The sequence below is a fragment of the Cicer arietinum genome, chromosome 6, assembly GCF_000331145.2.
Source record: "Cicer arietinum cultivar CDC Frontier isolate Library 1 chromosome 6, Cicar.CDCFrontier_v2.0, whole genome shotgun sequence".
In the NCBI taxonomy this organism is placed as follows: domain Eukaryota; kingdom Viridiplantae; phylum Streptophyta; class Magnoliopsida; order Fabales; family Fabaceae; genus Cicer; species Cicer arietinum.
This window is the reverse complement of record NC_021165.2, coordinates 50195125-50267213: the sequence shown is the minus strand read 5'-3', so window position 1 is coordinate 50267213 and position 72089 is coordinate 50195125. Positions and strand designations below refer to the sequence as shown.

Here is a 72089-nt window from a genome sequence, read left to right as displayed (position 1 = left end):
AGATCTTCGAAATGACGAATTGTCAGGTAGGGTCTAAGGGAATCACGACGGCATGAAATTTATGAAGTGGTTCCAAGGACATAGATGTTATGATGTTGGTGATAACTCGAAGATGATGAGTATGGATGGATTAATGTTAGACGGATAGGCGATTTCATGTAAGGATCTAAGTGGACAGCTTTTTAAGAAGAGTATCAGATGTCCACCTGGCAGATTTCAGGATAAGACTGGATGAAGTTTGATAATTGTCAAAGAGGTGTGAACACCCTGAAATTATTGAGAAGATAGGGATTCCATTTGGAATAGCATTTGGTGCTTAGGTATCAACGAAAGAGGCTTGTATCGAAGTTAAAGGAGCGCTATTACAGTTCGGTTAAGATAGTCTAAGCCACAATCATGGTTGTTGGCTACATATTGAAAAATTGAGGAATTGGTCATCCTTAATCTCTTGTTGATAGTAAACAAAATCATGTTGAATGGAACGCACGAGTCTTACCGACTATGAAAGCACGTAAGGTTATTAAATATTTATGAAAAGGGATAGACGACATTTTCTTCACGGAAGCATGACGAAGCAAGTTCTATCATGTATGTTGAGTTGAGGGCAAACCTGGTGCGGTTATTACTCTTACTTTATGTTTCGTAGGACTGGCATGGTACAACAAGAGGTTTATTGAAGGTTTTGCTAAGATTGTAGCTCGATTGACACAACTTACTTGAAAGGGTCAACCGTTCGCCTGAACGGAGAAGTGTGAGGAAAATTTTCAGTTACTAAAGAGAAAGTTGACAACCTCACCAGTATTTGGTAGAACCATATGAAGTTTACTGTGAGGCGTCTCACCAAGGTTTGGGATGTGTTCTGATGCAACACAAGAAAGTTGTAGCTTACGCCTCAAGGCAATTGAAGATTCATGAAAGAAATTATCCTACTCATGACTTGGAGCTTGCTGCTGTAGTTTTTGCATTGAAAATCTGGAGACGCTATTTTTTACGGATGCACGTTCACATTGTTCAGTGACCATAAAGGTTTGAAATATTTGTTTGATCAGAAGGAATTGAACATGCGTTAGAGACGATGGATGGAGACTCTCAAGGATTTTGATTTCACACTGCAGTACCACCCTGGGAAGGCCAATGTAGTGGCTGATGCATTGAGTAGAAAAAGTGTGTCAGTATCTTCAACAATGATGGCTAGACAACAAGAGTTGTGGGAAGCATTTAGAGACCTACACTTGAACGTAGAATTTGCACCAGAAATTTTGAAATTCGGAATGATGAAGGTTTCGAGTGGACTACTTAAAGACATTGGGAATTCTCAAGATGATGTCTTAATTCAAGAGAAGAGGAACTTAATAATGCAAGCGAAGACAACTGATTTTAAGATTGGACCTGATAATATTTTGAGATGTAATAGTAGGATTTGTGTACCAGAAATTGCAGATATGAGGAAAATAATTTTAGAAGAGGCTCATAAGAGTAAATTGAGTATTCATCCTAGAGCAACAAAGATGTATCAGGATTTGAGGCAGAATTATTGGTGGTCAGGAATGAAGAGACATGTAGCAGAGTATGTATCAACTTGTTTAACTTGTCAGAAAGCGAAGGTGGAACATCATCGACCTGCTGGAATGTTGCAACCTTTAAATATACCTGAATGGAAGTGAGACAACATTTCCATGGATTTTATAACTAGATTGCCAAAAACAAGGAGAAAGAATGATTTTATTTGGGTGATAGTGGATCGATTAACTAAATCTGCACACTTTTCACCAGTAAACAACATCTATAAAGTAGATAAGCTAACAAAGATCGACATTGTTGAGAAAGTAAGATTACACGGTATACCGTCGAGTATTGTATCAGATCGTGATCCGAAATTCACATCGCATTTTTGGTGACCATTGCATGAAGCGTTGGAAATGAAACTAAGATTCAGTTCAGCTTACCATCCACAAACGGACGGACAAACTGAGAGGACAAATCAGTCATTGGAAGATCTTTTGAGAGCATGTGTATTAGATGATAGAGGAAGTTGGGATGATGTACTTCCGTTGGTAGAGTTTACTTACAACAATAGTTTCGACGCAAGTATTGGAATGGCATCATATGAGGCTTTATACGGGCCAAGTGTCAAATGTCTTTGTGTTGGTATAAGGACGGTGAAAGTATGATTGTAGGATCGGAGATGGTACAACACACTACTAATAAGGTAAAGAAGATAAAAACTTATATTTTTATCTAACAATTATTTTTAACTCCCTAGAGTAGTTGTATAATCTAACAATCGATGTTTACTTATATTTTTTAGAAAATTATTATACATTCATTTGAAATTATTTAATGAAATATCAAATAATTTTAAAAAATTAAGATAGATTAAACTTAAATTTATATAAAATGAGTGTATTATATGTTTTGTAGCATAAAAATGAATTGGATTCAGACCTGTATTAGAGTTCTTTTTTATCTCGAGAAAGATTAAAATAATTTAAATATATGATTCATGTCTGCAATTATGCATTTTTTAGTGTTAGTCTTTGTAAAATTTTTTTATTTCATTTTAATCTTTGCAGAATATTTTTTTTGTTAGTTTTTTTATCTTTGTTCTTTTGTTTTAATCTTTATAAGTTTTTATTAGAATGTGTCCCTACAAAATAAATATATATATATATATATATATATATATGTGTGTGTATATATAATATGTAATTTTAGTCTCTCAGTTATCATCGATATAAGAAATTATAGGGAACAATTTAAATAACAATTACTTTTGAAAATATTAAAACAAAAGATTAACAACTAAAAACAAAACAAAAATATATAAGGATAATAATCAAAAAAAAAAAATTAAAGAGATTAAAATAAAAAATATGTCTATATGCAAAGATCAATCATATATTTAAGTCTAATTTAATACATCATATGTCTCACTTATTTAATTGAAGAGATGTCAAATTACAGGTGCAAGAAGACAACATTTTGGGATACGAGGTAGAGCTATCAAAACAGAATACTCGACGCATAAACGGTCGGTCCAAGATAGGTTGTGAGTTAGTCGGGTAACCCACATATTTTGTATAATATTTTTTTTACTTATTATACTTTTAATTTATTTGCAATTGTTTTAACTTGAAAATTTTCTTCGATGCCCATTTAAAAAAAATTATGGTATACTACTTATGTATTAAGTATTCTTTATACACAAACTCAATTCAAAATTTTCAAAACAACACACAAATTAAAATAAATTCAAATTATCCAAAAGTTAGAGATATTATCTAGCATAACACAATTGAATTTAGATTTGTCTAACATAACCCAAACTCAAACAAAATTTAAATAAAGTGCTAAATAGTTCTAATGTGACTCTAAAATAAGTGTTTTTAGACTCGTTGAGCAATGTTCACATTTTTCAAAGTGTTGGATGATTGTCCTCTTAAGAAAATAAAGAAATTGATTGTTTAAAATATATAACCAAATAAAGAAATTGATTATTTAAAAAAAAAAAAATATATATATATATAAATATATATATATATATATATATATAAAACCAATTTTATAACCAACTAAGTTGGGTGTATATCTTTTAGACTATTTTTTATGTGGGTCAATCTTACTAATTTTTTTTTAAAATTAGTTATACGGATACCAGACTACCCGATATCCATATGAGCTAACTAGAATGGGTAACAAATTTATTTGGACCGGGCTAAAAAGCCCTGGAAAAATTTGGGCTGAAATTATTAGAAACAAGTCATGTGTTTTAGCGGGCTGGCCCATTCAGGCTAATCCTTTTTGACAGTTTTAATAGGAGGCAATAACCAAAGGAGAGACGAGAAAAAGTCAATATCACTTTTTTTTTTGCAAGTATACAGAGTCAAACAAGTAATAAAACAATAAATAAAGATCATTTTCATGATGATTGATTTAATATAATTTTTATAAATAATACATTAAATTAAATTAATTAGCGAATGGAGAAATGGTAACAATGATATTCATGTGACATAGAGAAAAGAAAATTAAAATAAATATAATGTTTGAGGTGTAATTGATGAAAAAAATTGAATTTATATTTCTTTGACTATTTTGTAGTTACTAGTGATGACGCGTGAGGCAGTTGTAACACCTAAGTGCTTTTGATCTAGTTTTATCTTTCAACAACATAATAAACGAGAAAAAAATAATAATATTCCCTTATGTATAAGCTCTCATAATACTAATGTCATAATTAGTTAAAATATGAGTTTCACTTTATGGCGCTAATCCTTATGTCTAAGTGATTAAGTTAGTGAGATATGTCAATTCACTACACTACCATATTATATTTAAGACACCCATTCATTACTTGCTTTCACAAATCAATAAACCTAACTTTGTCAAACCCTAAATTAATATATGACAATAAATCTCATGAACTAAAAGTGCACAAACATTCATAAGCATCTCATTTAAATAGGATCGACAATCAACATGTGTGACACCAAAACATTGACCCAAGGACCCCAATTAGGGAAGACCTCAATTTTTTTTTAATAGTATACCTAATATTTGAAAAATTGCATTGAAATAACTAATTTTATACATTGAACACTCTAAATTTGTATATTTTTATTTTATGTCTAGAATAAATAGTCAGATTTCCACCAATGGAGTATGTGACAGTTGTTGCATTCTACTAGGCGCCACCATCCACTACCAAATGTTCTTGAATATTGATTTTAGAATTTTATGATTTTAGGGGCCAATTCTTAGATTCGAACAAGGTTTCCAAAAACATTAAGACGACCTTGAATTTAAACATAACTAATTCATAATCAAATTAAATTCCACATAAATCAACATAAATGGTTTAGCTCATGGTGAGCAAGACAAGAAACTTAGGTACAAATTCATTATAATGACAGATGAGTATTAAATAGATAGTCTAAGTGAATCTCCAATAGAGCACCAAAGATTTGTCAATTCGCCAGTTGCTCTAGTTAGAGATACATCATCTTGCTCTAATTATGCTATGGAAGAATGAAAATGGAATGGAAGTTGGAGGTAGGTGATGGAGTTGGAACTACAATTAGACCTATAGTAAAGAGATTTTTAATGTCATCTTTATACTCTCTCTCTTTACATAAAGGGTCAACCCTAAAATGGTAATGAAAGATAAAAGACTTAATAAGAAATATTTCTTTTTCTTGAAATTTGCACCTGTCACCCTAACAAGGGACCACTCATTTTGTCATATATGCTTGTACCCTTTCTCCTCATTTCAATTTCAGCTCAGAAGTACAATGGTCTACAATTTTGCTCAAGTTAAACCATCACGCACTAGTACTACAACACCTGAGAGCATTTCAAAACTTAGTCTTGCACACTAGAGCAACACATGAAATTTAACAAAAACAAGCACAAAGTTGTGCTTAACTCAAAATAATTTGCAATCTTACTATTCCTAATTAAAGTAAACAAACTAACATAAATTTTGTTTTTGTTTGTTTGCGGATATATATAAATTGTTTATCGTCGCATGTTGTTGTAATTTGGGAGAATTTTGTTTCCGTTTTCTATAGCATTGCAACTGTATTCTTGTATTATATTCCCCATCATAGTGGCAATTAGTGCTTTTCAAATATAAAAATGATATATTTGAATGATATCAAATATTAATAATCATTTGTGGATGAGCAACAAGATGAAGGGTTCTCCATATAAATATGCAATTGAACTATTGAAAGTAATGAACTCTCCATAATTGTTTTCTCAATTTTTTTTTATATGTTAAGGGCATACTTAAACACTTTTATTGAGAATGATGTGCTTACTAAAAGAATTAATCTTCAACGACATTTTTTTCAAATTATAAAATATTAATATTAATTAATGTATTGTGTTGCATTCATTACCTGATTTTGTTATTTTTTATGACGCAAAACATTATTATTGGTCTTCCCACGCAAAAAAAATAAAATATAGTGAAAAATAGAAGGAATTGAAATGATTCAAATTTTCTGCAAGATGAGAATGAATTCTCACCATTGTTTTACTATGATGTTTTTTTCATATGATTTCAATGATTTTTTTAAGAGTTTCTTCTTCTACTTATAATATTTTTTAGATTGATCAATCTAGAGATGTATTTTATAAAAAAAAATATTCTGAATTGACAAATTCAAAATTGTATTTTAGAGATTTTCGAAATTACAGGAGATAGAAGAAGCTACTTTTATTTATTTATTTATTTTTTATGTCAATGAAGAAAATCTATATGCCAACATGACCAATTCAAAACAATTATATAAGTTCGGTCGAACGAATAATTTGATTTTATTTTTACTAAAGTGATATTCTTTTATTCAAAATGGTGAAAACTACAGTGATTGATAACCATACAATTCAAAATCGTTAAAAACGAAAAAGATGAATTTATGGACCTAACCACAACATCCAACAAATTAATAACATAAAAGGCAAAATGTTTACAAATGTGACAACTGTAACAAAATTGAAGTGTTCGAAATACATGTGTCTCTAAAGTTGTAATGTTGAAGACGGAAAACAATAATGTCATAGTAAAATGCACATAAAAACAAAACTGCATTGAGACAACGAAATTGCAAAAAATAAAAAATTAATATATAAAAAATACTTATTTAAATATTAAAAAAAACATTAAGAGAAGGTGATTACCGACTAAAAATTAATTATAAATTACCTCTCTCTTATCAAAAATATGAAAACTGAATTAGGAAGGATGCCGGGCAGCGGCGGCTGCTAGGTTAATTGCATCAAGATCCCCAATGTGGTAATATTTTTGTTTCCCCAACGAATAATTTGATAAATGTCCATGTATAGTGGCCAATAGGAATGAATATGAGTCCTATAAGTGTAAATATTGAAATAACCTAGAGAGCAAAAACAAAATAACCAAATTAGAGCAAGAAAATTACACTTTATATTCTAGACAAAGATTGTTGCATAGAAATGTATGTTAATTTTTGTTGTAAAACTAAACCATGTTATATTGAAGGCTATACCCATCCATGTGTTATATTTGGTTACCATGTAGGATGTTCTTGTTATGTCAATCTATAATTGGTTTAGTATTGTTTCGTAATTTTGATTTAAAAATTTGATATAGATTTATCATTATGTTCATTTTCATCTTTTTAGGTGGAAGACATGGAATCACAAAAATGAAATACAATATTCTTTCCAAGTCGCTTAGAATTAATCAAACTTTATAATCATGTAAAAAAAATTGAAGTTCGTCAGTAATTAGGGGTTTGTGTTAATAGGTTGGTTGCACAACTTCATCATCGATATTAGAATCGAAACACCCAATGTATAACTTGTGTGTTGCTCGGATTAAGACATCTATATATATAAATGAGAGATCAAACTACAATAATTTAATGTTACACCAATGTTACATCACACAATAATACTTTAACTGATATAAATTTTATAAAATTTTAAATTAAAAATTTATATTATATAAATCATCCATATATAATTTTACATAATGTTTCTTAATTTTCGCAATACTTCACTTTGGGAAGACGGATCCATTTGAGCTTTTGCTATCATGGTCAAAGATTGAATGACCTCTCTTTATGCATCCAACGAAGTTGTCGAGCACATCGTTGCATTGGGAACATGAAGGAACTTATTAATAACATTACTAAGTTCACAACAAGCACCGGTTGTATAGTGGTAGAGTAATATTCTACCATTCTACAAATCCGAGTTCAATTCTAAGAGGTGCAAATATCTTAGCGATGATGATAATATTTGTGATGTCGGTACATGTGCTCAGGCCTTTAACAAAACATGTTTATTCTTTAATTAAAAGCAAATTTCGATAAAAACTTTATTTAAGTTTTTTGATCTATTTACATGTAGTAAGTAATGAAAATGAAAATAATAACGTCAATCTCTCCCATGTTGATTCCACCAAAGTGGAAATCCCAATGAAAAATGATAATTCTTCTTATCCACCTTAAACTCCACACCCTCAAATCCATTAGAATTCATCATATTTATTTCCTTACCTTGTTCTTTTTCCATACACAAATTATCCTCTTGTGCCACCTCCCTCGTAGAAAAATTAATAATACCATTTTTACTACCATCCCAATCCCTCAAACTATAACTCAAATTTTAACACAAGTTTTCGAAGACACATTGCCAACATGAAAATCCGAAAGTGCTACCCTAGCCACTCCAATGGGACGAGTTTCTTTGTATTTCTTGCATTTTATTGCGTGTTAACAATGAAAAGAGGAAGAAGAGAGACAACTACTTTAGGGTTTCATAACATATAATGAACCAAATTTAAGTCAATAGAGTTACAATGAGTATATATACAAAAGAATAGAAATGTCTAAAATACTCTTACTACTAATATATAATAACATTATCTAACATCTCCCCTCAAACTCACGATGCATTAACATGGAGCATCGAGAGTTTGTCAACTAAAAAACGGAAACGTTTAATGGAATGCATCTTTGTGAACAAATCAGCAATCTGTAAACAAGAAGAGATAAATGGTAGAGTAATGGTTTCATGCTGAAGATGATGACGAGTAAGATGACAATCAATCTCAATGTGTTTGGTGTGTTCATGAAAGATCGAGTTGTGAGCAATTTGAATAACACTCTTGTTATCGCAGTGCATCGGAGTTGGCTCAGAAAGAGAGATACCCATATTAGACAAAAGCCAACGCAACCAAATTAGTTCAGCGGTAGTGGATGTCATAGCACGATACTCAGCTTCTGTAGAGGAGTGAGAGACAATGTCTTGTTTCTTACTCTTCCAATAAATAAGAAAGTCTCCAAGAAATATACAAAACCTTGTGGTGGATTTACGATATGTTGTGTCACCAGCCCAATCAGCATTAGAATAAGCTCGTAACCCTAATGAGGATGACGATGGAAAGAGAAGGCTTTGAAATTGAGTTCCTCGAAGATAACGAAGAATCCAAATAACTGCTGCCCAATGTACTGTAGTGGGAGAGACAACAAACTGACTAACAACATGAACAACATAAGCAATTTCAGGTCTGGTAATCGTAAGATACACTAAGCTGTCAACCAAAGTACGATACAAAGTGGAATCCGATAAAGGAACACCATCCGAGGGAGCATATTTCACATTCAACTCAAGAGGAGTATTTGCGGCTTTAGTATCAGAAAGACGAGCCTGGTCAAGAATGTTGGCAATGTACTTGGATTGAGAAAGAAGGTAGCCTGTAGGAGAGTTAGCAACTTCAATCCCCAAGAAATAGCGAGAGTTCCCAAGTTCTTCGTCTCAAACTGTTTGACTAACTGCAATTTGAACTCATTGATTCCACTAACATCATCACCTGTAATAATCATATCATCAACATATAGAGAAAGTATAATGCGACCATAAGTGGTGGACCTTATTTATAAATAATGGAGAATCATGTTCACTAGAGCAGAAACCAAGAGAAGTGATCACATTAGAGAATTTCTCAAACCAAGCTCGAAGAGCATGTTTAAGACCATATAGAGTCTTTTTTAACTTACATACTTCCCCTTGATTATGAGAAACTCCTTGTGGAGGGACCATATAGACTTCTTCATGAAGCTCACAATTTAAAAAAGAATTTTTGACATCCATTTGGCAAATATGCCATTGACGAACAGATGCAACTGCAATAAGAGTACGAATAGTGGTCATCTTGGCTATAGGAGCAAAAGTTTCTTCACAATCCATACCATATTGTTGAGAGAAACCCTTATCAACAAGACGTGCTTTGTAGCGCTCAACCGACCCATCAGACTTAGTTTTGATCTTGTATACCCAACGAGACCTAATATCATGTTTTCTAGGAGGAAGAGGTACTAATTCCCAAGTATTGGTTTTGTGCAATGCAGATAGTTCTTCTACCATAGTCTGCTGCTAAAGAGGATCAAGAACAACCTCTTTATAGGAAGAGGGCTCAGACAAACTATGAATAGAGGTTAAGAAAGAAACAAACGAAGTTGAGTAAGTGGAATAGACAAAATCAGGTAACTGAGTAGACTTACGTTGACGAGAGGGGTAACGAGGAGGATCAACAATCGCAGGAGGTAGTTGGACAGTCGGGGGGATAAGAGGGATGTCATCATGTGGAGTATTAGTATTTGTCCTGCAATTCTCAACATTACAATCACTAGAAGCATAATCATTAGGACCAAACAGGTCAACATGGGTTAGTTCAGAACTCTTAGTAATCTGAGAATCAGAGGAAATAGAGTAAAAAAGGATGTGCTCAAGAAAAACAACATTATGAGATACATAAAGTTTTCTTGCACGAGGATCATAACAAAGATAACCATTTTGACCATCCCCATAACCAAGAAAAAACACATGGTTGAACGAGAAGACAACTTACTGCAATCTACTTGAGGGCGAAGAACAAAACTAGTAGAACCAAAAACTTTCAAAGAATAGTAATCAGGGGTAGAAGCATACAATTTTTCAAAGGGAGACAAACCTGATATGATAGAGGATGGAATTCTATTAATAGCATGAACAACAGTAAGAACTGCTTCTCTCCAAAACTCACTAGGAATTGAAGCGGACAACAAAAGGGAACGAGCAGTCTCTATAATATGACGGTGTTTCCTTTCAGCAACTCCATTTTGTTGAGGAGTATCAGTACAAGATGTTTGGTAGAGGGTGCCATCATAAGCAAGTAATTCAGAAAATTTATTAGAGGTATATTCACCACCTAAATCACAACGAAAGCACTTTATAACAGAATTATGTTGAGTTTTGACCATTGCACGAAATATATGATAAATGTCAAAAAATTCAGACCGATTTATAAGATAAACCCAACAATAACAAGTGTAATCATCAATAAACGAAACATAATATCTAGATTCACCTTTGGTGAGAACCGGTGATGGACCCCAAACATCAGAGTGAACTAAATCAAAGGGCGCATATGAAACGAAAACACTTTTACTAAACAGTAAAGCTGGAAGTTTAGCAAGTTTACAACCACATCAATCTGAGATATCACAGGTTTGTAACTTTCCTAAGGCTCTAGTAGAAGCCAAATATTTTAATCTAGAAGCAGAAACATATCCAAAGCGAGAATGCCATAAATAAAAACTAGAAGATAAGGAATTCAAGCGAAAACTAGATAATAAGTCAGCAGTAGTTGTTGGGGCTGCAGTATTTGGGAATCGCGGGTCATCCAAAACATAAAGTCCCCCCTGTCTATGACTTATCCCAATCAACGTCCTGGAATGTGGATCCTGCACACAACAAGAAGTGGAAGAAAACATAACCGAATAATCGAGATCACATATTTGACTAATAGAAGCAAGACTCAAAGTAAGATTAGGAATATAATAAACATCATAAAGAGATATGTTAGGTGTGGAGACAGAACCAACGCCTGCTAGTGGCATAGGAGTGCCATCAGTAGTTATAACCGACACATACGAGACAAGTTTCACAAACACAAAAGATATCGTATGTCATATGATGAGATGCTCCCAAATCAAGAATCCATATGGAAGGAGATATACCTGACATACCAGAGGAGTTCAAACCTTTAGAAGAGGTGGCATACATGGCATGTGATTGAGTGGCAAGAAGTTTTTGAAGCTGTACTGCAATATCAGATATTTGGGAAGCAGTCTCATATGAGTATACATAACTAGAACTAGAGCCAATGGTAGGAGGAGTAGAAACAACAACATTGGACGATGGCCCCCTAAAATTCTTCTTATGTGCTCTCCCCAATTTTCGAACAATGTGCTTTCCAATATACTTGAAGAGAATCATCCTTAGCACCAACCATAATAAATAATGACAGGAAAATACGACAAACACAATCACTGAGACAAAATAAATTAGGGATAATCTGGTGTTGTGCGAGCATGATTTCTCCCCCTCCAGACGTCGTTTCTCTGATCCGACCGTTAAAGACGAACACTTGAATGTTGCGAACCTGCTGTCCAAAAATCAGTCTGATCCAACAGTTAACGAATGCGCAATCAATGTTTTTGGGTGGTTGTCTTTCCTATCAAAATAATCTCTCTCTTCTTTATAGTAGATCCCAAAATCAACCAAAGCTCTTTGATACCATGTTAACAATAAAAAGAGGAAGAAGAGAGACAACCACTCTAGGGTTTCATAACATAGAATGGATCAAACTTAAGTTAATAGGGTTACAATGAGTATATATACAAAATAATAGAAATATCTAAAATACCCTTACTACTAGTATATAATAACATTATCTAACAATTTTAATCTTCATTATAGAGACCAAATATCTTGTCCCAACATATAAACAAATAAAACTTCTATTTTATCTTATTATAGAAATTGCATACAAGTTGGAAGGACCATTTTTTTTTTTTGTTGACAAATAGAAAGACAATTTTCAATGCTAAAAAATATCACTATAAGAGAATATAACGTATAATATATGGTTTCAAATCAATTGAAGATATCAAATTTTCAAATGAATCTGACAGACATGCCTCCTGGATCCATGTAATCATCGAAAAAAACATATTGCAATTTCCTGGATCCATGATAATTTCACATTCATATTTGTGTGATAAAATCCCCTCTCAATATTTTTGCTTGGTTGAAGTTCCACTAATTTGATAATTAATTTTCATGGTATGAACGACAACTGTACATCACAAGAAACAAAAATTAATTTTGAAGATGTGAACGACAAACAGAAGTTCCAAAGCGAACAAGAAACAAAAAGCAAAATAAAATGAATCAAAGCAAACATCAAAGCAAAAAAAAAAAAAAACACAATAAACAAAACAGAGAAGATGAACCCTAAACCAAACATTGTACAGAGCAACCCACATAACATAGCAGCAAACAAGCAACCGCAAAAATAACAACAAATATGCAAACCTGTAAGTACACGACGTCGACGAACACCGGAGAATAGGAGAAAAATGAGTGGAAAACGACGCAAACTATACTCTTGTTGATGAACGAGAGATTGCATTGACGGTATGTTGATGGAGGGGGGAATGAAGGAGAGATTGCGTTGACGATGATGAAGAACGTGAACGACAGCGCAATGTTGAGATAATTTAGGGATTTAGTGAAAATGTTTGATGGTATGTTGATGATTTACGGATTTAGGATTAGTAAAAAAGCTTGACCTTAATTTTCTTCTTCTGTCCAATTTACATTTTATTTCATTTCTTTTTAATTTTTTTAACTTACTTTTATTTTATATAATAAAAAAATAACATAATGTTTGAATATTAAATATATATATATATATATATATATAATATTAATATATTATTTGGAGGAAATTCTCCTCGCAAAAAATTTCATGAAAGTTAAATTTTTAAATAACATTTTATAGTTGTAGCATTTTATTCAAAACAAGGTAACAATCGAAAAATGTTCTTAGAAATGTCTAAAAAAACAATTATTAAATATTGTCAAAGTTATCATAGACATTTTAAAATTGTGCCCAAAAATATTTTAGAGAACGTTTATATGGTGTTGCAAAAATAATATTGACAACAAACATAAAATGTTGGCTTATCTATTTTTAGGCAACATTTTATACATGTTGCTTAAAAAAAATGTTGCTATAGACCATAAATACTCATAATAGAAAACAGAGGAACATTTAAAAAATAAACAAAGAAAGGAAAACAAAGGCACAAAAATTAAAAAGTTATTAGCATCCTTGATCTTGAAGAGAATGAATAAATGAAAACTACCATCTAATTGCCCCACCATAAATGACGATCCCACCCTTTTATCTTTCAAATTAATTTTTTTTTTAGTAATTTTCTCATTCATAGATTATTTTTATTGTTTCTAAATTAGACTTTTGTTTTAGATAACTACTATTTTGTAAAATTATTTTCAAAATAAATGAAAGTAAAACATATTTCAAACTCATGTGCCAATGGTGTCATTGAATGTCTTCACGGGTCAAATAAAGAATAGTAGTTTTTGAATATTAATGTATAATATATAGTTGATGGTGTGTTGACGGAGGGGGTGAATGAATGAGAGATCGCGGTGACAGTGATGAAGAACATGAACGACAATACAATGTTGAGATGATTTAGAGATTTAGTGAAAATGATTGACGGTATGTTGACGAAGGGGGTGAATAAAGTAGAGGTCGTGTTGAGAGTGTTGAAGAACATGAACAACGACCCAATGTTGGGATGATTTTGGAATTTAGTGAAAATGCTTGACAGTATGTTGATGATTTAGGAATTTAGGATTAGTTAAAAAGCTTGACCTTAATTTTCTTCTTCTATCCACGTTATACTATCTTTTTTTTATATCTTACTTTTATTTTATATAATAAAAAAATAATATAATGTTTGAATATATATATATATATATATATATATATTATTTGGAGGGAATTATTCCTGTAAAAAATTTAATGAATGTTAAATTTTTAAATAATATTTTATAATTGTAGCATTTCATTCAAAACAAGATAACAATCGAAAAATATTCATAAAAATGTTCAAGAGAACAATTATCAAATATTTTCATAGAGTTATCATAAGGACATTTTAAAACTGTGTCCAAAAATATTTTAGAGAAAGTCTATATGGTGTTACAAAAATAATATATACAACATACATAAAATGTTGTCTCAGACATAAAACAATATTATGTTGACAACAATATAGACAACATTTTATACATGTTGATTAAAAAAATGTTGTCGGAGACCATAAATATTGTAGTCAGAGTTTTGTAAGTGTTGAAAAAAAAAATCATAATAGGAAACAGAGGAACATTTTAAAAAATAAAAAAAAAAAAGAAAATAAAGACACAAAAGTTAAAAAGTTATTAGCATCCTTGATCTTGAAGAGAATGAGTAAATGGAAACTACCCTATAGTTGTCCCACCATAAATGACGACCCCACTCCTTTTATCTTTCACATTATTTTTTTATTAATTTTCTCATACATAGATTTTTTTAGTGTTTCTAAATTAAGCTTTTGTTTTAGATAACTACTATTTTGTAAAATTATTCTCAAAATAAATTAAAATAAAACATATTTCAATATCATGTGCCAATGGTGTCATTGAATATCTTCACGGGTCAAAAAAAGAATAGTAGTTTTTAAGCATATTCCATAATCTCTTTTTTGAGCAAGACACAAATTTTAATAGCATCTCTTTTTTTTATTTCAGTAATCTTTGTTTATATATAGTCAGAATAGGTGTTTGCAGAGTTACTAATAATTCTACATGGTAATATCCATACAAATGAAATGAACATAATTAAGAGCACTTCTTTTATACTGATATTTATTTTTTAAATTGTTTTACATAACTTGGTTTGTTCAGGTGTATACAAATTAGCATTCATATTGTAGTTATAACTTCCAAACCATTTAAATATATATGGTTGATCTAGAAAGATGATAGTACCTTATTCTTAGTCATAATTTTGTTTTATACATTCATAAGTAATAATTTGACTTTATAATGTATTAGAATAAAATTCTGAAGACTTTATACAAAATAATATTGATTATTAATTATTTATACACTAATATATATGTATTTTTAATATTTTACAACAATTTTTTATGATTATACATGAGAAACTCAAGTGTATTATATGCACAAGAGTTTTGTAAGTGTTAGAGAAAACAAATACTCATAATAGAAAACCGTGGAACATTTAAAAAGAGTAAAGAAAAGAAACAAAAGGCACGAAAGGTAAAATGTTACTTGCATCTTGATCTTGAAGAAAATGAATCAATGAAAACTACCCTCTAGTTGTCCCACTATAAGTGACGACTCCGTCCCTTTCATCTTTCCCATTAATTTTTTTAGTAACTTTCTCATTTAAAGATTATTTTTATTGTTTCTAAATTAGACTTTTGTTTTAGATAACTATAATTTTGGAAACTTATTTTTAAAATAAATTAAAATAAAACAGTTTTCAAACTCCTATGCCAACGGTGTCATTTAATATTTTCACGGTTCCAAGAAATTATAGTAGTTTTTAAGTATATTTCATACTCTCTTGTTTGAGAACCCAAATTTTAATAGCATCTCTTTTTTCATCTCGGTAATCTTTGTTTTCATTAGGGGTGAGAATAGACCAGGCCAGGCTTTGAAAGGTCTGAGTCTGGCCTACGATTAATTTTTTAGGCCTAAGTCTGGCCTACGACCTATCATAAGCTTTTTTCCTGGTCTGGCTTGCCCTTTTTAAAAGTCTGGCATGGCTTGGAAGCCTATTTAAAAGTTTTATTCATATTAAAACATTTAAATGTTCTACTCATACCATATGCTCTTCACATACCAATATTAATGTACATATCTATATATATTAAACAAAAAATAATTTTTCTAACAAAATAATTTTAAAAAAAATCTGAAACAAACGTCCTTTAAACCCTAAAACATTATTACCTCTCAAATAAATATGGAAGGACTACTAAGTTATTGGCTAATTGAATGGCTACCGAATATGGAACGATTACCAAATATAGAATGACAACCGAATATGGAATGACTACTGAGTGATTGCCGAATTGATAAAATTTAAAATAGGAAATAATATTATTAATATAATAATAAAAAAATAACATTAATAAATAATTATATATATAGGTCGGCCTGTCAGGCCTAATAGACTTTTTTATAAGTATGAGCCTGACCTATTTAAATAAATAGGCTTTAAAAATAGTCTGAGCCTAATCTTTTTATTGAATAGGTCAGGTCAGACCATAAGTAGGACAGGCCATATAGGCCCTTGTAGGACGGCCTAGCCTATTCCTATCGCTAGTTTTCATATAGGTAGTGTAGGTGTTTGCAGAGTTACTAATAATTTTACTACAAATCAAATGAATATAAAAACACTTCTTTTATAGTGATATTTATTTTTAAAATTGTTTGACATATCTTGGTTTGCTCATGTGTATTAAAGTTGGCAATGATATTGTAATTATAACTTCCAAACCATTTAAATATATATGGTTGATTTAGAAAGATGGTAGTACCTTATTTTTAGTCATTATTTTATTTTGTACATTCATAAGAAAGATTTTGACTTTATAATGTATTAGATTGAAATTGTGAAGATTTTATACAAAATAATATATACAAAAGAGTTTTACTAGTGTTGAGAAAGAAAACACTCAAAATAGAAAACAGAGGAACATTTAAAAAAAATAAGAAAAGAAAACAACGGCACAGAAGTTAAAAAGTTTTTAGCATCTTTGATCTTGAAGAGAATGAATAAATGGAAACTACCCTCTAGTTGCCCTACTATAAATGACGATCCCACCCCTTTTATCTTTCATATTATTTTTTTAATATTTTTCTCATTTAGGCTTTTATTTTAGATAACTACTATTTTGAAAAATTATTATTAAAATAAAATATATTTCAAACTGTTGTACCAGCGGTGTCATTGAATGTCTTCACGGGTCCTAGAAAGTATAGTAGTTTTTGAGCAAGACACAAATTTTAATAGCATCTCTTTGTTTTCATATAGGTAATCTACTAAGACAATGCATTTCGGCGTTGTTTTTCTCTCTTTCTAAAAATTCCGCATGAGAATGCATATAAATTCATTCCATTCATCGTATTTGTTTGATGATATTTGAATTTGAAAAAATAATTTTCTTTCATTTATTATTTACTATTAAAAAACTCAAAGTCGTTTTTTATATAATTAATGTTATATCTTATTACTTCTAGTTAAAAATGGAAGAGACTGAGGAAGTAATGCCGCGTGCAAAACAAAAAAGATAAAATTGTTCTTTTTTAATTATATATAGAAACAAAAATATATTTGTCATATATTGATCAAATTCTTAGTTTTCATAGATAATGGGTTTTTTATTTTCCTGAAACAAATGAGTATATATATATATATATATATATAATTATCAAATGCTTTTTATGTATATAATTAATGATGTATATATATGAGTCAACCAAATTTTTTTTTAGAAATCAAACCAACTTAAAGACTAAACAATTTAACATTATTAAGAGATAAAAAGATGATTAATAATTCTTAGCAACAAAAAAAAAATCATTTTCATCCACATAAATAATAATTCTTGTCTTATGCAAAAATGATAGATACTATTATGCAACAAAAGTATAAGATACACATTCTTTTAGGTGTTTAAAAGAAAATTTATTTGTCATTTATTTAATAGTACTTTTCTATGATAAATAAATATAAACCAACATTATTAGTAAACAAGAAAGTGAACCAGCTCATGAATTCATCCAACATGAGCATAGAAAATAATAATAATCACATCAATGACATATAAGTGATTTATACATAAATGAACAATTCTCTAGCATTAATTATTGCATATAGAAAATGAAAAAATCCAAGAAAAAGTATGCATTTAATGATGCTGGTCCCATTTTGTGGTTTTAATTATTATTGATTTTAATCAAAATTATAAAATGATTATTTTGTTTTATTGATCAAAGAGACCGTTCAAAGTGGTAATTTAATAAGAAATTAGGTGATGCATATCAAATTTTGACATAATACCAAGGTTTTATTTAATTTTAGTTCAATTTTGTTATTGATGCAATCCATATCAAAATATGTCCACATTATTCGATGCTTAATTTCAATTTTGTTTAATGCGTAGATGCAAAATATATCAAAATAGATGCAATTTTGTTCAAATAAACAAATTGGAATTTTTGTAACTTCTTAAAATGAAATTTTTCTATGTATAAATGATGTATAGGAAATGTAAAACATCTCTTTTTTGTTTATGCAAAGGTTTGAAATGGTTTTTTTTTTAATTAATTGTTGTTATTAGTCCAAAATAAAATGATCTATTGCTCATGGTTATTTATAATTTTTATTCATATTCATTGTTATTATATAATAATAATAATAATAATAATAATAATAATAATATAACTAGCTAATTTTTATCAATTTTTTGTTTTCTTTTTTATTTGAAACTCATGTTTACCCATGAAATCAAAACAATTTAAAAACTAATTAAGAATTTAATATATATTAGTATATAGTAAAAAAAAAAGTTTGAGAGTTACTCTCACCATAATCTACCCCTTGAATTTCTTAGTCACAAAGGTAATTAAAACCTTTAAAAATATAGTAGTAATTAACGGGTCACTCACTCCTCTTCCTCTATATAAACCCTCACACTTCTTCCATATTATTTGCTATATCACTTTTCTTCTCAATTTTTTTCTTCCTCACACTTCTTCCTATCATATGGTTCCTTGTATTCATAGCAATCAATCTACCACATATACCTTATCAAACCACCAATTCCATCTACACTAAAAACCTTTAATTCACTCCATTTTCCTTTCCTTCCACACATTCCTATTTTCATATACTTGAGCTTGCATTCATACTTGAGTTGAGTAATCTCTTCTATATATTGAAAAATGCATTGGTATATGGAGGCTAACAAAGACATAATCGAGCTAAAAAAAACATATATTTGTAATTCATTGTTAATAAACAAGTGTGCTATATTAATATTTATTAATAATACATATATTTATATTATATTTTAATTGGTTTTTTTAACTAGCCAAAAATAAATATAGTCAAAAAACGTTCTAGTCACAACAAGTGTTTAGAGCAAGAGAAAAAGAAATTTTACAATGTTTCTACTATATGATCAAAACAAAACATAAATACAAACTAAACTACTCAAATAAGAAGTAAAATAATTAACCACAAACGATATCAATGCACTCTAAGGGTTGAGAGTGAAGTAGAGAAGTCGATTTACAAAGAAGGGGGTTTGAATTGTAAATCTCCCTATTTAAAAATTTCATTAAAATACATAAAAATTCAACTAAAGAATGATCTTGGTTAAGAAAACAGAAAACCGAGAACGTTATTGGTTTTTACTAGAAAACGGATAACATTCTTGGTTACCTTAAAATCAAAAATTCAGTTTATACTTTTAACTTAAATGATTAATCAAACTTGATAAATAAGGAGATAAGAGAAAGAATACCACACACGAATGTATCCTAGTTCACCCAACTCGGGCAACGTCACAACTATGAGATTTTCTACTAAGTGTTCAAAACAAAGAACCTTCTTGTTTTACAGCACCTAACTTAGATCAACCTTGATATGTTACAAACTTCAATCCTTTTCACCCAAAAAGAGATTAAATCAGGTCACATATCAACCTTGATAGAATTTCTTACAATATACCCAAATTATACTAAACTCTTATAGTTCGAGTTTTACAATAATAATAAGATTATTTTGGTAGAATCTGAGATGTCTCAACTCCTGTTTGAGATTTGTTTCTTTACAAAGAATTCAGTACAAAAATAACAGAGTAATGAAAAGTGATTAGACTGATTCTTATTTGAGTAATGAGAGACATTCAACTTGAACTTATGCATTATCCCTGAACATTGATCATCCTTTTATAGGCGTTTTAGAGCATTTAATAATGGTCAAAAGAACTGTTGGTAGTGCTCTGTCAATTTGACCAAAAACTAATTTATATGAATAAAAATATTTTAGCCTATGAACACTTTTGAATTCTGTTGAATGGGGTTGAGTTCTTCGATTTTTGCTAAGGTTTCTTTTGAGTTTAATGGTCTTTTGTACTTTAGATATGCTTGTTAATGTCTTTGATTTGATCTGGAGTTTTGATTATGTCAAAATAGCTTGGAGAATGATGATGAACTTCTGCAAAATGTTAATCAAAATTCTAGAGATTGATGATCAATTTGGAGTCCTAGTCTTTGAACTTTCTAGAGATTGATAATCAATCTGGAGGTTCAGTATTGATCATTCTGGATGTCTTCCTAATTAATATGGATGCCTTGTACATTTCAAGATCGTTTATCTTTCTTGACAGTTTAAGCTAGAGAAGGTTCAAATATGTTTGGTCTTGCTATTTCGTGATATTCTCTCTTTGTGATTTGAGTAGTTTATTTGAATCTGATCATCTCAGTTTGTTCCTTGCCAAGTTTTGATGATGTTGATGTAAAATCTAGAGGCTAAAATTTCTTTGAACTAGTGGAGATTGATTGATCATGGGGTTGTGATGATCAGTCTTGGTCCTGGAGAACATTCTCCGTTTTTATAGATTTTGTCCAGAATGTTATGCTTTCTTTTCTTTTCTTTTCAGCCTTTATCTTTTATTGTTGATTTATTTGATTTGCTCGAGTTCTATCTTTGAATTAATCCACTCAAAAACACAAGTTAAATAAACATAATATTTAGAATCATAATTAACATTCTTAATTAATCTTTGTTTATTTTCATCAAAACTTAAATTTGAGAGTTTGCCTTAACAGAGAGCACCACTAGTTATACCCATAACAAAATGCTTTTACTTGCAATTTGATCCACCTCCATGCTAAAAGTTTGGCCTGCTCCATAATAAGATTTGCATTCAAATCATGCAAACGAAAATCGTCTCATTTCTTGATTTCCACATTGCCCACATCACTGCAAACCAATCTAAATTAAAAGACCATCAAATTGGTTAGCGTGGTTGATTGGATCCTTATGGAATACACCAAATAGTCCAAACCAATTCAAAACATCATACCACACGAATCCAAAAAGAGGACACACAAAGAAAAAATGACCGATCGTTTTAACTTCCCCATAACTTGCTACACATTGTTGATCTTCCACATAAGTGATTCCTTGACTGAACAAATTATCCTTTATAGGCAACCTATCTTGAAACAACCTCTACACAAATAATGACCATTTTTCTTAGACAAAATGAAGCCACACTTGGTCTTGAAATAGAAGTGCGTTGACACCAGCGACAAACTCCTTCCGTAATCAATAAAATCCTACACTGCTCCACTAATTTCTCCTCTCACGCAAACAATTGCCTCCGCCATGTCCACCCTTGAATACCCTCCCGTAGCAACATCTCTAACATAACTTCAACATTCTCCTCTTGTGGCAAAGACAAATGAACTACTAAATTTCTCATGCAAGACCCCACCAACCAACTATGGATCCTTCCAAAACTAAGTATTACTACAATTCCCAATAATTTTAAATAGTTTTTTTATCAAACCATTCCTCTTCAATACCAACTATTCCCGCAAAAATATCATTCCACCACACAGACTCCCTCGAATTGCCCCCCTCCCCCCCTAAATTCCCCAACTTCCACTCCATATTTACTGATCAACACCTTAACCCAAAGGCTCTCTGACTATGTTTTTAACCTCCAACGCCATTTACCCAATAGAGCTTTATTAAAACTTTCAAATCTTGGACTTCTAGTTCACCCTTCTCTAAAGGAAAGCACACCTTCTCCAAATTGACCCAATGAACCTTACTCACTTCCTTATTCCTACCCCAAAAAAATGATTTAAAAATATATTCAAGTTGATAAATGATGCCTGAAGGAGCCTTGAAAAAGGAAAGAAAATAAATAGGAGATGTAGATAAGACATCTTTGAGGAGTACTATACGGCTACCCAACGACAAAGTTCTAGAGTTCTACTCAGCCAACCTATTTCATATCTTCTCTATAATAGGTTTCTGAAACACCTTACCAGGGGATTATCACCGATAAGCAACCCCAAATATTTGAATGGGACAATTAACATTAACACCTGCCAACATACTATAAGCATTTATGCCGTAGTTTGAAGCCATGAACTGTTAACATTAACACTTGCCAACATACTTTTATGCAAATTAACCTTCAGGTCAGATTAAAGCTCAAACCACAACAAATTAGTCTTGCTTGCTCTAATATTATCCCAACATTTCTCCCATGATCAGCGTATCATCTACAAATTGTAAAAGAGAGAGACACGAAACTCATTTGATCCCACCTCAAAACCTTTGAATCGATAGGCTTCCACATAAGCCCTAAAAAGAGCATTCAGGCCCTCAACAGCTATTAGAAACTAGAACGGGGATAAGGGGTCACCTTGTCAAAATACCCTCTGCATAGCAAACTCTTCTACAGGGCTCCCATTCACTAGCACAGAAATTAATAGTGAACCAACACATTCCAAAATCCATTTACGCCATTTCTCTAGAAAACCCTTCTTTGCCATCACAAGCTCTAGGTAATCCCACTCAACTGAGTCATATCCCTTCTCGAAGTCCACTTTGAACAAAATTAACTCTTTTTTCTTCTTTTTTTGCCTCATAGACCACTTTATTTGCAATTTAGATCCCGTCCAAAATTTGTCTACCTTTAACAAACGTCGATTGAGATTCGGCTATTACAGAAGCAATCACCTAACTAAGTCTATTCGTCAACACTTTTGACAAAACTCTATACATACATCCCACTAATGAAATGGGTCTAAAATCATTTAAGACTTGCAGATTATATTTTTTGGGAAATAAATCTATAAAGGAGCAACTTGATCCTTTTACCAACCTCTCATTCACATGAAAATCACTTATAAATCTCATAAAGTCACCTTTTATGTTCTCCCAAAACTCTTTCACAGATCCAAAATGTGCCTTATTCGGACCTAGACTTTTGTAGGTGTCACAATCCCACACCCGCATGTTTGAATTCCTCTTCACTAAATCCAACTAATAATGTTTCATTCAGCTTGAATTAGCGAGAGAGAATTAAACTGCAAGTTAACCAAACCCATGTGGATGGATCTGGTTGATTTAAAATGACCTTCAAAATGATTAAACACTGCACTTCTCACTGGCGCCACCCCTTCAACACACACACCCTCAACCTCAATACTGAGAATCGAATTACGACGTCTCCTATTGGATACCGTACCAAAAAAGTTGTGTTTGCATATCTTTCTCTCAACCGTTTCACCCGCGAACATTGCCACTGAATACTACAATTCAACCGAGACCAAGAACAAATATTGGCAGACAATTGCCTACACTCTTCAATCTCCACGTCTGATAGAACACATGATTATGCTTTAATATCTACCTTATTTAACTCCTTTTAGCCACTTTTATCTTGTCAAATAGGTTATTGCAATGTTCCTTATGCCAACTCCTCAAGCGATTTTTGATAGTTTTCAACTTCTGCTTTAGTACAAAGCTCCCCCTACCAAACACTGTATAATTATCCCATACCTCCTTAACAAAATCCTTATAACCATCAAATTCCTCCCAACACTTCAACATACGAAAAGGTCTTGGTCCCTAGTTATCCCAATAATCACACAAGAATAATGGACAATGATCTGTTAAGCCTCTATCCAACACCCACTATGAGCAATTGGGCCATTGGTGATCCCACCTCTTTTTTTAAAAGAAATCGGTCTAATTTGCTCATGACCGACCCATCCAAACGACACCAAATAAAAACTCTATCATTTAAAGGCAAATCAATAAATTCTAATTCCTTAATAAAATTATTAAAGCACAAAATGTCTTCCATTTGGATATATTGACTCCTCCCATTCCTTTCACTTTCCTTCCTAATTGCATTAAAATCTCCACTGTCACACCAAAAATAATCTACATCGCTCTCAACCTTCTCGACTATCATATTCCACATATCTCGCTTCTCAATCTTGTCACAAGGTTACCACATAAATATTTTCTCCAATATCCTTCCACTCCCCCTCCATAATTAATGCATGATTTAATATGGAAGAACTCCACATATCAACCCGCGAGCTATCCCACAAAGTTAGAATACCTCCAGATCTACCTATTGATGGTTTGAACGAAAATTCAAACCCTTTTAATCCCCATAGCTCTTCACACATCGTTTTTTCAACTTCGTTTCTTTAACACACTATATCAGATTTTTTATTTTTTTATTCAATCCTACAATTCTTTTTTCTTAGACACTTTTTCTTTTGCTTATAACTCACACTTGTATTAGCTATCAAAAAAGTGAACCAAAATATGTTGTCCGACAATTGAAATTTTAATTAACTTCTCTTAATTAATATCATTGTATTACCTAGGGTCAATATAACATATAGGGAGACTTGTGATTTCTAATATGAGATATTTTAAATGTTTATAATAGTATTTTAGTAAAATTATTAAGTATTTCATAAAAATAATTTTTAAAAATTTTAGAATCAAAATTAATTTTTTATATTAATATAATCGACTTTGTATAATATTTTTTTTAATAGATAATAAAATTAATTAATTTAAAAATCTTAATATTTTAAATTTTTTTATCAAGTACAAAAAAAATTTGATAGCCTATATATTAGGTAAAATTTAATTTTTTTAAATTTTAATTAAAATAATTGATTTTGATGCTCTTATCCAGCCAGCTCTATATCTATACAAATGAAATGAATATGAGAACACTTCTTTTATAGTGACATTTTTTGTAAAAAAATTATTTGACATATCTTGGTTTGTTCATGTGTATAAAAATTGATATGGATATTGTAATTATAACTTCAAAACCATTTAAATATGTATTGATTGATCTAGAAAGACGACAGTACCTTATTCGTAGTCATAATTTTATTTTGTCCAAGTAAGAATTTCACTTTATGATGTGGTAGATTGAAATTTTGAAGACTTTATACAAAATAAACTTGATTATTAATTATTATACACTACTATATATATTTATAATATTTTATAGCAAGTTTTTAAATATGGACGAGGCAAGATTCAAGTGTAGTGTTTGACAAAAATAACAATCATAACAAAAAACATAGAAATATTTTAAATAAATAAAGAAAAGAAAACAAAGACACAAAAGTTAAAAATTTATTAGATGCTCGATTTTGAAGCGAATGAATAAAAGAAAACTACCTTCTAGTTGCCCAATCATAAATGACGACTTCACCCTTTTTATTTTTTTCATTATTTTTTTTATTAATTTTCTCATTCATATGTTATTTTTATTGTTTCTAAATTAGGCAATTTATTTAAAATAACTACTATTTTGTAAAAGTATTTTTGAAATACATTTTGCAGAGCTAAATTAAAATAAAACACATTTCAAACTCTTGTCTAAGAAAGTATAGTGATTCTTAATTCTAGTTTCTTTCCATAATATCTTGTTTGAGCAAGATCCACATTTTATTAGCATCTTTTTTTTATATAGGTAATCTCTTTTTTCATAAAGATAGAGTAGGTGTTTCTAGAGTATTAATAATTATATATTTTTATTTTGAGAGTTTCTTTAAATAAATAAATACTGATTAATAAGAGAGATTAATTTATTCAATTAAAAATACTATAAAAGAGCATAATTTTTCTCTTTACGTGTCCGTGTCATTTCTAATTCTACTATGACAATGCATTTTGGTCTTCTTTTCTCGCTTTAAAAAATTGATTAGATGTATTTCTAATTCTACTATGACACGTTTGATTTTAGTTAACTACCATAAATATTTGGTCTCTAAATCAGTCTCTACGGCGACTAAATTTTTTCGGTCTCTAATTCGGTTACTATAAGCGAAAATTCTAGCTAGTAGTGGATTTTCTTTCGTTTATTATTTACTATTTAATTTGTAGATTAAAAAAATCAAAGTCATTTTTTTATATAATAAATTTTATACTTTATTACTTCTAATAAAAAAATTGAAGAGATTATACTTTATTAATATAATAAATATTATACTTTATTACTTCTAATAAATATTATACTTGATTACTTCTAATAAAGAGATTGAAGAGGTAATGCCGCGTGCAAAACAAAAAACATAAAATGGTTCTTTTTTAATCTTATGTTATAAAAAAAATGCTATACCTTATGTTTATTTGTGTTTCTCACTATTGGAACTGCAAAATGAAATATATGTTAATGATTTTGGAATACTTTACTATGTTAATTAAAGTGATCAAGTAGAAAATAATTAGTCATATATTAAAAATTTAAAATGACATTTATATTTAAATAATTTTCTTTGACTAAATTGATTCATATTGTGAAACATAAGAAGTATATACATGATTAAGAGCATGTTGGAAATACTTTAATTAGTAGAATGATGAATATTTATTCAATTAATAGTGAACCCCCAACATACTTCTTTCTTCAGTCAATTGTGAGATACAACTGTAAAACTATTCTCGGAGTAGTGAGCTATAGAGAGTTTGTCACTATAATTCATAGTGAACAAACTATAATATCATAACAAGAATATGTGGAAAAAAACTACCACATATAATTAAAAAGTTAAATATTTAATTTAGAATTTTATTGCAGTTATTTTAAAATTTTACTACAAACCAAATAAACGATAAAGTAACATTAACATTTTATTGCGGATTATTCTTGTAGAAAATATCTATATTTAAATTCACAAGAAAAAGGAAACTTTCTGAAATATTTATGTGCAAACTTTGGATCCACTAGAAATGTGTTTTATTGAAGTAAAATCTACAGAAAATTTTTAAAAAAAGTCATACATGCAAAAAATTTCCAAAGCTAAATCTACCTCAAATGACATGTTTTTATAAATGGTCATCGAAATATTCATTGTAAAAATACTATTATATCATAACCATACAAGCTACTGACATACCATGACAATAACCTCCATGGTGATATATATACATGCTAATAATAAAAATATATCACATTTATTAATAAATTTAACAATCATTTTAATGTAAGCATTTGTTAAAATCCTGCAGGATGAGATCCTTCAACACATCACGTTTTGCTAACTCGTCACGGTGCTTTTTTCAACATATTTTTATTTCATATGTTTTCATCGTACTCATAGTGGTTAGCACCGATGGCTAAAAAAGGTGTTTGCATCTCATCGCCTTGTTGAAGTGGATATCACCAAAATTATCCTACATGATTTTCTATTGATGACCGTATCTTGTTGTCTGATATCTAAAAAGGTCTAGCTCGACCAAACATCATTATGTCCAAGGATGGTAGTGGCTAATATAAAACAGTTACAGCCGCTATTAACTCGTATCATGAGAATCATCAAGGAATATATGTTATATATGCTAAAATGTGTGTACCATGAGTACATTACAATCGACTCTAAAAATAATAAAATTTTATTATACGGTGATGGCCCTACAAACACAATTATCCCCAGAAACAAAAACGTTCAGAATGGACTCAAAACACCCAAAACAACCACATTTTGTAAGTTAATCATTAATTCTCACTATTTTATTCATCTATTTTTCTTAAAGTTAATAGAGAATATAAAGTTATGTTGATAATTATGTTAGTCGAGAAGAGGAAGAGAGAAAATATTGTATAGCGATTCTCTTATGTTAATCTAGTATGTTTATTAGATTTTAATTTGTTAGTTTATTACAAATCGTGTACAATAGTTATGTAAATTAAGAAGAGTGCCACAAATATATAAGTTAATAGAGAATTTATTTAAAAATTCCTTGTAAAAATTTAATGCAAAATTTGCGCAATTTTTATTTACGTAGGTCGCCGAAAATTAAATATGATGTGTAATTATCTAATTAATCTTATGTGAATTAATTTTTGGATATTTAAATGTGATTGCAGCCACCTTTGGTAAAGACTTCATTGCCATGACAATTGCATTTGAGAATAAAGTTGGTCCAAAAGCTCAACAACCAGTGGCACTTCTTGTTAAAGGTGATCACTCAATATTCTTCTGATGTCAATTTCTTGGTTATCAAGACATATTATATGCAAACAAGAGTCATCAATTCTACCGTAATTGTGAGATTTATGGAACCATTGATTTTATCTTCGGTCACTCGAGTACAACCTTGATCAAGAACTCTAAGATCTTGGTAAGGAAGCCCATTCAAGGACAACAAAACGTTGTGGTGGCAGATTGCTCATCCCACAAGGACGTGCACGTTGGAATAGTTCTCCAAAACTGCTCCATCATGCTAGACATTGAGCTATATCCTTATTGGTTTACAGTGAAGACTTACTTGGCAAGGCCATGGAAGATTTTTTCAAGGGCGGTCTTCATTAACAATTCTTTTGATGATTTTATTCAATGAGATAGATATATGATATGGAAAATTAATGGAACAAACACTGAAAACATACTTTGCTGAGTTTGGCAAAAATATGTCATTTCCAAAGATGAAGCTATTAGATTCACTGCTAAATCATGGCTTAATGCTAGCACATGGTTGCCTTTCACTGGTGTGCCATACAATATACGATTATAGACTTATGATATTTTCTTTGTTTCATTTCAACTACAATACTTTGTATTTTGATTATAACCATAATTGTTATAAATAATATTGTGCAACAATCAAATCCTTAAGTATCAAAGAAAAAATAATCTACAATTAATATTATTTCTGTATAGACTAGAACTTGAATCCATGCTATACACATAAATTAAGTAGTGAATTAAAACAAAGTAAAGTTACATGTGTTATACATAAGAATACTCCAAAGTTTCTATTAAAAACATTAAACTTTAATATATACTAGATGTGCACCTATATGTGCAAAAAATAAACTGCCATACAAATCTATAAAAATAAATAAATAAATAATGTAGTAATATAAGTTTAAATCCATTCTTTTATATTTAAGAATGATTTCTATTTATGATAGAAATACAATGAGACAAAGTCAATATGTTTGGGGTTACGACAATACTATTCTAGTTCGTTTGTATATTTATATAGCAGGTTAAAAGTTATGTGGGTCTCATGTTAAAAATTGTCTACCTATGAATGAAGTAAATAAATAACTCGCATTACTAAGAATTATGATTAATCGAATAGAACAAAATAGTTCACAGGGTCTTAGGACGTATGAGTTCAACATAATAGAGTTAAAAAGTGTCCTACAAAAATTACTTATAAAATATAAATTCTATGATGGCTCAATGTCTACTGGATATAAAGATATATAATTTAGAGCTTTATTTCATTTTCTCTCTTACTCTTTACATATTCAACTCATCTTCCTTTTGCCTTCCTTAACTATCCATCACACAAAACTCCAAACATTGTCACGCTTTTTGCACTAACCTCAAAATATGGGAAGGTGGCCGAAATAGGCCCCAATGATGCATAATGGGTTGTTAATGTTGAAGAAGAAGATATGAAAAGGGATTGGGTCGGTTGGTAGGACTATGATGAAAGGGATGGAGAAGAATATTTAAAGTTTTCTTATGGTAACTAATGAGTCCAAATTAAAAAAATATTATCAAATATTCGTCATAATTCCAACTAAGCCTTATTTTGACACTTAAGCATGCCATGTCTTCGGTCTTAGAAAGTCAAAATTTATTAAGGATTAAAAGCAAAAAAATGTTAAATGAAAGGAGTATATTAAATAACAATATATTTGTAGGAACTAAAACTAATTTTTTGTTCTCTATCTCACAAGATATGAAACACTATTTATTCAATATTTTATTTTTTGTTTAGAAAAAAAGTACTATTGATCCAATATTTTATTTTTTGTTTGGACAAAATATATAATGTAAGACACATATGAGTCGTGTGTTAAATTTCTATTTTCTTCCTTAAGAAAAGTTTTCTATTTTCTTTATTAATCTTTTTATGTAGCTATACTACTATTTTGTTTCTAATATAATGTGATTTAATTTAACCAAGTGACAGAACTCAACTGATTAATAATAAATCATTCAAGAAATGTCAAGTTTTAATTTTGGTTGGAATAGTTGTTGGCCAAATTTTACGTACCTCCAACTGAACCTTGAATTGGTGATTGTAAAAATTATTTCTAGGTTGAAAGTTGGTTGTGAAAAACCTTTCAAGATTGAAAGGTGACCGTAAAAATCCCTTATGGGTTGAAAGGTGAATAATGTAATTGATCAAGGTTTTATTAAGAGAAAATGTGCAAATGAGAACGTTCTAGTTTTGAAGCACATAGTAAAAGTCTCACGGTTGTGAGGACATGACTAACCTGAGTTGAGTGAATCAGTTTACTTTTGTGCATGAATTTTTTATCTCTTATCTTTAATTATTTGAATGTACATATCACACTTCAGTGTATTGTTTTTATTTACAAGTTTATCTTGAGTTAAGAATGTTATGGTCAACTAAGAGCTTACTAATCAACTTTTGATTACCAAGTTTAATCTTGAGTAAACATCAATTAAAGTACAAGAACTAAATTTTAAAAGGGTCACTGTTCAAACTCTTGTTCTTACGACTACTCATTCCACTTGAAATATCTCTCTAAAAGTGATAAGTTCTGAAGTACCTCTATCAATCACCCAATTATTTCAATAACACTAATATCATTCTCATCAATAACAAGCAAGTCATTAAATGTCACATTAGTATTGTCTTCATCAATATGTTCTTTATTTTTCTTTAACTTTAGTCAGCATTCTCCTTTTTTTAAAGCCAACAATTCCTCTGTATATGACCATTTTTACCAAAACAGTAACTCTTAATAACTTTGTACTTGATTTTAGAATTGCTTATACTTTGGACTCTATTACCTAAATATCAGTTCTTGTTTCTCTCCCTTGATTTAGTAACCAACACTTCTGACTGCGATAGAGAATCTTGAGACTTTCTTATCATCTCTTCATTCAAAATACTATTTTTGACAAGGTCCATTGACAAAATACCATTAGCAGTACAATAAAAAAAATGACATTTTGAAAAAATTTCACGAGTCGAAAAAGGAACATAGAAGCAATAACGCCTAAGTTTCATCATCAAACTTAATATCCATAGCAGAAAGGTGATTCATAATTCCTAGGAAATCATTCAAACGATATCTCGATGAAATCACTTATGGAATGTTCAAGGTTAACAACTTCTTTATCAAGTACATCTTGTTATTTCATGTCTTCACATAAATCTGCTAAAGTTTATCCCACAATGATTAAGCATTTGTATACCAATATTGTGATTCGACCCTTTATCGTCGATCCACTAACAAGTTAATCCACAAACTTGTATTTAATAAAGTCAAATGATCAATAGTCTTATCAATCGACTTTACAGTATTGAACACATGTTAGAGAAAATTCTTCCCATAAAGCAGATCCTTCATCTTACTTTTTCAAATGACACAATTTGAACAACTCAATGTCATCATCATACGAGTTATTTGACTTCCTTAATTTACCACAAATTAATTATAACAAGAGACCAAAAACTCCAATGCTAGTTGTTTGGACTATAATGTCCAACAAAATATTTGGAGTTTGCTAAATTAAATATTTCCTGTGCAAGCTGCATATAGAAAAATTACCAACCAAAAACAATACAAAAAATCATAACAATAAAGGAGTAAAAAGTTATAACTAAAATACCTCAAATTTAATGTAGAAAATCTACCAAAAGCAATGGTAAAAATCATATCGTTCAGACCAAAAAAGTAATTACACTATATAAAGTACTCTCTTCGTTTCATAACAAGTGTCATTTAAGCACATAATAAATTGTCTCTAAATGAATGTCATTCTCAATTTTCAATGCAACTTTATTTTTTTTTCCTATATTACCCTTCAATAATTACTATGTGCATAATTTACAAAATATTATTGTACTTTACATTGATAATAGTGAAAAACTCAACAATAGTTAAAATGGTTAATTTATTACTTAACATTTCTTAATATGTTTGCAAAAATCATCTTAAACGATATTCCTTGTGAAACACATGAATTAGTAATAAGTAAAATAAAAAGTCTTCCTAATAATTGAATTCCATATTGGACAAATTTTTTTTTTCAAATCAATAAATTATTTTGGGATGAAGAAAAATAAAGAATAATTGAAGAAGTGAAGTAAGTGTCTCCAATGTATACGGACCACTTTTTGCTTGGAATGGGTTGCATGATATGTGATATTGGATACGAGGCAATGTTTGAACCTGTAAATGACAACAAAAACAACATATGTCTTTAAGATAAATTTTAGTAGAGTCAGACTAATTGGTTAGAGATATTTGCATTTGTAATTTTTATTATTGTTTTTTAGACAAGATTCAATTTAATTCACCTTTAGACTCAGCCTAATTCACTTGTTATTGTTTGGACTAAAAATTATATGTTATTTTATAAAGACTAAGTTTAATAGGTTGATATTTATAAACTCAAAACACATTTAAACCTTTTAAAAAATAACTAACAAATTTTTATAGTATAGACTCAGCCTAATTGGTTAGAGAAATTTGCATTTGTAATTTTTGTTATTGTTTTTCAGACAAGACTAAATTTAATTCGCCTTTTTTCTTTAAGATTTTTTTTCCGTCAAAGATAATCTAATTTTCATACAAGACTCAGCCTAATTCACTTGTTATTGTTTAGACTATGTATTATATGTATTTTATAGAGACTAAGTTTAATAGGTAGATATTTTACAGGCTCAAAATACATTTAAATCTTTTAAAAAATAACTAACAAATCTTTATTTTATTTTGTTTTCTCTCTTTTTAGAAGTCACATTTATTCATCAAACCAACTTGTTTGTTTTTGGAATCAAATCAACATATAAACTAGAGAACTAAATATAACATTATTTTAAAGGAAGACAAAATTTTAGAGTATGTAGCTCCTGCCACAATATACCCCTTGAATTTCCTAGCTAGCCAAGAAGTATGATAGTAATGACTTACTCACAGTTCCTTATCAAACTACCACTTTGAGCACTCTCTTTGATCAATGAAACCAAGGAATCATTTTAACAAAATGATTAAAACCAACAATCAAAACCATAAAATAGAATCTGCCTCGTTTAATACAAACTATCTCATTGGTTTTGTCAATTTTCTTCTATTGATCGATATGTAAAAGTTATCACATGATGAAGTCAGAAAATTAACATTGTATGTATTAATTTCTACTTCATTTGTACAAAAATCCATAAGATGTTCTTACAAACGGGACAAAAAGTTAAATTCATAAGACTGAAATATTCAATTCAAATTAAAGTAAATGTTCATTGTATGTGAGATATTGGACCTCTTTGCTTAAGATTTTTTTAAAAAATTTATACTATTTTTTTTTTGTTATAACATTTTTTAAAAAGAATTTTTAAAATAAAGCTTCAAATGAAAAATTGGTTTAAATAATTTATCTTAAAATATGGTTTTAATTATTTCATCTTTTTCTACAATCTTTTTTTGGATAATGAAATTTTAAAAAATGATTAAAACGAAAACTATTTTGAGAAGCTCTTCAAAAAAATCAGTTTTGAAAGATATCCTTTTTAAAAAAATATTATTTTTATCATGTTCAAATCTCTATATTTAAGTTATTGAATGACAAAATTACTTTTTTTAATTGATAACAAATGAATCTAAAAAATTTTTATTAATTTTTATAAAAATTATTTCTAAAAATATAAATTCAAAATCACTTTTTTAAAATCTTAAACAAACAGGTCCATTAGTTCAATGATAAAAGTTTGACTTTGTAATCTTAAAGAACATAGTTCAAATCTCACTTGAGATAGTTATAAAATGATAAATTTAGTATATAAAAAGAAATTAATAGAGTAATATGATACGTTAATCGTGTGATAGAAAGAGATAAATAATATATTAAATGCGCATTAAAAAATTGGCTAAATTATATTTGTGGTCCCTTAACTTAATTTCAGTTAACGTTTTAGTCATTTATCTTTTTTTTTTCTCGATTTGATCCTTTATTTTAATTTTAAGTAATAATTTGAAATTTTATGTTTTAAAATGTCAACAATGTCATCCTCTTTTTTACAAAAATTCAAAAATATCGTCAATTTTTTCAAATAAAATCCATAAAATTAATAATCATCTTCAATATAATGCAAATTTCATCAAATTCATAACTCAAATATTCAAATGAACTCATATTTTCTTCCCCAACAACATCAAATATATAATGAAAATATGAGTTTATTTAAAGATTTAAGTTATGAATTTGATTAAATTTGCATTTTATTGAAGATGATATTGAATTTTATGGGTTTTGTTTCAAAATTTTGATCATTTTTTTGAATTTTTGTAAAAAAAAGGACAACATTATTGATATTTCGAAATATAAAATATCAAATTGTCACTTAAAATTAAAATAAAGGACCAACTCGGGAAAAAAAGATAAAGGACTAAAACGTAACTGAAATTAAATTAAGGGACCGCAAATGTAATTTAGCCTAAAAAATTAAAAGTGTCTAAAAAATATAAGAGCTATATACAAAAATTATACTCGTAATAAAATTTATGACTTTAAATTTATCAATATTTGTTGATTTCTTCGTTTAAATAAAACCATACAAAAAATTATACAATATAAAATTCATTAAATATATAACATGAAATAGGTAAATGACGAAATAATTGACTTCAAGTGATTAATGAGTTTTAGTTAAATGCGCCTTATTCAGGAGAACTAAAATATGAATCTTGATTGAAAAAAATTATTAGTTTAATTTTATTTGCCTTAAAACTGAATTTTTAATTACTAGAGTTTATTCTTTTCAAAAATAGAGGGTTAAAAAAATATGAAAAATCTAATAGTCATGTTTTTATTTTCACACAAAAAATTAGGAGGTGTTTACCCAAGTCACATTCATATTCTATATTTTTTTTCCCTCATTTTCTTACTTAATTACATGTCACATGTCTTATTTTGATCTCATTCTTTTTTACTTTTTTTTCTCCTATTTTGAAAGTCCTTGCCATATGCCATGGTTGTAATTAATGCTAGAGAATTTTTCATTGATGCAAAAATCACTTATATGCCATGGTTGTAATTTTTATTATTGTTTATGCTCGTGTCGGATGATTTTACGAGTTGTTCACTTTAGTAATAACGTTGATTTATATTTATTTATCCTAACAAAGAACTATTAAATAAATGACAAATATCTTGTAAAATAAATAAATAAATGATAAATATCTTTATTTTGTCTCTTACACCTAAAATAATGTTTATTTTATACTTTTGTTATCTGATATTAAGAAGTGTTATATGAAATTAAGTTAAGAGACCGCATAAACTATTGTGTCTAAATTATAATTACTCCAATAATACGGTTGATCTAGAAAGATAGTAGTACCTTATTCTTAGTTATAATTTTATTTTGTACATTCATAAGTAAGAATTTTTCTTTATAATGTATTAGATTAAAATTTTGTAGACTTTATAAAAAATAATATTGATTATTAATTATTTATACACTAATTTATATATAACAATAAGCTTTTATGATTATACACGAGAAGAAACCCAAGTGTATTATATGCACAAAAGTTCTGATAGTGTTGAGAAAAAAAATACTCATAATAGAAAACAAATGAACATTTAAAAAAAATAAAGAAAAGACACTACGCGAAAAACGCATTTTACAGCGCTTTTTTTAAGCCATTTACAGCGCTTTTTCAAAAAAAATAAGCGCTGTGGAATCGAGCGCTGTAAATGATACAACAGCGCTTTTAAAAAAGTGCTATAAAACATGTAAATACAATGCGCGCTTGTTATGCACATTTTACAGCGCTTCTTCACAAAAAAGCGCTGTAATATGCACCCCATTATATGAGTTATGGGTCTGCTTTTAGAGCGCTTTTTAACACAAGCGCTGTAAAATGCACACCCATAATTTCATATTATGGTCTGCATTTTACAGCGCTTTCTCAAAAAAGCGCTGTTTTGAATCTTCTTCACTGCGATACATGCGCCTAAATCTTGGTATTATAGGAAAATACCACACGACTTTTGCTGGAGTAGATTCTTTCTTCTTATATCGAGAGACATTGCATTTCGGACACGCCTTAAGTAGTTCATATTCGTTTCGAAATAAAATGCAATCGTTAGGACACGCATGAATCCTTTCGTAACTCATTCCAATAGAACACAAAATCCGTTTAGCCTCGTAGGTTCGACTGGGAAGTTCATTATCATCTGGCAACATATCTTTTATGAGTGTTAATAATTCCGTAAAGCTTTTATCAGACCATCCATTACTCGCTTTTAAGTTGTACAACTTTAATATCGCTGACAGTCTTGTGAATTTAGTACAACCATTATATAATTCTTTCTCTGCATCACTCAACAAACTTTCAAACATTTTAGGACAATCTCGAAGATCTTCTTCAACTGCTTTTGCAATCTCATCAACTCGGTCCGGCTCATATGTATCTGTATCGAAGTCAGTTGAAGCATATGTCGAACTATTCTCAAAATTAATGTTTCCTTTTTTTTTCTCACCATGTCTTATCCAACATGTGTAGCTTTGATCAATTCCATTACATACTAGATGTCCTTCTAATTCATCTTCTCTAACACGTTTTCCAAAACAACATTTTAAACAAGGACAAACTACTCTATTTGGATCTTTTGCATTCTTCACTGCAAACTCAACAAACTCCTTCACTCCAATTTCATACTCTTTTGACAATCGATTGGCTGAAATCCATTTCCTATCCATATTATACCACCTATATAAATGCAGTAACAAAAATAATAAGCTTTCAAAACATATCAACAAGTTTCAAAAAGAAACCAATATCAACTAACAATTTCAAAACAGAACAGATCATGTGGTATGAGTTTTTGACAATTTTTGACAATTTCAAAACATAACAGATCATGTGTAAAAAATACCTTAGACAACGTAGATGGCCGCACAGTACGTAGAGGATATTAGGGTTCCCAACGTATATAATTATTTGAAAGATGTAGAGGATATGAGGGTTTCCAACGTATATAATTATTTGAAAGATGTAGAGGATATGAGGGTTTCCAACGTATATAATTATTTGAAAGATGTAGAGGATATGAGGGTTTCCAACGTATATAATTATTTGAAAGATGTAGAGGATATGAGGGTTTCCAACGTATATAATTATTTGAAAGATGTAGAGGATATGAGGGTTTCCAATGTATATAATTATTTGAAAGATGTATTTTACAGCGCTTGTGAAAAAAGCGCTGTAATAGGTAGTTAAATTCAATGAAAGCGCATGTGTTTTACAGCGCTTGTGAAAAAAGCGCTGTAATAGGTAGTTAAATTCAATGAAAGCGCATGTATTTTACAGCGCTTGTGAAAAAAACGCTGTAATAGGTAGTTAAATTCAATGAAAGCGCATGTATTTTACAGCGCTTGTGAAAAAAGCGTTGTAACTGATACGCGAAAAGCGCTTCCTTTTACAACGCTTTTTTGACAAGCGCTGTAAAGGCCTTATAACGTGATGCGCAAACGTTATATGACCTACTACAGCGCTTGTCATCAAAAGCGCTGTAAAAGGTTCCGTTATTTTTAAAATATAATTACAACAGCGCTTGTGTTTAGCAAGCGCTGTAAAATGGGCGCTGTTAAATGTCATTTTTGGCGTAGTGAGAAAACAAAGGCACAAAAGTTAAAAAGTTATTAGATCCTTGATCTTGAAGAGAATGAATAAATGGAAATTACTCTCTAGTTGTCCCACCATTTTTATTTTTCTCATTATTTTTTTAATAATTTTCTCATTCATAGATTATTTTTATTTTTTCTAAATTAGACTTTTGTTTTAGATAACTACTATTTTATAAAATTATTTTTAAAATACATTTTGCAAACCAAATTAAAATAAAACACATTTCAAACTCATATCTAAGAAAATATAGTGATTCTTAATTCGAGTTTCTTCTATAATATCTTGTTTGAGCAAGATCCACATTTTAATAGCATCTCTCTTTTTTTTTTTTTATATAGGTAATCTCTTTTTTCATAAAGGTAGAGTAAGTGTTTGTAGAATACTTATAATTTTTATTTTTTTTATTTTAAGAGTTTCTTTAAATAAATAAATATTGGCTAATAAGGGAGATTAAGTTATTCAATTAAAAACACTATAAAAGAGCATAATTTATTTATTTATCTGTCAGTGTCATTTCTAATTCTACTATGACAATCATTTTGGTCTTTTTTTTTCTCTCTCTCTCAAAAATTTATTTGATGTATTTGAATTTAAAAATGTGATTATCTTTCATTTATTATTTACTATTTAATTTTTAGACAAAAAAAAAATCAAAATCGTTTTTTATATAATAAATTTATTACTTCTGGTAAACTAAATCTAAATCTAAGAGATTGAAGAGGTAATGCCGTGTGCAAAACAAAAAAAATATAAAATCGTTCTTTTTTAACCTTATGTTATAAAAAATGCTATACCTTATGTTTATTTGTGTTTCTCACTATTGGAACTGCAAAATGAAATATATCTTAATGATTTTGGAATGTTTTACTATGTTAATTAAAGTGATCAATTAGAAAAATAATTAGTCATATATTGAAAATTTAAAATGATATTTATATTTAAATAATGTGTTTGACTAATTGATACATATTGTGAAACAGAAGAAGTATATAATAAAATTACACCATTAGTAGATTATCTTTTAAAAAAACATTAGTTGAAATATATGATTAAGAGCATGTTGAAAATACTTTAATCAGTAGAGTGATGAATATATATTCAATTAATAGTGAACCCGCAGCATATTTCTTTTTTCGGTCAATTGTGAGATACCACTGTAAAACTATGCTCTGAGTAGTGAGCTATAGTGTTTGCCACTATGCAGAAAATTTTCGAAGACAGATCCGAAGGGAACGCCAAATCCAATACCCATCTCCGCCCAAAAATATCCTACCCATTAAATTTACTTCTTCCTCTCTTTCTACACTTTCCCATTTTCCACACTATTCACTATTATATACCAATTTCTACTTTTTCGACTCAAATTTACTCCGATTTTTGTCGAAACCCTTTTCGTTATTTTAGCTGTTTACTTCGAATAAGAGGAAATTAAGTTTCATTGAGTGACCCCATAATCGCGATTGTGCTTCAATTTAGCGTGTAATTGAGGGTTTTGTAGATTCTACTTCTTGATCCTATTTTCATTGATCAAAATCACTTTTTTCCTCTGTTTTTTTGTTCTGGGGTTTTATTTTTTAGGTATGGGCATTAGTATAATCTGAATTTTTGAGTAATTCAACACACTTTTGGATCTCAATGTTTGTTAAATCTCTTTGGATCTGAGATTGTGCTGGAAATCAAGATGAATCGTTGTTGAGACACTTGGAACAGGCAAAAGATTTTATTTTTTTGCAATTGATGTGTGTAGTAGAGGGCTTTTTTGTAATTTAGCAAGGATTAGGAATTTGGGTTTGTGATGATGGATCATGTTATTGGTGGAAAATTCAAGCTTGGGAGGAAGATTTGGGGGGTGGGGGTCATTTGGAAAATTCAAACTTGGGTATGTATGCACCTTCTCTATTGTTTTGGTAGCATTAGCACCCATGTTTACTTTGAATAATAGTTTGGTTTTCTATGCTTTTCTTTGTTTCAGGTGTTAATGTACAAACTGGAGAGGAAGTGGCTGTCAACCTGGTGAGTGTAGTTATTGATTTCTATTGGGTGCTATGTTAATTGATAATCTCGTTCCCTTAAATGACATGTTATGACATGTTTTTAGAAGTGGTCATCCTGAAAAAACGATTATATCATAACCATACAACCTAGTGACATAACATGAAAATAACCTCCATGATGCTATATGTTTACATTTTTACCACTCATGCGACTATCTAAATATATCTAACTCATTAACAAATATCAATCATTTTAAAGTAAGCTTATGTTAAAATCATGTAGGATGAGATCTTTGAGCACATCACGTTTTGCTAGCTCGTCACGATGCTTTACAACAGATTTTTGTTTCATATGTTTCCATCTTACTCATAGACTCATAGTGGTCAGCACTGTTGGCTATAAAAGGTGCTTGCATCTTGTCGCCTTGTTGAAGTGGATCACCAAGGTTATCCTACATGGTTTTCTATTGATTACTGTATCTTGTTGTCTGAGCTCCAAAAAGTCTAGCTTGACCCAACACCATTGTGGCCAAGGATGGTAGTGGCCAATATAAAATGGTTACAACCACTATTAACTCGTACATTGAGAACCATCAAGGAAGATATGTTATATATGTTAAAATGGGTGTCTACCATGAGTACATTACTATCGTGCTTGCAGCCACCTTTGGTAAAGACTTCATTGCCATGTCAATTGCATTTGAGAATAAAGCTGGTCCAAAAGCTCAACAAGTAGTAGTACTTCTTGTTGAAGGTGATCACTAAGTACTCTTCTGATGTCCATTTCTTGGTTATGAAGACACATTGTACGCAAACAAGGGTCATCAATTCTACTGTAACTATGAAATTTATAGAACCGTTGATTTTATCTTCGGTCAGTCGGGTACTACCTTGATCCAGAACTCTAAGATCTTGGTAAGGAAGCCCATTCAAGAACAACAAATCGTTGTGGTGGCAGATGGCTTATCCCACAAGGACGTGCACACTGGAATAGTTCTCTAAAATTGCTCCATCATGCCAGACATTGAGCTATATCCCTATCGGTTTACAGTGAAGATTTACTTGGCAAGGCCATGGAAGGCTTTTCAAGGGCGGTCCTCATTAACAGTTATTTTGATGATTTTATTCAACGAGATTAATATATGATATGGAAAATTAATGAAACAAACACTGAAAACTCTTACTTTGCTGAGTTTGGCAACATTGGACCCAGTGCCAATGCTACAACAAAAGTTAAATGGGCAAAAGGTGTCATTAATAGAAATGAAGCTATTAGGTTCACTATTGGACCATGGTTTAATGCTAACACTTGGTTGCCTTTCACTGGCGTGCCATACAATGTAGGATTATAGGCTTATGATATTTTCTTTGTTTCATTTCAACTACATTACTTTGTATTTTGATTATAACCATAATTGTTATAAATAATATTGTGTAACAATCGAATCCTTAATTATCAAAGAAAAAAACAATCTATAGTTAATATTATTTATATATAGACTAGAACTTGAATCCGTGCCATGCACATAAATTACGAATTGAATTATTCCATTTTCTCTCTTACTCTCTACGAATTCAACCCATCTTTATTTTGTCTTCCTTAACGATCCATCACACAAAACTCCAAACACTGCCATGCTTTTTGCACCAACCTCCAAATGTGGTAACGTGGCCGAAACAGGTCGCAGTGCTGCAAAATGGGTTGTTAAGGCTGAAGAAGAAGAAGAGATGGTGGCCGAAATAGGTCGCAGTGCTGCAAAATGGGTTGTTAAGGCTGAAGAAGAAGAGATGAAAAGGGTTTGGGTCTCTTGGTAGGACTATGATGAAAAGGAAGACTGAGAACAATTTTTAAAGTTTTCTTATGGTAACAAATGAGTCATAATTAAAAAAATATTATCAAATCCTCGTCATAATTTCAACTAAGCCTTATTTTGACACTTAAGCATGCCATGTCTTCGGTCTTAGAAAGTCAAAGTTTAGTAAGAATTAAAAACAAAAAAAATATTAAATGAAACGAGTATATTGAATGACAATATTTTTGTAGGGACTCAAACTAAATTTTTTTCTCTATCTCACAAGATAAGATGCACTATTGATTCAATATTTTATTTTTTGTTTGAATAAAAAGTACGATTGACTGAATATTTTAATTTTTGTTTGGACAAAATGTATAATGCAAGACACATGTGAGTCGTGTGTTAGATTTTTATTTTCTTCCTTAAAAAAAGTTTTCTATTTTCTTTATTAATCTTTGTATGTAGCTACACTACTATTTTGTTTCTAATACAATGTGATTTAATTTAACCAAGTGACAGAACTCAAGTGATTAATAATAAATCATTCAGGAGAACTCGAGTTTTAATTTTAGTTGGAATAATTGTTAGCCAAACTTTACATACCTCCAACTGAATTTTGAAAGGTGGTTGTGAAAAACCTTTCAAGATTGAAAGGTTACCATAAAAAAAATTTATAGGTTGAAAGGTGAAGATTGTAATTGATCAAAGTTTTATTAAGATAGAAATGTGCAAAAGAGAACGTTCTAGTTTGGAAGCACATAGTGAAAGTGTCACAATTGTGAGTAGGGCTGTGCAAAATTCAAAACCGGATCCAAATTCATTTTAAATATCCGCTTAAAATAATATGGTTATAATCTGGTTTATTTATCAACCAGTTGGATACCCACTTATGTTTTACATTTGGATATAGTTTTTATCTCGTTTTTATCCACTCAACTCCCAAAAACCCTCAATCTCCAAAACCCCAAAATGATTCTGATTTTGCTTTCACCTCACCGACCTTTCACCTTTTGGCAACGTTTTCCGACAATTTATTACTAACTTCATTAAGATATTACTAATTTCATTTAATCAATTGCTTATTACTAACCAATCATATTGTATGATAACTAGTTAATGAATTAGGATATTTAATATTTATTGAGGAAGACTAAAATATGTTAGACTAAATATTTTAAATATAATTTTTTAAATTAGTGATTTTTAAAGGATGAATTTTTTCAAAATGTTACACTAATATGTTACTTTGAAAATGATATTGAGATTTAGATATTGCTCAAACTTAACTTAGTTATAAATTTTCAAGACAAAAATTAATATATTAAATCCATTAGATATTTTAAATTCACTAAATTTTGTGGTGGTGGTGTCTATCTCGGTGTTGGAAGCAAACTTTTAAGTGTTTGTATTTTTTTACGATTTTATTATGGTGCAGTAATTGTTAAATTTGATCGAAGAAACTTTTAAGTGTTTGTATTTTCTACGATTTTAGTAATAAGCTATTTATTGAACTAATATGAATCAGAATGGACAGTCTAAATGAAGTTAGTAATAAATCAATTTTAATCACAAGTTATTATAAGCATTTGAACATGTTGAATTTTAATCACGAGTTATTATAAGCAATTGAACATGTTGAATTTTAATCACAAGAGAAAATTATGACACCCTAAACTCCAAGAAAAAAAAATTAAATTTTCTTATTTTTTTAAAACAGTGAAATTCTTCAAACAAATAATATACAAACTTTCGAATATATATATATATATATATATATATATATATATATATATATATATATTTAGGTAAAGAGTATCAAGTAATCATAAACATGTCACATAAATCTAAAATTTCCATCAACTTAATGACATCGAAATCATAATATCAGACAACAAAATCCTTTTGAAGTACACATACATAAGTTTAATGATAGACATAAATATGATCCCAACCCGATGTCACTATCAGAGCGGGAATCCCCAAAAATAAAATAAATTCGAAATAACGTTAACAAAAGATAGATAGTAAAAGTCTTCAAGATAAGACGATTTCCTACACTTCAATAGTATTAGTCTTCACCTATAGCTTGCAGCTCACCTGTGTCCATTGCAAATCCCAAACACAAACAACGAGGGGTGAATATCGAAATTATGTAACAATATAAAATACATGAGGAGAATACGCAAGCAATCAAATTATCACAACCTCAAAAGCAGTCAAGTGTATAATATCAACGGTTTATCAAATTCATTCACAATAAGACAATCACAAGGATGAAATGCTATGCATGTCCTATACTCTATACTTCATCATTTGGTACCATTCTACTCTGAAGTACTTGGTTAGGAGGCCTAATACTATGTCACTACAAGAGTGGACGAACAATTCATGAATGGCTAAGTCCTCATAGATCCCCTAAACTCAACCCGAGACACATATACGCGATGGTCAGGGTACTCTTTTGTTGCACGGTAGCTCGGGAGCTTAGGGAATAACCCACTAAACCACTTAGGAATTCCCCACTAGAGGTACCCCAAGGTCTATCAGTCTTACCTTACAGTTCGACTGTAGCCCTCCACGATCAGGCTCATTCAGTTGTACTTCCCTGAATCACTAGATTTGTCAAACCCTCCCTATATGATGAAAAAATAGTTCTAACTCCAAAATCACAACTCAATAAATTTCAGTTTGACTTCACAACATTCATCATTATATATGTATATCAGTCAATCACAATAAAATCCAATATTTTGGTTTGCACTACTCACAATGCATCATTCAATCTTATCAATCACAAAAAAAAAAGATCAAACAGGTGGCACATTCAAGTAATATCACAATTTCATTCAAGTAGCAAGAACACTCCAATACATATCATTCACACAGTAACAATCAACATAATATTCATAAAATCAGACGACATGCAATCTTGATATAAATAAATTCACGACAATAGGGCTCAACTGTACGTAGTAAGCCCCGAATGAACATCTGGGAATTTCAGCATTCCCGTTCATCTCACGTTATTTTATACTCATAAAATCGAACCTCATCTCATCCCTTACCTCAATTGAAGATTTTGCCAAATGACTGATCTGTTAATTTGTTGCGTCTTCGTCGACCGTCGTCTCTAATAATCCATGAGAGAAATATAGTCACACAACCACCAAATACAAATAAATTACTGACTAAATATAATTAAATAAATAAATAAATTAATAAATCATCTACTATTTATAATATAACCCAAAAATATATTTAATATCATCAAACACACATATTACTATAATTAGATTTTTTTTTTAAACTAAATATGATAGAGAATATGTGAGTCAGGGAAGTAAATATAGAATGAAGTATATCTTTAATGTTCCAAGACTATGGGTTCTAACAGCTGAATAAAACTAAATAAAAGCATTCATATGGAAGTTTATATAGAATATTGACGGACAAATAAACTTACTCCACAAGCTAAATATCCAGATTAAATAACCCTTTTGATGGTAAGAGTAATAATATCCATCAACATAAGAAATTCACCCAATAAAGCAGGATTATATATTTTCAGACCGAGAATTGAATTTGTGACAATAAAACTTTTCCAACTTCCGACTCTGTTGATAACACATATTACTCTAAATTTACCGCATCATGAGAATATTGTTAAGCAATTTTCCAGTTCAATGTCTATGATGGAGTTCCCTGTTTGTGTTTTAGCAACAAACCAAAATCAAAGAGTATATAAAATATTACGGCAGTTCTTTCTATCATCTAAGGTTTGTGTATGATTTGGGTGTAGCCGCAGTTATTTGTTCTAGGTTTTCTGTTAATCTGATAATGAAATTTTTATCTATCATATACATTTGTATTGGGAACAATTCTTGTTGCATTCTTAGCTGTTTTTTTTTTCTTTTTCACTTCATATATATCGATTTAATTTTATTTTATTGGTTGGAGAATCTGTACTTGTACACTCTTCTTTGAGTATACAGAATTTAAGGGTTTAATTGAATGATTTGTTGGCACTGAAGTTTCTTATTTGAAGAAATGTCCAGCCACTAAAGTTAAAGAATTGTCCAGCCATACACAGTTCTACTTGGAGCATTTCACAAGGTCGTCAAATCCAACATTACTAGTACCAAAAAAGTAGAGTATATTATTATTAAATTTTAAAAGACCGGTAGATTTGAATTTTTTTAATTGAGCTATTTTAAAAAAACCCTTTATGTATATATAATATATTATTTTATTTGTAATTTTTATCTTATATATATATTTTTTTTAATTTACGAAATTGATCTCTCTATTTTAAAATCAAACAATTTTTATCTTTCACTCTGGTTTTTTAACTAAAATTTATAATGTGACATAATTTAAATAACATGAAATATGATAGATGATGTAAAATAAAATCGTCACTTTTTCAGTTCAAAAATCTGAAGGATGAACTTAAATACTCGAATTTTAAAATAACGGAACCAATTTTGTAAATTGCTGAAAAATAAAGGGACAAAAACTACGATTAAACCCTAATATATAAAAATAAATAATATTTTTTAATTTAATCTTATTTAATATTATTCAAAACGTAATCAAATATAGAGTAGTATAATGACATACAATTCAATATAATATTTTGTATTGCACAAAATACATATATTTTTAAATCCAACACTATTACCATACATTATAGTATCATGCGTGCCAAACTTCCCTTGTATACAAATATGACATAATTGAACATTGATCGATAACTATCCTTGTGTAGTAACACTTTTGTGATTATAAACATAAGATTTTGCAAAGTAAATGAAGAAAGTAAATCCCACCACACTGAATCCAGCAAGTAGCCAGTAAAAGTAATCAAGACGTGCCTTATTGATATTATCACAAAACCAACTTTCATGTCCATCTTTTCCAGTAATATTTTCTATCATAGAAATGAGAAATCCACTTAGAAAGCTTCCAATACCAATAATACTTAAGTAGAGTGCAAGTCCCATGCTTCTTAGTTCATTTGGGACTTGATCATAGAAAAATTCCTGAAGACCAACCAAAGTGAAAACCTCAGAAAATCCAAACAAAAAGTATTGAGGAATCAACCACCATATACTCATTGGAATAGTTGCATTAGGATCATCAACCAGACCATACTCTTGTGCTGTTTTTAGTCTTTTAATCTCAATAAAAGCTGCACTTGCTACTGTGAATATGGATATAAAAATTCCAATGCCAATTCTTTGAAGCATTGTGATGCCAGAAGGTTTACCAGTGATAGCTCTTGCAGCTGGCACGAATACCCGGTCGTAGATAGGGCTGAAGAGAACAACTGCGACACCATTAATCGATTGAAGAGAAGCAGGTGGTATGTCAAAGCCAGGAAAAATGGTTCTCTCCATAGAACTCCCTTGTTTGGTAAAGAATGTAAAAACTTGAGCGAACACAATACCATAAACAAGAGTTGTAGCCCAAATTGGAACAAGCCTTAGAATTGCTTTTGCTTCTTCCACATCACTAAGGCTGCATGTCTCATCTTCTTTGGCTCCCTTTGGTGTTAGCAATGCCTTGTTGAGGAATCTACCAATGTTAAAAATACAAGCTAAGTCAAAATAGTCATAATCTATAAGACCTAGTTGAAAAACTAAAGTAACTACGGGCTAAAGACCTGGACCATCAAGAGATTTAGAAAGAGGATATAAAGTTGGTTTAATAGCGGAGATGGAGTGGAATGCCAGGGAGGTCAAGAGTTTGAACTTACTAGACATGGAATAGAAAAACAAGCAGAAACTAGCATTTTATTTTCTTACTTGAATTGTTCAGAACTTCGACGACGAAGAATCCCATCACATTCCTCTTCAATATCTGTGCTTGATAACACAGTTCGCCAATTTCTTACAGCTGCAATGAATACACGACCGATTCTACAAAAAGGACTCTTGTCCTGTTTCTGAGTGTTAAACCTATAGGTCATTGTTCCAAGCAAGAAAACAAGCAAGGCAGTGAACATAACGACACAAGGGATTCCAAATCCAAGAACCCAACTATAATTATCTTGTATATAGTTCAAGACCGCAAGCGTCACGGTGCAACCTGCAACCATTGTAAAAAACCACCAATTAAAGAATGAGCTTCTAGCTTTGAGCTCCTTAGGATGTTTTTCATCGAATTGATCCGCGCCGAAAGCTTGAACACAAGGTTTATGTCCACCTTGTCCAATGGCAACTAGATAAAGTGAAATGAAGAATAAGATTACTTGTGACTGAGATGAGCAGAATATGAATTTACTGTCAACTTGGCATTTTGATTTGGTGAGGGAAGGAAGCATAGCTGATAATGTTAACAATCCTAGTCCCTGAAATTCATATTAAGACAATGAAAAGCATCAAAGTAATGAGCCAACAAATCTATCTATCTATTCTATAAAAAGTCTTCGTGTTAATGATGGAAACTAATTCAAGTAGATGCTAGAAGACCATTTTCTTTTTGCCTTAAACGTTAACAATTCCTTTACTTTCTATATTAAGAATCTAAGCCTATATAAATGTTACAACTACGTTTGTTTGAAGAACAGTGATTCTTACTTATTTTGATGCATAGAGAAAATAAATGAAGAAATGAAGGCAACGTTTTGAATAATTTGTTAAAGTTGTGTCTTACTTTGATTAACGTGCTCTCAACGCACCTCTGATGTATTTAATAATACAAGTTCACTCTAATAATTTTGCATTTAATAATTATGACAAACTAGTCAACGCGTCAAATCAACACTATGATAAAGTCAACGCTGTAATAAAACTCAACTTTCATAAGTCAAACATATGAGCCCATAACCTTGAAGAAGTAATCATCTCAACATCCTATGTTCTTCAAAGTTGGACTTATTCTCTGAGTCAAGAAGGGCATGACATTCTCTCACCATGTCATCCTTTGGTTTTTCTGCCGCTTCTATCAAGATACGTTGAATCAATTATAAGATGTATTTGAACAATTTTTTAATGTTTATTCAAGATCTCTGAAGATACAATATGATTCATTATTTAACATGTTTATGTCATGCAATAACATCAACAGTCATAAACCCAAATTGCTTTGAAGTTTCTTTATAAAAGAACTTATGATCTTCATTGCAAAATACAACATATACGAGAAACTTACTACAATCATATACAACAATATGTAAAAACTTTGTATTATTTATGAGTTCTGAAAAACTTCAAATAAATTCTGAGAGCATAACTAGTAAACAATCTCTTGTGAGAGTTATTTAGAAAACTATCTTAAACACTCTTTCTAACTTAGTCCAGTTGTGGCTTCTAACTTCAACAATTTGACGTTAATAAGATATAAGATTGAGAAGACTTGAACACAATCAGATTGACTAGTATGTGTTTAGTAGGCGTGTGATACTTTTGGTGATTAGTGGATTAAATCCTTTAAAGTGAAAGGAATTGGACGTAGCTGCCGTTTTAGTGGTGAAACTGGATAAATTAGTTTGTGTTTCCTCTCGCTATCTCTTTTTACTTTTGCTTTATGACATTGTCGTTTTGGTCCCTAAGAAAAATAAATTGGGCCAAATTAGTCTTTATGTGAACAACTATTAGAAAATTGAATTTTTTTTTTTGTTAACTTGTCTGATGACTCATCAACTTGATTACTCCAAATGTAATTTCTATAAAAAAAAATGGATAGTTAGGTATTTGAAAATAATTAAAAATAGACAATTAAGTTTCTGACAGGGATTAAAAGAACAAGCTTAGATTATCTATCAAGGACTTAATTAACTATTTGTAATTACTGTCAAGGATTTAATTGTCCATTTTTATAGGAATTACATATGGGATAATCAAGTTGATGAGTCACCGGACAAGGAAGGATTATCTATCATGAATTAATATAGGTTATCTACAACTTATCGCCCCTAAACTAATGGACAGACTGAGATCTACAACAGAGAGATCAAATAGATATCAGAAAAGATGGTGTAGCCAACAAGGAAGGATTTGAGTCGCCGAATAGAGGAAGCACTTAGGACTCATAAGACAACTTACAAGACACCAATAAGGATGTCACCCTAACAACTTGTGTTTGGAGAAACAAGCCACCTTCATTTGGAGATAGAACATCATGCCTTTTGGACAGTCAAGAGTTGTAACCTCGAGTTTGAAAAAGTTGGCTTAGAGAGAAAGCTTCAAATGCAACAAATTGAAGAACTCCAACTTGAGGCCTATTAGAATTCCAAAATCTACAAGGAAAAAAACAAACACTTTCATGATAAGATGATTTCGAGGAAGGAGTTTTCTATAGGATATAAAGTTTTATGGTTCAACTCTTGCCTTAAAATTCTTGTTAGTAAGCTTAGCTGCATGTGGGTTGGACTCTTTCTTATTACTAACAGATTTCTTTATATTTACTACCAGAAAACACTCATTTTGTGGCCAACTTATAAAATATTGTGGCTGAAAAAAACCCTCACAACCTACTGACCGAAAAAGCCCTCACAAATACTAAAATTCAAATTGGTTTTTATTTATGACTGAAAAAGCTCTCACAATGGATTACGTTGTTTGAAAATTTTAGCAGGATTTTGTAGCGCCTATACCCTCCCAAAATCACAACATTGGACCATTGTGAGGGCTTAGGCCGACACAAAATCAGACTTTTATAAGGGAAAAAGCCACCACAAAGGCATTTGTTTGTGACTGCATAGACCACCACAAAAGCAGTCGTTTGTGACTGCATAGGCCGCCACAAAGGCCTAATGTACCGTTGGTAATTTTGGCTGCATTGGACGCCACAAAGGCTCAGTGTTCTCCTATAAATATCATTCTTCCTCTTATTTTTCATTTCTACTTTCTCTCTTAATTTTCAATCTACCTTCTCTCTAAATTTTCTCTCCACCTTCTCTCTACAAATATTTTTTCTCTAACTTTTCTCTCTACCTTCTCTGTTGAATTTCGGTAAGTTTTTATTTTATATTTTGTTTTTTAATGTTATTTTTTATTTGAAGTTATTTATTTAATGAATATTATTTAATTTTTATTTTGACAGTGGTTTAGGGTTTGTGTTTATTCCGAAGAGTTGTTAGTTGTTTGTAAGCTTCAAGTCAGACACTATCCAACATCAAGTTAATATACATTTTAAATATAGATTAATAATTTATAAAATTATTATTATTATATGGTTATAAACTATTTTTAGACTTAATATTTTATTTTAAAATGTATATTAATATATTATTTTGAAAATTGAATAGAATATTATTTTTAAACTTTAATATTAGTAAGATTTGTTAAAAAAAGTAGTAGTAAAATATTTAAATTGTAAAATTTATACTCAAATTAAAATGGAGTTTTTTTAAAATGTTTATGAAGTATTATTTTTGGTATTATGATTTATTATGTTTGTAAAATACAACTTTATTCATAAATTGTAATTTTTTTAGCAACAAAATAATAGTTATGAAAAAAAATTATAATAATGATCAAATCATAGAAGATGGAATATTATAAATATAAAATATTTTTATATTATTTTTAAAATACATAAAAAGTTCATCATTCCAAATGATGGTAGATTTGTGAACAAAAAAAAATTATGTTGTTTACATTATATACAATAAATAAAAATTTGAAACATAACAAAAACATTATTAAAATTAATGATATTAATATTTATTGTTAGTCATTAACAAAGGGTTGTAGTTGAGTTCATAAAAAAAATTATATACTTTTATGGTCTCTATTTTTGTTTATAAGAACTTATTTTTTGAAAAAGTTCATTAAACATTATTTAAAATTTCATTTTAGTTTATATATATATAGTCTCTATCATGATTTATTATATTGTTTGTAAATGCTCACTTGATTGACATATAAAGTATGTCATAATTTATTATTTAGTAATTTGTAAATGTTAATAACAATATAATGCTTTTGAAAAATAAAGAAATTCATATATAAAGCATCGATCTTATTAATGATCGTGTAAAATTTTATTAATTTTCAGAATAAACATATATATGTACACAAATATAAGTATATAGACCGTAGTTGGATGTATGATAGGAATTTTTCTGGAAGGAAGGGTCTTAAACAACGTTTTGCTAACAAGGTTGAAGAGTTTCTCAATTTTGCGAGAATGCATAAATTTGTCGAAGATGAAAGGGGGATGAGATGTCCATGTTGTTTATGTCGATGTAGACGACTTAAGAGTGAAGATGAAATAAAAGTGCATTTATATGAGATGAATTTATGCCTAACTACTGAATTTGGACTAATCATGGGGAAGAGTCTCTCACAGCGTCTAGTACTAGTACACGTGTGGAGAATAACATAGGTTCTTCAAGTAGTACTAACATGTTAGGTGTAGATTATTATAACTATAGTATTTTGAGGTGATGAATAATATGATTTCGGATGTTGTTGGGGTTAATTTGTTATTCAATGAAGATCAACATGACGATACTGCTGGACTTCTAAATGAAGAAGCTTATAGATTTTATGGTCTTTTGAAAAAGACAAATAAATCGTTGTTCGAATGTTCTCCAAACTCAAAGTTATCAATGTGCATTAGACTTTTAGGTCTAAAGTTTCAGTTTCATGTTCCTAATTTACCTTTAGATTTGATTACTAAAATGATGCTAAATGCAACACCTGTTAGAGATGGTTTGACGCAAAGTCATTACGATGCTAAACGGTTAATGTCAAAGTTAGGATTGGGTGTCAAGATGATTGATTATTGTGTTAAAGATTGCATGTTGTATTATGACAACAAATTTGGTATAAATGATGCCAACTTAGTTGAATGTACGTTTTGTCAACAAGCAAGGTATCGCTAAAAGAATAACTCTAGGGTAAGTAGAGGAAAATCAATTCCAAGGAAAACAATAGTTTATCTACTTATTGTATCAAGATTGCAGAGAATGTTTGCATCAACGCAAACTCCAGGAAAAATGATGTGGCATTATGAGAATAGAAGAAATCCAGGTGAGTTGCGACATCCATCTGATGGTCATGCATGGAAACACTTTGATCAAATGCATTCTAATTTTGTGTCAGATCCACACAATGTAAGGCTTGCATTATCCTCAGATGGATTTGCGCTTTATATACAAGGATCATCTACTCCTTATTCTTGTTGGCTTGTTATTGTTACTCCTTATAATCTTCCTCCTGATATGTGTATGTCTAAACCGTATATGTTCTTGACTACTTTGATACCAGGTCCTTCTAATCCTACAATTGGCATTGATATTTTTTTACGACCTTTTGATCGACGATTTGAAGAGGTTGTGGAGTGGTGTCTTGATATATGATATTGCTCGGGCACAAAATTTTATGATGAAAGCTACTTTGATGTGGACCATTAATGATTTTCCCGCTTATGGGATGCTGCCAAGATAGGGGACCCATGGTAAATTGGCTTCTTCTATTTGTATGTAAGACACAAAAGCGGTTGACTCGCATTGTAGTTTGTTACCTGTTGATCATGCATTTAGAAGGTACAAAGCTGCATTTATCAAGGGCTATGCAAAAAATTTAGGACCACCGTTTAAATTCACATCATAACAAGTTTGGAATAAAGTAAAAGATATGCCAAAGGTAAAAGTTGTTAATGGGAAAAAAATGATCTTTTTTGGGATCTACTGTATTGGAAAGATAATCTTTTGAGACATAATCTGCATGTCATGCATATTGAGAAAAATTTCTTTGACAACATATTTAATATTGTGATGAATGTGAAAGGGGAAACAAAACTTAATGACAAAGCTAGAAAAGAAATAGATATATATTGCAGATGACAAGATTTGTTGTTGGTGGAGCACAACGACAAGACTCTAAAACCTCGTGCGAATTACACTTTATCTGTTGAATAAGCCAAATCTATTTATAGTTGGATCAAAGAGTTGAAGACGCCTGACGGTTATTATCCTAATTTGACAAGATGTGCTGATGTAGATAACAGAATGATGCATGAGATGAAAAGTCATGATTGTCATGTTGCCTTTAGTGCTTTACCGGCACATGTATTAAACCCACTTATTGAAGTAAGTCAATATTTCAAGAATTTGTGTTCTGCAATGCACATCGATGAAGATATCATCAAGATGAAAAATGACATTCCAATGATGCTATTAAAATTGGAGAAAGTATTCCCTCCAGGGTTTTTTGATTACCCGGAGCATCTCTCGGTGCATCTTGCAAGTGAAGCTAGGCTTGGTGGACCAGTTCAATATAGATAGATGTATCCATTTGAAAATCTAGAGTTGAGGGCTCAATCTATTCATCTTACCTACACTGTGAAACAACACACTTTTGTTCTCATTATTTCAACAACGAAACATCGTCAACAGTGAATAAAAGAAATGATACTAATAGTGATATACGTCACCCACATGCTTTATTAGTTTTTTGCTTGTCTGGTCATCATCCTGGTAGGGATTTTCCAATTTTTTGGCCAAGTGACAAAGTATTTTAATGCGGCACATGTTCACGATTTGATTAATTGCACTGAAGTTAAACCATATATTGAGTGCATTTTAAATCTCTTTTGATCTTTAATTAATATATTTAAAGAAATTGATATAGACCATACGTAGTATTTTAATTTTAATAAACAACATATATATGGACCCGAGTAGAAGTTTCAATGAATGGCACACCTATAATAGTGGAGTTTGTATGAAAAGTGATTATGATAGTGGTGTAATATAAGACTTCTACAACATAATTGAACATATTTACAAAATTGACTATACGTTCCTAGATTATGTGAAAACAGTGGTGTTGTTTTACTATAAGTGGTTTGATCCATCTAGCAGAGGAACTAAGATCAATTCGATATCCAACACTATTGACATTCGTTTGAGCAAAAAATATTCACTATTTGATCCATGGCCCATAATGTAAGACAAGTGTATTATGTTCCTTATCCATCAACAATCAGAAGCAAACAAGGTTGGTGTGCTGCAATCAAAGTAAGACCAACGAGTGGAATCGAAGAGGATGAAACATATCAAAATGAAAAAGTTGCATATCAAATGGATGAAATGGCAAATTTGGATCATGTGAAATGGCAAACGTTGGAGAAGAATTTGATGAACAAGAAATAGAATAATTAGAGAATGATGAATGCAGTGACATAATTCACTCATCAAATGACGACGACGACATTAACAAAGATAATTAATTAATTACATGAAATGTGTATATATATAATATGATATTGTAATGTGAAATATAAACTGCACTTTATATATATATATATATATATATATATATATATAGACATGACTTCAATGTCGAGAGTAGGAGGATTAGGAGGAACGGGAACAACGGAAATACAAGTAAAACTCAAAGAGACCAACCTTCAAATTTCAGGTTCCAACTATTCGAACACTTTGCAAATCATTTGAGAGAAGTAAAAAAGTATTCTTAAAATCCTTTCCCAAGGTGAACAACTTTCTATGAATCAATCGTTTTTAATATTGTTAATTTTTTCCACGTAAAATCGACAACATAATTGATGTATCACCCTTAGACATGGTGAATCTACCATGAAAGTTATTCTTCAAAATTGTCAAACCTAATTGATATTCAGTAGATTAATTAGTTTTATAATAAAAAAAGAAGAATACAATCATTAAAAGGAATAACATGTTAAACCTATGATAGATCCAATTGAAAATCCTCCTTAACTAGTAAATCAATCATTTTATTTATTCAATTGATACTTTCATTCTACTGCAGACTGTTTTGACTAGCAAATCCCCCGTTTACTTTTACATTTTGGTTCTTAATTTGATTATTGTTATAATTGAGATTTTTGTGTGACAACTAAATTTATTTGTCTTGTTATTATATTTTGTGTAACTTTGACACATGGGCGACCGCGGATCATGAAGAAAACATAGTCTTGAGAATGTAGACTATTACCATCAATTTGAGTCAACAATTATTGAACCATAAAGCCAAGAGTAATACAAGTCTGAAAATGATCAAGATATCTTAGGTCATGTTTACAAACAATGTCAGAAATGCTAAATTCGTACAATGTCAGAAATGCTAAATTCATTGAATCAACAAGAAGAATAAATTTGAGGATTTTCATTTTTTTTGAATTTGAAAGGTTGTGGATTTAAATTTGTAAATTATTGATTTAAAAGTTATGGATTTGATAAATTTTCTGAATTTTTAGATTAAAGGGGATCCTAAATTTTCTAGTATGATTTTGAAAACGAGTGAGATAACAAAATTTAACGTTTTTTGGTAGAAATAACAAAAATGACTAACTCGACTAACAGCAAAAAAAAAAATTAGAGAATTAAAGTGAAATAAAAAAAATAAGTTAAAGATTAAAATAATTTATTCAATTATAACATGGGTACTTCTAAAATAATAAAATATATGTATCGAATACAACACTAATACTAGAGTTCGTATCATATTTATGAATACTTTTTTAGCTTAATTGCAGTTTTGGTCTCTCTATTTTAGCTGAATCGCAAAAGTAGTTCCCTCATTTTATCTATCTCTAGTTTTGGTCCCTAAACAGAATTTTTATCTAAAACTTGATGAAGTTTTGTTTATTCAAGTCACACCACACCATTTATAATCATAGATTTCATGTACAATTATTGTACCACGAAATCTTGAGGTATATTGTGACTTAAATAAACGCAAAAATATGAAATTTTATCAAGTTTTGGACTAAAATTTTGTTTGGGGGACAAAAATTGAAGAGAAATAAAATGAGAGGATTACTTTTGCGATTCAGCTAAAATAGGGAGACCAAAACTGCAATTAAGTTTTTATTTTATTTTATTTTATTACAAGTATAATTGATAATTTTTTTATATATAAATATCATAATATTATTTATTTATTTATTTAAGTTTATTTGTTATTGAAATCGAATATCATTTTTTATTTTTTATATTTTTTTTTATATATTAATGAAATTCACATTTTTTATTAACTTATTTATACTTTAATTTTCTTAAAATAATGTATATCGGTACCTAGTAGCTATGCATCATAGCTCGGCGAGTTAACCAGGTACAAGGCTACACATCCTTTCAAACTCCTTAGAGCATACTACATTTGTTGAAAGGACGTGTCTCAACATTAATTTGTTTTTTTAATTTATTTTGATAAATATGCAAACACGCGGAACCGCTGAAGCTTAAAAATGTCTTTTTGCTTCTATCATATTTGAACACAAAAAATTGACAAAATATTTGATACCTTAGATAGTTTATTGTATTTATATAATGTGAACAGTTTTTTTTTTTTAAATAAAAGTTCGGAATATTTTTTTAATTTTTATTTTATTTTAAGTATTTTAATTATTAAAACATTTTTGACACATATTTAAATTTGTATTATTTACAACTTTAAATAATATATTAACTATTAAAATATAAATTATTAATAATTTATTTAATATATATCTCATTAACTACTAAAATACAAAATATTAATTACTTTAGAATATTACGATGTAATAGTTAAAAATATTTTAAAATAATTGATGTCATATATTTTAGTAGTTAATAAAATATATATTTAAAAAATAATTAATTATATATTTTAATAGTTAATAAAATATTGAAAGTGGTTAATTATATATATATATATATGAGGTGTTAAAATAATGTATTTGACTTATAAAAAAGAATGTGAAAAAAAAGTGAGCAATAATTTATAATATTTATTTCAAAAATTATATTCCAAAAACACTCACTGTACACAATAGGGGACTTCAAAACATAGAAAAATTCCAAGCTATAAGCTATACCTCCACCATGTCATATCAAATTAAAATAATTCATTCATAATATACCTAATAACACTGTACACAATAGGTGGAGTTCAAACATACGTAAAATTCAAAGCTATAATCTGTACCTCCACCATGTCATATTAAATTAAAATAATTCATTCATATTATACCAAAAATATAAAAAATAGTTCATTCATTTGTGGCTTTAATAGTGCAATCTCAATGGATCCCACAAATTAATCCATATATTAATAATTTACTTATTTTTAATAATTTATATTTAAATTTAAAGTATTCAAGTATTTTAAATTAATATACAATAAGATTTTAAAATTAAAATTTAAAAAACAAATTTAGTATTTGTTGCAATAAATAAAAATTAGCAACAAAAAAATACAAATAATATTAAATAAGTTGAGTTAGTTAATGGATTATAAGTAAAAGTTTTATTTTAAATTTATATATTTTTAAGTTACTCCTAATTATAATAATCATCTCCTCATAACATTAATAAATTAATTTAATAATATTTTCAAGACAATACATTAAATATAAATATTTTGTACTTATAATTAAATTGCAGAATGATAATAAGATATAGTGTCAAAAAGAAATTTTTATACGAGATATATGAAGACAGTTTGGAAGTTTGTCATCAATTATTGTGGCGGACAAACAATTGAGCTGAGTTAAAATAATAAAGCATATTGGCAATGATAAAATAATGACCATGTTTAACACGAAACCAATACTTTAATTCCTTGTTACAAAAAGGTATACCAATCCATACCACTTTAAATATATTAATTTAATTTAAATGTACTATATTTAAGATTAAATGTAGAACTCGTCTTTAAAATAAGGTAAATTTTAGGTTTTTTGAGAGAATTTATGATGATCAACCAATTGAATCAGCAGGACAGCCAGCCCATCAGCCAACTGAATCAGTAGGACAACCAGCTCCAAAATCAGTGAGAAGATCTAAGAGAATCAGACAATCCTCAGTTAGGTTGAACCAATATGCGATAATATCTAATTCAACAATCAATGCAGATGGATAATTGATACATTTTGCATTGCTGACTGAATTAGAACCAGTAAGTGAAGATGAGGCCCTAATTGATCCAAGATGAAGACTAGCAATGGAGGAAGAGCTCAATTCCATAGAAAATAATAAAACTTGGGAGCTGATGGAACTGCCAGTACATAAAAGACCAATTGATGTGAAATGGTTCTATTTAGTCAAGATGAAGCCTGATGGACAGATTGCCAAGTACAAAGCCAAACTTGTAGCAAAGTGATTTTTGCAGAAACCTGGATTGGATTACAATGAAGTCTTTGCACCAGTTGCCAGAATTGAAACAGTGAGGCTTGTAGTGTCAATGACCAATTACCAAGGCTGGACTATGTATCAATTGGATGTAAAGTCAGCATTCCTCAATGGATCATTAGAAGAAGAATTGTATGTGAAGCAGCCACCAAGATATGAGTTAAAACGAAAAGAAGACAAAGTGTATAGGCTTAGGAAAATATTGTATGGCCTGAAGCAAGCTCCTAGAGTATGGAACAAGAGAATTGACAGGTTTCTCATAGAACAACAGTTTGAGAAATATGTGAATGAGCATGGAGTTTATGTTAAGAAGGAAACAACACTACCTGCACTATTAATATGCCTCTATGTGGATTATTTGCTAGTGACTGGCAGTATGAAATTGAAATACAGAAGTTCAAAAACAGAATGGAAAAGGAATTTGAAATGAGAGATTTGGGCACATTATCATACTTCCTTGGTATTGAGTTTGTGACCAGAAAGGATGAAGTCTTTATGCATCAAAAGAAGTATGCTAATGATGTCTTAAGAATATTTGATATGCAAGATTGCAATGGTACCAGCACCCCCATCAGAAGCAAGGCTAATGTTGTTTAAAGAAGGGAATGAGGAGTTAGGAGATCCTACAATGTTCAAACAAATGGTTGGATCCTTGAGGTATTTGTGCAACACAAGTTCAGACATTGCATATAGTGTTGAACTGGTTAGTAGGTATATGGAGATGCATAGAACACCTCACTATATGGTAGCAAAAAAGATTTTGAGATACATCAAAGAAACCAATGAACTTGGACTATTGTATCCCAGAAATTCGAATGGAGATGAAGCTGAACTAACTAGCTTCATTGATGCCAACTAGTGTTGAGATAAAGATAAAAGGAAGAGCACCATGAGCTATGTGTTCATAATTAATGATTCACCAATCTCATGGTGTTCAAGGAGGTAAGACATAGTATCATTATCCACTTGTGAAGCTGGATATGTGGCTGCATCAATTGGAGCATGTCAAGCCCTGTGGCTGGAAGAATTAATGAATGAGCTGGGACTATGAAATGAAGAACCAGGAAAGATAAAGGTAGACAACAAAATATGCAATAGATCTAGCCAATCATCGAAGTGCTCATGGAAGAAGCAAGCACATAGAGACGAGATTTCATTTTCTAAGAGATCAAGTGATTAAAGGCAAGATAAAACTAGAGCATTGCAACACCAATGACCAAAAAGCAAACATTCTAACCAAAGGATTGAATATGGTGAAATTCCAAGAGCTAAGGAACAAGCTTGGATTAACATCACTTAAGCATTTTTGGATTAGGAAGAATGTTAAGTATATAATTTATCAAATGACATTAGACGTTGTTAAAAGGTAATTAGGGAAGTTAAAAGCTAGTTAAGGAAGTTGTAATTGTGTTTTTAGCAGTTAGTGTGCAAATTGTTTCATATAAATTTCTAATACTAAAAACATTCTTTGTAAGTGACTAATCAATATTCGTTTATTAGAATCTTCCTATTTTACTCTCTTTTTCTCAATTTCAATTCCTCTTTAAAAATATTCATTTAATTTAAATTTACTTATATTTAAGATTAAATGTAGAACTAATATTTAAAATAAGGTAAATTTTAGGTTGTTTGAGATAAGTGAATAACCATTATTAATTTTTTTTTTTTTTTTTGAATTTTTGGTTTGTGGGGAATGTTTTTTTTTTTTTTTTTTTTGCAAAATAGTGGATAAGTTATCCATAATGAATTAAATTCAACCATGTAAACACCAATAATTTTTTAAAAAAATATTAAGATTTTATTTGATTTTCATTTTAATTAGTTGTGGTTAATTAACTCTAAAATTTATATTTTAAATTTGACATATATAATTTACAACTAGCTCCTGGTGGAAGTCAGAGAAACTGTAGCTAGTTGATTGATACATCATAAAAATAAACCACATAATTATATAGGAAGAAAAATAAAAGGTAAAAGTAAGTGAAGATGGAAGTGACTGACCAAGATATAGATGAGAGAAGCAAGTATGATTGTATGGTAGCGTCCAAGAAGAGAATCAGCAACAAAAGCACCAAAGAGAGGAAGAAGTGAAGCAGTTCCAGCCCAGATATTAACATTCTCAGCGGCTGTTGCAGTGCTCTGATTTAGTGGCCCCGTTAGATACGATATCAAGTTCCCCTGTATTCCATAATACGATACCCTCTCTGCCACCTCCACACCTAATTTACATTTAACATTCAATTTCAAATTTCTATTCCTCTTTCTTCTCACTTCAATTAAAAATGTATATTTGATATGAACCAAACAAAATGCACAAGTTATGAGTGAAATTAATTACCAATGATATACCAAGCGGATCTCCAATAACCAGATTTGGATCTGATGACAGGTTGACCTTTGTAGTCAACAACGCCATCAACGACAGCCAATTCACCTTCTAACAATACGTCTTCGGTTTCAGCCATTCATCAACCTATCGATTGATTTCTTTTTCAATGAGTTGTTTGGATTTATTTATCTGATTAATTAATTCTTGAGAGGAAAAAGTCACCACTTTCTTGCCCTCTCTCCGTTTTTATTTGAATGGAATTCTCTCACTTTATTAGCGTCATTATGTATCTGTGCTGAAGTTTTCTTTAACTGGAAACAAGTGTGAATTTATTTTTTCAAGTGTGAGGATTTTTTTTATATATATGATATATCCCACTTTTACATTTTGTTTTCTTTCAAAATACTAAAATATTCTATTTAATGTTGGGCTTCCAGGATGTTTTGAAGATGCGATCAGGAATAAACATGGGCTATATTGAGATAAAAATTGAGCGTAATAATTGGGTTGCATATTGAGAACTGATGCGACATTCTACACACATTCCTTTTTTTTTTTTATAATTATTTTATTCCTTATGTATAATTTATTTATAATAATATTAATAAAAATATTTTTTTCAAAAAACCCAATTTGGATATATAGTAAATTAGCAACTTATGCCTATTTTGTAACTAACTTTCTCTTAATTTGCTATCAGTTTTATTTGTAAATAAAATTAACACTCCATTCTAATTTGCAGAGCCTCCTATTTTACGGTCAATTTAATTTATTAAAATATAAATTAATATATATATATATATATATATATGTTTAAACAAATAAATTAATACGTTCAAAATATTCAGTATGTTCACGTTTGTTTTGTCTATGATATATTCAAATTTTTATTCTTTTTAGAGAGAAAAAACATATATTTATTTATATTATAAATAAAATAGACATAAAAAATAAATGCACACGGATATCCAATAATAATCTAAAATATTATTTTTGGGTGGTAACAAAATAGTTTATTAGTTTTCTATAATTTAATTTAAATAAATTTAAATAAAATATCTATTATTTTATTGTGGGTGGATAAGTTAGAGCATCTCCAACAGTAGTCAAATGAGTTCGTCCGCCAGCGTGTAATTACGTAACTTTCAATTCTTGGTGAATTTGCAATTGGAGTTGTGTCACACTGTTATCACGGTACTTAGGGATGAGAATAGGCTAGGCCGTCCGACAGGGGCATATGGCCTGGCCTACTTATGGTCTGGCCTGTTTAGTAAAAAGGTCAGGCTCAGGCTGTTTTTAAAGCCTATTTATGTAAATAGGCCAGGCTCAGACTTGTAAAAAAGCCTATTAGGCTTGATAGGTCGGCCTATATATATTTTATATGTATTTCATTCTCTATTTTTTCTTCTTCTAATCTCCATTGCACTCACTCCAACAAACATGTATGAAAACAACATATTTTTTATAAAAACCGATATTATTTATTTGTTACTTTATATTTTATAAAAACCAATACTATTTATTTTTTATATTTATATATATTATTAGTATATAAATTTAGAAACTCTAATTGTTTATTATTACTGAATATGAGTTTGTTTGAGAGGTAATATTCTGAGTTGTTTGAGAGGATTTGTTTAGATGTAATATTATGAGTTGTTTGAGAGGATTTGTTTAGATGTAATATTCTGAGTTGTTTGAGAGATAATAATAGGTGCGTTTGTTTCAATAAAAGATTTATTCGTTTAAACCAAAAACTATTTTTTAGGGTTTAAAAGGTATTTGTTTCATATTTTTTTAAAATTATTTTGTTAGAAAATCATTTTTTATTTAATATACATATACATGTACACATTAGTATTGGTATATGGAGAATCATATAAATCAATATGTGTAGAGCATCATATAGCTATAGATAATTGTTTATTTATTACCTTTATATATATATTACTAAATATGATGTTGCACGAGAGGATTTGTTTGAGAGGTAATAATCTGAGTTTGTCTGAGACCATTTGTTTGAGAGATAATAATGGGTACATTTGTTTTAATAAAAAATTTATTCTTTTAAACCAAAAATCATTTTTTAGGGTTTAAAGGGTGTTCTTTCATTTTTTTTTAAAATTATTTTGTTAGAAAAATTATTTTTAATGTGAATAAGGCTTTTAAAAAGGCTTACAGGCCAGACCATGATAGGCCGTAGGCCAGGCTCAGACCGAAAAAAAAGCCTATCATAGGCCGTAGGCCAGGCTTAGGCCTCAAAAATTCATCGTACGTCAGGCTTAGGCCTCAAAAATTCATCGTAGGCCAGGCTCAGGCCTTTCAAAGCCTGGCCTGACCTGGCCTATTCCCACCCCTAACGGTACTCTCAGGAAGGAACGATATACTTTCACAATTTAATAGTAGTAAAATTATAACTGTTACTTTTTAATATTAATTTATTAATAATAATAAATTTATAATAGTCAGGTTCATTTGCATTTGTATTTGATGTATTTGCTTATATCAAATAAAAAATAACTTTTCAACAATATTCTATCTATTATGTTTTATTCTCTACTATTATTCAAAAAAGAAAAATATTACTCACAACTGTATTAAATTTGTATAAATTTTTTAATTCGTCTATTTTTTGTTTTTGTTTCACAAGATCGGATCTCCAAAATGCAACTTCAAAATCTAAAATAATAGGATAATTTTGATATATTAATTTTAAAGTAAAGTATTTTGAAGAAAAAAAAATTAAAAGTGGAATGTATATATAAGTAAAAAGGTATATTGAAGATTTATTTTGAATCCCACTTTTCATTTTGTTCAATTAAAATCCCATTTTGATTTATTTTTTAAAGGTATAATGAAGATATTTTATTAATAAAAAATAAAAATATTTTAAACATTTTTATTTTAAATAAAATATATTTTTTAGAATAGTGGGTGTGAAATGACAATACGGTTATGTTATTATATACACCACACATAATGAAAGAGTAAATTTTTTCGAACTTTGGTTCTTATATTTTTGTTATCAATTTTATTCTCTATTTTTTATGAAAGTTTATGCCGTATGTTTTAATTAACCTTTTTATGGTATTTATTTGTTATGAATAAATTAATAAATATTTAAGATGGAATAGTTAAATTATTTATAAAAAAAGTTACTTGGAACATGTGATATGAATTTTTGTAAAAAAAATAGAGATTAAAATTAGTAACAGTAAAAGAACTAAAATTTAAAATAATTATTTAAAAGAACTAATAAAAATTAATATATTTAAAGAGACTAAAATTAAATATATTTCACCTTTAAAAAGTTAAAAAAATTTAAACAATTTGAAGTTCATTTACCAACTCTACCATTAAATATGGATATCACATGCTACACACATTTTTTTTAAATAATTAGGTCGCATATTGAGAATGGATGCCATATGCTACACACATTTTTTTTTCTTCTTATTTTATTCTTTATGTTTATTTTATTTATAGTAATATGAATAAATATGTTATAAAAAAAACCCAATTTGAATTTATCATGAATAAAAAAATGTGCTACAATATTTTAACAAATCTCTTGCATGATTTTTGGCTGACAAATAAATTAGCAATTTCCGCCTATTTTACAACAAACTTTCTCTTAATTTTCTGTCAGTTTTATTTGCAAATAAAATTAACAACTTCATTCTAATTTACAGTTGATTGCCTCTTATTTTATGGTTAATTTTATTTATTAAAATATAAATTATATATATATATATATATATATATATATATATATATAGTTTTTTAAACAAACAATGTAACTAGTTCAAAGAATTTAGTATGTTCATGCTCTTTTTGTCTATGATATATTCAAATTTTGATTCTTTTAAAGTAAGAAAAATACATTTATTTATATTATAAATAAAATAAACATTAAGAATAAATGCACACGGTTATCCGATAATAATCTAAAATATTATTCTTGGATGGTGACAAAGTAGTTTGTTAGTTTTCTATAATTTAATTTAAATAAATCAAAATAAAATATTTATTATTTTGTTGTTAGTGGATAAGTTAGTAACCCATTTATTTTGCACTTAATCACCAATAATTAGGGAACACTACTTTCGTTCAGTAGTTTATTTTCATTTGTATTTGAAGTATATGCTTATATCAAATAAAAAAGAATTTTACAACAATAATTTCTCTATTATGTTTTCTTCTCTACCATTTTTCAAAAAAGAAAAACATTAACCACAACTGTACCAAATTTGTAAAATATTTTTAGTACGTCCAATTGTTTTTGACTTAGATGATCGTATCTTCAAAATGCGACTTCAAAGCTCAAAATAATAGGACATTTTTTATATATTAATTTTAAAATAGAGTACTTTGAAGAAAAAAAAATTAAAAGTGAGATATATATGAAAAATACTCCACTTAAGGACAAAGGTGCAATGAAGATTTATTTTAAATCCCACTTTTCATTTTGTCCAATTAAAATCCCATTTTGAATTATTTTTTAAAGGTATAATGAAGATATCTTATTAATATAAAAATGAAGATATTTTACAGATTTTTATTTTTAATAAAAGATATTTTATAGAATAGTGGGTGCGAAATGACTAAATGGTTATGTTATCATATATATACAATATAATGAAAGACTAAATTCTTTTGAACTTTGATCCTTATATTTTGGTCACCAATTTGCTTTTTATTTTTTTTTTTAATTTTTTTTATAAAAGATTATGTCACATGTTCTAATTATTTTTTATGACATGTAATTGTTATGAATTAAAAATAACATTAACTTAATAATTTAATTATTTAATTTTTAATTTTTAATTTGAAGTTATAGATAAATTAATAAATATTTAAGATTGAATTGTTAAATTATTAAACTAATGTCTTTATCAATGATATGTCATAGAAATTTTTTTTGGGTGTTTTCCTTCTTACTTTTCATTTGTAAGCTTTAGTGCTTCTTATTTTGGTTGATTGTAGGCACAATTTGTGCATCATTTTGAGACTCACTTGTCCCCTTATTTGATTATAGTGAAGCTATTTCTTTGGTTTGAACGACCAATGATTTTTACCCTTGCATTGAGGGGTTTTCCACGTTAAAATATCGATGTTTTTTACGCTCTTTTATTTTGATCAATTTGTTGCCATGTATATTTGTTGTTGCTCCTCGTGGATTTTAGCAAGTTGGGGAATATTAAATCCGTTGGATCCATTGATCCGCCTTCTCTGAATTCTCATCCCCCTTGAACTTAGGAGGATTGTAACGACGGAAGTCTTCTAACCCTCTTGACTCTGCAGCACGGATCTCTCTTCCTCTCTTTTCAAGATCCCGTTGAGTCTTGGCAGCAGTCTGTGCAGCAACAGAAGCAGCCATGTTATTCATAGCCTCCGCCATTTGATCATTCCTATTAGCGTTGGCTCTCGGAGCGTCATTCCTTCTTGGCGGCATGGTTTCCTATAAAACCATCATCAAGTAGAGTCTTAACACTACTTCAAATAACTCCAAACTAACGTCTGACTATAACCACAAAATTAATTATATTGAACTTGACAACTCAAGTCACCTAAACCGACACATGATCAAATGACAACTCCCAACTTATAGGTCGGCCTACAATCTATAACCAAGGTTTCACAGCCCCCAAAGAAAACCAAACCTACGCTCTGATACCACAATGTAACACCCCGTTTTTCAAAGCGAGGGTATATTTTTTTTTTCTTTTTCTAAAAGTAATTAAAAACAAACAAGGAATTAAATCAGGAAATGCCTTTGGATAAATAATTGAGTCATTATAATTTACAAGTAGCAGAAAGGTTTCTCCAATTATAAATCCAAACCATTTACACCACACAAATGGTACATGGAACCCATTCAAATAAGATGTCAAACTGACAATATTAGTATAAGTACAGTTTTCCAAACTAAAAATACTCCAAATCCCAAAAGAAGGACACCTAGTTCCTATACATCATCCTAATCTGATCATCCTACCAAAAAGCTATACACCCTGAGTATCTCCACGCGCCCCGTGAGATCCTCCTAACGTAACTGCAGTCACGCGTTCCCATCTCCATTCCCGTCCGTAGGGTACAAACCGGTAGGACCGTCCTAACTCTCATCTGAGGGCAAAGCCCATATTTCCACAATAATTGTAAAGGGTCACCAACCAAAAAAAATAACAGTTAACACATAGCAATTAAGTCTTTAAATGCTCAAAATAACTTTTCAACTAAGCATGCACCTTAACAGGATTTTCCATATACGAAAAGTTCATACAATACTTTGCCAATTAAAAATGAAAGTAAAATGAAGTTCTCAATCTCCTAATTAACACATAACAAATCAAGACATGGATAAGTTAATGAGTAATCAATCATCTAACTCAAACTGAGGATTTTCACTAAGCCAATCGATTGGGAAATCGATTGGGGTGAAGGTTTTTAATGAAAACAGAATCCTGGGCTGAATCAATCGATTTGGCAATCGATTAAGTGAGTACTGAGCCTCCAGGTTTTAAGCCAATCGATTTCCAAATCGATTTCGTCGAATATGGATGAGTCCCTGACTTAAGGCCCAATCGATTGGACAATCGATTTCGTAAATGATTTTCGAAAACTGATTACAAAATCGATTGGCTAATCGATTTTGTCCATTTGGCCAAGTCCCTGACTTCCATCCAATCGATTGGGAAATCGATTTCCCTGATCATTTTTCCAAAAATTCATGAATTAACCCAAGTCATTCCTAATCAAGTCCACAACCTAACACTTAGCAATTCCTACGCGATTACCACGACAAATGGGATCTCGATAACCATCATACTCACACCCAATAACCAACACATAACATTTAGCACCTTCAACGTAATTACCACGATAAATCAAAATTCAAATCACTCAATCATAAACTCAAATCAAATACGACTCGCGTGCCAAGCACCCTAATGCAATGCGTATATGCCAAAATGCATGGACTCGGAATTCCAAACCAAAACCCTCCTCGAAGGGCCGTAAATCATAATTGTACCGCCTATCGCAGGCCAAAGTACCAATTACCGAGGTGCCACCTATCACGGGTCAGCACGATTTACTAAAATGCGTAAATCATAAACGTACCACCTATCACGGGTCAGTACAGTTTACCGAGGTGTCACCTATCACAGGTCAACACGATTTACTAAAAGAAAAAGCGGAAATCGTAAATGTACCACCTATCACGGGTCAGTACAGTTACCATGGTGTCACCTATCACGGGTCAACACGATTTACTAAAAGAAAAAGCGTCATTAAGAGATTCCTCATTCTTAATACTGATTTATCTTAATGATTTTCAAAACAAAACGTTAAGCAAACAGTCATATTAAGAGATTCCCCATTCTTAATATACTTTTGACTTAAACGATTTTCTCGCAAAACATTCAGTAAACGAGTCATTAAGAGATTCCTCATTCTTAATACTGATTTATCTTAATGATTTTCAAAACAAAACGTTAAGCAAACAGACATATTAAGAGATTCCCCATTCTTAATATACTTTTGACTTAAACGATTTTCACACAAAACATTCAGTAAACAAGACATTAAGAGATTCCCCATTCTTAATACTCATTTACTGAAACGATTTTCAAAAACGATAGTTAAGTAACCGAGACATTAAGAGATTCCCCATTCTCAACGCCCAGTTAACTTAAACATTTTCCTCAAACGCACATTAAGTAAACCGAGGTATTAAAAGATTCCCCATTTTTAATACTCGTTTAACTCTAATGGTTTTCAAATTCCACAGAAACAAACTCAAACATACTCTCACATTCAAACCATAATTCACAACAAACACACCAATTAACAAACATCAAGTATGGACACGCCAAATACAACGAACACAATTCAACACAACATGACACCCAAATGCATCAGACTTCATTTACTCATAGTCATACACAATGACTTCAAATTCATTTACCACGAAACATTCATCAATATAAACAAAACCTAACTCTAAGGTTTTACCCGTAACGCATTAGATTCGTTTTTCCCCAAATCGATACATTAAATCCTAACAAATTCCTTCCCACACAACCACAGATAAGTCCCTAATGCAAACTAGAAGTTTGGAAGGAGCCCTTACCTTAACGTTAGCTTTAACGTGGGTTTCCGGTACCGCGAGTAAAACCGGCAAAATATTCGCTCGCAACGTCGCCTCCAAATTGGTCCCCTAGCACCGTGGCGTGGTAGTGAGCAACTTTCCCTTCTAACTCTTTGCGAAATGAAGCTTGGATCTAGAAGAAACGGAGGGGTTTGCGTTTGAATCTCAAATACCGTTTCTCTTCGTTTTCGGATCAAAGAGGAAGAGTGGAGTTGCGAAATCCTTGTTCTAACTCTCACCCAACCTTGGGTTACTAGTTTTGAAGAAAAGAAAGCGACGAAAATGAAAACGGGAGAAGGAGGAAAAATGGCTCACGGTTGATCAGAGGAAGAAGATGGAAAATTCGAATTTTCCTTCCTTTCTTTTTCTTTCCTTTGTTTTTCCTTCTTTCCTTTATATATACTCTTTTCTTTTCCTTTTCCTTCCTTCTAGTTTTCCTTTCTTTTTCCCCCCAAACAAACACATATATATATAATAAATATAACTTAACAAATATCTCGAAATATCTAGATATTTGTTAAATTACCATTTCATCCGTAACACATTAAATTCTCCGTACAGGAATCACCGCACTTAATTCAATTTATTTATCGACGAGAAATTCTAATCGGCATCAAAATATCTCTTTGATTATAAAAACTCCAAAATATTATTAACTTTTGCTAAAAAGCCTCCGAGCCAAAATCTAAAATACACCAAAAATACATAAAGGGTACTTTAAAATTATGGGTCTTACAGTGTGAATGTTGTGGATATGGAAGTATCTTTGTGGCACTGAAGACTTAGCCATATTAATGAAAAAGGGTTAAATTGTTTAGCCACAAAGGATGTGCTTCTAGGATTAAAGAATGTAGATTTGGATAAATGTTCTCACTGCATGATTGGTAAACAGACTAGAGTATCCTTCAAAAGTCATCCTCCCTATAAAAAGTTAGAGTTGCTTCAGTTTGTACATTATGATGTTTGTGGCCCTTTCAAATGTAAAATATTTTAGTGGTCCACTTTATTTTGTTACTTTTATTAACGATTGTTCCAGGAAACTATGGGTTTATGCTTTGAATACAAAGACCAAATGTTAGAGAAGTTCAGACAATTACTTGCTTTGGTTGAGAGGCAGACAAGCAAGAAGTTGAAACATATTCGTACTGACAATGGTGGTGAGTATTGTGGACCCTTTGATGTCTATTGTAAACAACAATGTATAGCACATGAAAAGTATGATCATTTGAGAGTCTTTGATTGCAAGACTTTTGTGCATGTTCCAAAGGATGAATGATCCAAGTTGGATGCAAAGTCAAAGTAGTGTATCCTCATTGGTTATGGTAAGGATTAATTTAGCAATATGTTGTATGATCATATTGAGAAAAACGTTATTAGAAGTCGTGATGTAGTGTTCATGGAAGATTAAACTATTGAAGACATTGATAAGGTGGAGAAGACTACACTTGAGAGAGATAACATCTTATAGCATTTCAACAAGTATACTAAATCATTGCAAGAAATAATAAAACGGTAGTACCGAGTGTTGAACTCAAGGATTGCATTTTACTATTGAATTATATTTCATTACTAAATTGAACAAAAAGTTTTCAAATTGATTGAAATAATATTTAAAACTAACAATGGTAATGAAATTGATCTTTTATTATAAGAAAAATGTCAGAGATGAGTTTCACTTCGAATCCAACCTTGGTGTCTAATTTGATCCTAGTTACTGAATTCCTTTATTGAATTATTACCGAATTCTCTTTATTATTCATGCCCTAATGTCTTAGTGACAGAACCTTTAATTCCAAAGTAACCCCTAATTCCTTAGTCTACTTAAGATTAGAATTAAGTCTTACCGTACAAGAATTCTCTTTTTAAATTATTGTCTCTACAACTAATTTAATTGGTTTCATGACCTGCATATATCCCTAGACTACAAATTCATGAATTTCTCATCTCAAACATTAGTAAAGTCCACTTATGTTTCAAAATACGAATCGTATAACATTTTAATATTGATCAAGCAATAAAAAGCATTAAACACAGAGATGAGAAAAATAATTCAATAAACTTATTCATATAACTAGAAATCAAATCAAAAAAATTAGGGTTTCATCTTGTTCCACTCATCCCTAACAAATAGGGTTTAGTTACTCATGACAGAGATAGAAAATATAGAGATTAAAGAAGAATTACAAGAAAGATTCATGAATGATTCTCGATAAAATTGCTCCAATAGTGTTAGAAACAGTCGTCTTTGAGTTTCTCTGCTAGGGCACAAGTCTCCCAACTTTTCATTAGTCAAAAAAATCATAAAAAGTGAGAAAAATGAGTTTTAATGTATTCTGCTGCGCGTCGCGTGCTTCAGGCGCGACATGGCAAGCCTTCAACGCTGAAATGCACTTCGGGCGCACTTCAGGCGCAGAACAGCAGAAGCATCAGTTCCTTATTGTGGAAATGCACCTCGGGCGCGCTTCAAGCGCACAACATCTTTTATCTGGAGT

At 29.9% G+C, this 72089-nt stretch overlaps 3 protein-coding genes and 1 pseudogene across 3 annotated transcripts; 2 read left to right on the top strand and 2 right to left on the bottom strand.

Annotated features, from left to right (window-relative positions):
- Positions 1 to 22573: 22573 nt before the first annotated feature.
- On the bottom strand, positions 22574 to 23542 carry LOC101514894 (uncharacterized). The gene is made up of 3 exons (XM_004516080.1): positions 23405 to 23542; positions 22960 to 23244; positions 22574 to 22669 (listed from the first exon to the last, which is right to left on the bottom strand). The coding sequence occupies exons 1-3, from the start codon at positions 23540 to 23542 to the stop codon at positions 22574 to 22576; spliced, it is 519 nt and encodes a 172-aa protein (XP_004516137.1).
- Positions 23543 to 27475: 3933 nt separating this feature from the next.
- On the top strand, positions 27476 to 29144 carry LOC101514571 (pectinesterase 4-like; annotated as a pseudogene).
- A 10185-nt stretch (positions 29145 to 39329) lies between these two features.
- On the top strand, positions 39330 to 41701 carry LOC101513597 (uncharacterized). The gene is made up of 3 exons (XM_073370260.1): positions 39330 to 40092; positions 40186 to 40226; positions 40491 to 41701. The coding sequence occupies exons 1-3, from the start codon at positions 40009 to 40011 to the stop codon at positions 40747 to 40749; spliced, it is 384 nt and encodes a 127-aa protein (XP_073226361.1). The 5' UTR covers positions 39330 to 40008; the 3' UTR covers positions 40750 to 41701.
- A 4919-nt stretch (positions 41702 to 46620) lies between these two features.
- On the bottom strand, positions 46621 to 61871 carry LOC101513269 (protein NRT1/ PTR FAMILY 5.10-like). Its single transcript, XM_004516078.4, has 4 exons — positions 61455 to 61871; positions 61118 to 61335; positions 47811 to 48355; positions 46621 to 47580 (listed from the first exon to the last, which is right to left on the bottom strand). Exons 1-4 carry the CDS (start codon positions 61579 to 61581, stop codon positions 46758 to 46760), a joined length of 1713 nt encoding a protein of 570 aa, XP_004516135.1. The 5' UTR covers positions 61582 to 61871; the 3' UTR covers positions 46621 to 46757.
- Between the last annotated feature and the right edge of the window lie 10218 nt (positions 61872 to 72089).

Bases quoted from the DNA above. Each gene is read 5' to 3' on its own strand.
- LOC101514894 (XM_004516080.1), bottom strand. From the start codon at position 23,542: ATGCGGGTGTGGGATTGTGACACCTACAAAAGTCTAGGTCCGAATAAG. The intron at 23,245-23,404 runs GTAAAAGGATCA...CTTCTGTAATAG, and splicing joins TTCATGTGAATGAGAGGTTG to CCGAATCTCAATCGACGTTT. The intron at 22,670-22,959 runs GTATTTTGACAA...TAATGTTAACAG, and splicing joins AAGAGTTTGCTATGCAGAGG to TTCATGGCTTCAAACTACGG.
- LOC101513597 (XM_073370260.1), top strand. From the start codon at position 40,009: ATGATGGATCATGTTATTGGTGGAAAATTCAAGCTTGGGAGGAAGATT. The intron at 40,093-40,185 runs GTATGTATGCAC...TCTTTGTTTCAG, and splicing joins TTTGGAAAATTCAAACTTGG to GTGTTAATGTACAAACTGGA. The intron at 40,227-40,490 runs GTGAGTGTAGTT...AAAATCATGTAG, and splicing joins AGGAAGTGGCTGTCAACCTG to GATGAGATCTTTGAGCACAT.
- LOC101513269 (XM_004516078.4), bottom strand. From the start codon at position 61,581: ATGGCTGAAACCGAAGACGTATTGTTAGAAGGTGAATTGGCTGTCGTT. The intron at 61,336-61,454 runs GTAATTAATTTC...AATGTAAATTAG, and splicing joins ATCCGCTTGGTATATCATTG to GTGTGGAGGTGGCAGAGAGG. The intron at 48,356-61,117 runs GTCAGTCACTTC...TATGAATTTCAG, and splicing joins CTTCTCTCATCTATATCTTG to GGACTAGGATTGTTAACATT.